This window comes from Lathamus discolor, chromosome Z (assembly GCF_037157495.1).
Source record: "Lathamus discolor isolate bLatDis1 chromosome Z, bLatDis1.hap1, whole genome shotgun sequence".
NCBI classification, from domain to species: Eukaryota; Metazoa; Chordata; class Aves; order Psittaciformes; family Psittacidae; genus Lathamus; species Lathamus discolor.
This window is the reverse complement of record NC_088909.1, coordinates 60,492,154-60,564,242: the sequence shown is the minus strand read 5'-3', so window position 1 is coordinate 60,564,242 and position 72,089 is coordinate 60,492,154. Positions and strand designations below refer to the sequence as shown.

Sequence of the window (72,089 nt, the reverse complement as noted above, 5' to 3'; positions counted from 1 at the left end):
ACAGCTTATGCTGTCTTGGAGAAAGCTTATTCTGGTTTGGGACAGCCAAAGGCAGTGAGAAGTCTTGTAAATGCAGTATGTCCCAGGAGGAATTCAAGCTCAGCAGGGCTTAATAGAGGATCCAACATTCATCACAATACAGAGTATGAAAGGAACCAAAGATTGTGCTTGGAAATAACCTGAGAAAATTCAAGCAAGTTGGTGAGGCAACATGGGCCATTACATGAGAGAATGAAATATAAATTAGGATCCCTTGTGTCTTGTCCTGTGTCTTGCCCTGTGTCTTGCCTGGCATGGGTCTGCTATCTCAGTAGAGCAGGCAGCTTACTCCAAAAAGCAGGATGCTATGCTTTTTAAAGTGTTGTTGCTGTGACTTTGGAAACACAAATGATGCCTCCTCCAAGGGACTGACAGTGGGCTCATTCGGATTTTGACGCAAGGATAATGGCTGGAGTCTTTTCTGAAGCTCAGGCATTCAAGTAATTTGCTTGTGCCAACAGTTCTCTACACCTCAGGTTCAATAAGCCTAGTGAGATTCCTGGGCTTTGCACTGGCTCCATTATAATTGCAAACCCAACAGCTTTTATCAATAAATCAACCTAACAAGTAACATGTCTAGGACATCCCATCAAGGGTGCTTCTGATGATGCAGCAACTTGTTTCCTTCACTGCACAGTTATTGAATGTACAACATAATTCTACTGTTACATCACATTAGCTGTGTCCAAGTCTTTAGGACACTGGAATATGCAGAACAATTCACAAGTGCTACAGCGAATCACAAGAGGTAAATTATTTCTCTTTATACTGTCCACAAGGTTATATCACACTAGCAGCCTGTAACATCTTTGTGAGGAAAAAGTTAGCCATGTAATTCTTACTCTTTACACAGGCTAACAGCTGGTGAAATGGTGACATAGCTCTCTCAATCCCCAAATCAGAATTAAGATTAATTCAGAAAAGCCTTTTGCAAGACAACCCACAAAGAAAAAACTTCAACAAGTAAACATCAACCAGTATTATCAAGGGAACAAAAAACCACTAGCCTGTATCACTACTGTGCAGTGTGTCTGTTTTATGCTTCAGTCATGCAACTTAGCATACAGATTTCGTAATACTAAAATAACCACATATTTTACTGTTGTGTTACTTGTGCAATATTCAGCTAATTTTTTTATGTCGTATTTGTCTGATGTTGATTCACAGAGTCAAACTCGGAAAGAAAAAAAAGTGACTAATATACAAAAGTAAACATTAACTTTCTTGGACTGTAAGTGGAGGGCATACTGTTGGAGTGATTTTCAGGAATTCTGTCCATCAGTAGCTATCCACCAAAGCCCACTTAGTCTCCTGATGGCTTAGATATTACTCTTTTGGAGAGCTATTTTTTAGTCCAAACCAGACTGAAAGTACAACCATAACACATAGTCACTGTAACCTTCTCACCATTTTATTCCTTTTAAAGTTTGGAAAGCCCTAAACCACTTTATGGTTTAGGTGTCTTAATACAAGATGTTGGGGGAAGTCCTTCCGTTCCTGTGGAAAAAAAATAACTATTCCATCCTTTCACCTGTAATGTCTTTGCTGAAGGAAGCTCACTTTAACCACCATACCTGACCTTTCCAGTCCTGGAACCTCTGGTTCACTGGAACACTTATCCTCAGGGCAGGAAGATTAAGTTGGAGAATATTTAAACAGGTGGAGTGTGTGTAAGTCCATATGACCTGATGGGATGTACCCACAAGTGCTGAAGGAATAGACCAGTGTCATTGTGAGGCCACCCATGATTATCTGAAAGGTCAAGGAGACAGAAGAAAATTCTCAAGGACTGGAAGAAAGCAAATGTCACTCCTGTCTTCAAGAAAGGCAAGAAGGAGGATCTGTGGAATGGCAGGACAATCGGCCTTGGCTGTAACCCTGGAAAGGCAATGGAGCAAATCCTCCGAGAAACTGTTTCCCAACACATTAATGACAAGTAGATTATGAGTAGGTAGCAAAGATTCGTAAAGGAGAAATCATGCCTGACCAACATGAGCTGAAATGACTGGCTCAATGGACGGAGATCAGCGGACGTTGTTTAACTTGACTTCTACTAGGCCTCCAGCACTGCCTCCCATAATAACTTCATGTGCAAACTCATGAAGTACAAATTAGAAAAGTGGCCAGTGAGATGGATTTAATGCTGGCTGAGCTGCTGGGCTGAGAGGGCTGTGATCAGCAGCACACAATCCATCTGGAGACCAGCCACCACTAGTCTAGCCCATGGGTTTATGCTGCAGCCAGTACTGTATAACCTCTTGATTAATAACCTGGATGATGGGGCAGAGTGCACTCTCAGCATGTTTACAAATTATTCTAAACTGGGATGGGAGAATGACACATGAGATGGGTGTGTTGCCATTCTGAGGAACCTTAACAAGCTGGAGAAATGGGCTGATGGGTACGTTGTTCAACAAAGGGAAGAGACAAGTCCTCCACCTGGGCAGGAATAACTTCCCTTTATGCTACCAGCCAGTTGGCTGAAAAGTAGCTTTTCAGTGAAGGACCTGAAGAATCTGGTAGATGCCAAGCTGACCATGGGCCAGAATATGGTTTTGTGGTAAAGAATGTCAGTGGGATCCCGAGCTGCTTTAGAAGAAGCATTGCCAGAAGGTCGAGGGAGGTGGTCTTTCTGCTCTACTGAACCCTGAGAAGAAACATATGGCGCTCTGGGCTCCTCAGTACAAGAAAGATGTGGAGTGAGTGAACCAAGTCTAGTGATGGGCTCCACACAACAGGAAATACAAGCACTTACTGAAGAGAGTCCAGCAAAGGGTCATGAAGATTATTGCAAGATTGGAGCATCTGTCATATGGAAAGAGGCTGAGAGAGCTGGGACTGTTCTACCTGAAGAAGAGAAGGTTCAGTGGGGATCTTATCAATACACATAAATAAATGACCAGAAGCTGTAAAGAAGACAGAACCACCTATTCTCCTGTTCACCTATTCTATGCCCCCTTATGAAAGGGCAAGAGGCACTGGACACAAATTAAAGCACAGGAAATTCCATTTAAACATCATAAAAAACTTCCTTACTGGAAGAGTGGTGAAACACTGGAGCAGGTTGCCTGTGGAGGTTATAGTCTTCTCCCCTGAAGACATTCAAAACTGGCCTGCAGATGTTGTGAGAAATCTGCTCTAACTGACCCTGCTTTGAGGAAGGGGTTTTGTGAGACAATGTCCAAAGATGCCTTCAAATTCAACCATGCTATGACTCTGTGATTCTGACTGTTAGCTAGACTATACTTCTTACCTAGTTTTTTAGTTGGGTAGATGCCAGCATGAAGGGTTTCACTGTGACTGCCAAAGATTGATTTCAATATTTCCGGGCTTGATTATCTAACAAAAGGAAATTAGACATATTATAAACTGGCAAAGGCCTCAAAGACTCAGCGTTAAAGTGGAGAACATGAGAAGAAAAGGAGAAGCACACGTTCAGGGTATATAATTTCATGCATCTTACCACATGATTAAGTGTTACTATAAATTTGGTGAATGCTGAATACAAGCAGTTGTTCCACTGTGTAAAATACAGACTACTCTGAATTCATCCCAGTTGATGAATCGTTTGAGATTGTCCTTATGGCAGATCATCAAGGTTTCTGAAGCATGCCAACTTCAAATCTTCATCTCCAGCCATCACAACAGGTTCAAAAGCTATTCCAGCTTGCATCATAGCCATCACCCCCTTTTTGAGGTGTCTTCAGGAGAGCCTATTTTGCATCTAGTTTACCAGAAATGGATATTTGTGCATTTGGGTCTTCTTGGAGCTAGGTTCTGTCACAGCTGTAAGGAGATTTCTAACAGAAAACACTACACTCCTACACCCTGGCTCACCTGAGAAGAAAAAATGGAACCTCTCATGACCCATGAGTCAAACAAGTTCAGATAAACATGGCTATTGACTGCATTCACATCTGTCAGTAAAATTATTACAGTGCTAGCAACACTAGTAACATTCAAACAATCTGGGGCTGTCTTTTTGACATTAGAATGCTTAATCCATGGCTGTTTTGTGGCTGACAAATTGATCCATCTGCAAGTATGCATGTTCACGTGGCCCTTGTTAACCTCAGCAGTACCTTGAGGGTGTTCAGGGTGGTGGATGTACATCTTTACAGGTGAAATAAAATGTAAGATTGGCCATGCAACAGATGTTCAGGGGACTTCACATTGTGATGTCTGCTACTGCTCCTTTTTCAATTGTTTTTATTTCATTTACATGTTTATTTTGCCTTCATGTAAGGCTATTCACACTGCTGAAGATTTATTGAGCTCATCTACCATTATTCTTTCAGTCGAAGCACATTTATTTTGCAGTACTTCTGAAGTTGCCTTACATATATTGATTAGCTACAAGGCAATGTAGCACATGCAGATACAGAAAAAGCCCGCTTGTCTTTAGGCAGCTCTTGTTCTCTTCTGGATTTAGAGACAATCAGAGAAGTCAGAGCCTAAAAATAATTACTTGCAATTTATCTAGTTACCCTCCCTGAACTGTTCCCTGCAATTATAATAGTGATGTGCCCAGATTCACTTCCCTTTGAACAACTATAACTGCAGCTGACTTGGCATGACTTTTGGACATGTTATGATCATGTTGAGGTCATAGTGTTTTTCAAAAGAAAGCAGTCACCTTGCGCTATCTATAGTCTATTTTCGGAAGTATTAGTGGCACAGTGCATAAGTGCCTGCTTGCCTTGAATAGCTTCAAAGCACTGAATATTAAGCATATTTTACACAAAAATGGAGCATTCATACCACCTTTTACAAATGTGGAAACAAAATAGATTATTCTTTGTTGGATTTGTTGCTACAGTTGCAATCTTGAGATTCAGGAATCAATGTTTTTCTTCAGAAGCTCAGCACTCTATTGCCTTGTGCTTTTGAAGGTTACTCTGGAAACAGGCTGGATGGTAAATAGGCTGCACCACCTATACATATACATACATATATTTGCTTATTTTGGGTTGGAACCATCAAATCAGCAAGGGTAACATCACAGATTGGCAGAAAGTCTAATATGGGAATATGTTCATGGAAGCTTCACGTGTCAAACCAACAGGCATATGGGAAGATGCAAGAGTTAACTCTTTTTGCTCCAGGAGTTGCCCAGCTGTAGTTACACAGTCTGTGCACGGCCTGCGGGGGGCAAAGCACTGTGGCAGTAGCAGTCCCCAGGTGGCTGGAAGCTAGATGCTCTCTCATCCCAGCATATGGGAGCTCTGGCAGTGGAGGGATGTTCATGGAGCTTGTGCATCAAGGTGATGGCCACCCTTGGGACAGCCAGGGAGGGATTCTTTCTGGCAGGGAAGTTTCTTTTTGGTCAAAGTGATACCTAAAAAATAGGGGGCAATTTCAGCTCTGCAATTTTAAAGCAGTAACAACTCTACTACAGCATCTGAGGCAGATGCTCAGCTCATGGGTTGTCTCATCATAGTATACGACTAAATGACTCTGGATATTTTTATAGTGAAACTTGATGCCTTTTGAGCAGAGCTGTGCATATGAACTGATAGTGCTATGTTTCGGACAAAAAAATAGCTCTAACTACAATGTTTCTGAGGTCAGTGAGGAAAAAAATGCTGGAAACTTCTCCATGAATACAGGCATTCAAGTTGGTGACAGAGACCTATTGGATCTCCACAAGTATTTGATGAGTCAAGCTTTGTCACCACTTCCTTCAAATCTCCCTGATATCTTCTTTGCTTCTTTCCTTTTATTTATGCATTCTCTTCCCACCTGCGCATAGTGCTCCAGTTTTACTCATCAGGCTCCTCCTAATGCTGTGCAAAGACCTATTTAATAACACAGGAAGAGCAGACTGGACAGGCTTGCTCTTCCAGACAACGGGATCTGTTCTTTTCAGCTGCACATTTATCCAAGCTGATTTCCTCTACAGGCCATTCACTGCCTTCTGAGACTCTGCTGTGGGTGCACAGAAGGTAAGTGGTATTTTTTACAGGTATTTTCTCCTATCAGTTGGCACTATTTTCACACGTGGCTTTTTTTGCTTCTTTCCATTTCTGGACCAACTTAAGGATCTGTCATAAGATCAGATAAAACAGCCAATTGTAAAAACATTAGTTGTATTTAAGGTTCTGAGCAATAAGAAAGCGTTACTTGACTTAGGGTTCAAGGTGCCCTATACTGCCAAATATCCAATTAATTTAAATTGCATAAAAAATGTCTAGCAACAAAACCCATGAGGACAGAGGTGAAGTGTGCTTTTCAGTCAAGCCATTAACTCCACCTAATTTCCTTTCTTGTAAAAATAAAACTTCTAGATGTATTTGCAATCTGCAAAGAGAAAGTCTCTGTGTTGTTTCTCCAGCTGCCGCATTTTCAGTGGCATGTTGTTGCATTGCATGTCTTTTATCAGACTCCTTTGGGATGTGTAATGCACATCCCAATAGGAAGCTGAGGATGATACAAATAATTATAACGTGTGATGCGAACCCACTGTTATAAAGTCAATCTCTCAGCAAATTCATCAACTCGACACATGATGTACAGTACCAATTTTATGTAAATGACTCGTCTAATCCTGCTGGGCAAAATTACTCCCTGATGTAAACTCTGTTATATTTGGTGGAGTTACACCAGGAATTCATTGTTTTGCTCATAAGATCTGAAACCACACTTCGTATGTCTCATTCATCTGGAAACCATGGTAATAAGAAAGAGTGTAATCACTTCATTCTGACTATCAGAGGTATTATGTTCTCTTTTGTTTAAAACAAAAGGCTACCTTAAACATTACACATCAGTCTATTATTGTTTTAAAAACATAAAATATTCACTTAGAAAATAATATTGATTTATGAAACTCTAAAAGAATAAAAAAGCTCCATAAAGACAATGGACTGGTTTTTACTGACTCTTGCAAACTTTGGATAAATAATTAAAAATGTTTAATAATTTGAACATAAAATTCATTAACGGTGTAAATTGTTGCAAAAGAGACAACCAAACGAGACTGAAGGCACTGAGTAGATTTTCTTAGGGATATTTTTTAAGAAGATGTTAAATTAAACCCCAACACACTCCCCCCTACCCCCCAAAAAAAAAAAAAAAAAAAAAAAAAGTCCTGAATAGTTCAAACCCCATAAGTAACAATTGGATTACTCTAAGGTAATAAAACCGTGTCAGTTACACTAAGTTTGAAAATGTATGTTAATGATGCCACCCAGATTTTGTTTGTACAAATTACTTGTTTTTAATGAACTACAGTGCTACTGTACATGGAGTCTAAATTAAAATCAGATAAAAATATTGTTTGAGAAGTTTCTAGATACAACAAAACTTTGCAGTACAGCCTCAGCCAGGATGTCAAATTCAAATGTCCCAGGCTTTGGAGGTGGCAAAGCTTTATGACACAACACCTTGGACTGTTAAAAGCGATGAATCCTACAAATTCTAGGTTTGGGTTAGGGGTTTTGTTGTCAAATCAAAGCCTGTCACCATCAGTTCTCCTTTTACATTAGATACCAAACTGAGAGGACTTTTTACTTCACTTCAGAGATGTTAGAGAGAGAGTGTATTCTATGTCCCACCTCAGTGTTAGATTTCTGCCTAGAGGAGGGAAAAAAAACAGAAAAACCAAAACAAAACCCCCACCTTCTATAATTTTGAGCATCTAGATTAACATTTTCTGATATATCACCCAAGAACCATTCAAAATTGCAAACTTCTTCTCAGAGAACATTTGTTCTCATTGCTTTGGTTTGGTTCAGCTCACAGAGCTAAGTGGGATGACCAGAATATTTTCAACAACTTTCTCAATCCACTTCACTATGCAAAGTTAAATATGCATGGCGGGAGATGTTTCAGAAAGTCTCTTCAGCATGGCTACTACTTGCTCAACTAGTGCTTTATATACAACTGCTAGTTTTCTGCACCCTTCTATTACATTCAGTCCACTGCTGATGGTAATGGAACAAACATAAAGCAATAAACCCTAATGTAATCTTTGCATTTTTCAGTATGGTTATTGGACACATTTCATCCAATCATGTTATGAGGTAGACCACTGATAAACAAAAGCAGAATTGGGTCCAGTAATATATGTGTAATTGCTTCTTTCATTTTAGGTAGTGTCATTGAAAGGTACTTGAATGAAAGAAAACAAAAAAGGCAGCCATGAGATGCCTCGGTTTGCTTGAAAAAGTAATCGAAATGCTTTGTATAGTGGAAATGTACCTTCATTTTTTTGTTGTTTTATATCTTTTGCCCTCCAGATGGTCTACTGTGATGACATACACCTGTTCAGCGTCAGCTATTACCCATAGCGACATATGGCAGCTCACATATTGCCTAGGCTGAGGGGATCTGGGATTCAGGTCACCTGGGGTCTGTTTTCAAGTGGTGCGATGGCAGCTGTGGGAAACTTGATGACTGACAGAAAATTGCTGTTCCTCTCACCAACAGAAAAATTTAGATGTCTTTAAAAACCCAGCAGCTGTATCCTAACTTCACCACGTAGGTGCAGACAATACAGCAAATGGCTCCTTCAGCAAGCACAGCACAATAGAGGTGCAATACTATCATTTTACATGTTTTCAGTGGTAGGAATTGTTCAACATGGACAACATTGGCTGTTACAGTAACAAGTCATGAAGTGTGCTGGCTAGGGAGGACTGAATTGGCTCACATCGTGATGAATATGTGGACCTCTGCCCACTTCTAGAACGATGTCTAAAATTAAGTATCTGTAGGTACTGAAATGTGAAAGTGATTTCTTTGTTCCCCTGCTACATCTAATTTGTGTGGGCTGCTACAATACTATAGCAATAGGATACAACAGAAGGTAGCTTAAGACAGAAAGTATTTTGGGCTCTCTAGAAGCTGGCTGATAGGAGAAAAGAAAAATGGAAGATAAAGGAAGCAAATATCTGGAGTTTTCATCATTGCTGTTGAAATCATTTGTGTAGCTTTGGAAAAGAGACCTTTTTCATGATCTTTAAAGCGGAAACAAAGGAGGAAGCTCATGGGTGACATGGTACTTTCAAGATGTTCTGTTAAATGTGGTTAACATTTTAGGTGGGTTTCTGGTGAGTAGCTGAATTTCTTGGAGCTTCTCCAAATCAAACAGAAAATAGCAACTTTTTAGAGACCCAGCATACCTCCCACATTTCTAAAAGTTAAGAGACATGTCTTTTTCTTCCCTGCTGGTGTTTTATTCTGCATCTGCAGCTGAGGAGGGCAACTGCATCACAGGTGAAGACAAATCTGAAACAGAACAACATGACTTTCATAAAACATTATTTTGAACATCTATAGTTCTGAATCCAGCCAGTCATTACAGTTAATGAACTGTGTAGGAAATGCCTTGAAGTTTAAGTAGAGAAGGACCAATTCTTTTCTTTATCTTCTAATTTTCAGTGTCTCTTCAGTGATCCAGAGGAGTTTAGCCCTCATGTAATAGGGCTAGCGTGGCTGTAGAACACACTATTGTTTTGGTGGTCAGTATCTTTCTCTTACAGCTGCAAACTTTTAAAAATTCTGAAGATGTTCCCCATGCCTCTGATTTAATAACCTATTTCTGCATCTACCATGCCTAAACTTAAAGGTTAATATAAAGAAAGAAATACTGTTATTCAAACAAAAATAGGATTTTGCAACAGGACACTCTCCTTTTTTTGGAGTTCCTGGTGTCACACGTTGTAAGTCTTTTGTCTTTCTCCTTCTGCTTCTTACCTAAGGAAAATAATTCAACAGCCAGCATAGCTGGCAATTTTTGTAGGCCTTATTCAAGTGATAACTCAACTGGGTGAGGACTGAGAACAGTAAGACAGAACTAATCAAAGTTTTCAATCAAAAATTCTAAATGGCAAAAGATTTGTCCTTTTCAGTGTTCATTTTCATATTTTGCATCTTTCCCTAAAAAATATCACCTTGCTCCCAATAATACAAAGGTTTCACCAAGCTCCCATATGGTCTCCTCATTTCCATTGTTTTTATTTGTACAAGTTAATGGTACTGAAGGAAGAAAAACAATGAGGAAGGCAGAGGAACAAAAAGAAGCTGTGAAAAATTATTCTGAAATATGTCATTTACATACCTTAGAAAGCATGAAAAGCATCTGCTTAAACAATGCTCCTACAACATCATAGACAACATCCTCTTCCCATCAGTTGCATACAAGATTGTGTTCCTGGCTATATCAAAACTAAACCCACTTAAATTTGTAGAGTTACTAGCGTTCACCTGCAGTACAAATAGTAAAATATAGGCCTAAAGATGAAAAAAAAAAAATAAGGTAATTTTCTATTATAAAATGAATGGATGTTCATTTTAATCCACTATTTTCTAACAAACCATGTATTTCACCTTTTAATGCTGCTGACTTAATAAAATCAAAATAAGAGAAGAAAAACAATGGAACACCTTCTTTGTTTCAGGCAACTGAGTAATTTCAATTTTGGGTCATTCATTCAGGACTTCTAGGAGTACAGATGTTTTATTTTCCAGTGCTGGACAATAACCATGTGGTGAGAGTCAATCGCTCCATGTTTATAAAATGGTATCTGGGTTTAATTTCTGCTGTCTGTCAATTGTAGCCTTTGATCTTGGCCTGGAATTATTTTTTCCACTTCACTCTAAGTGACTAGAGGCTACTGCTGTCACTGACTCTTCAATTTCTGATTTCACTTTGCCAAGATGTAAAAGATTTATTTACAAGAATTCTCCCAAATATGATCCTTAACTGCATTTTTTTTTTCCTTCTACCCTCAAGGTATTTTGTAGTGAGTTGTTGCAGGATTAACCTGAAGTAAAATACCCAGCACACAGCAGAATGGAACAGAGTCTATGTGAACAAACAGATGTATTTAAGCAAAGAAGTTCAGTTTTAATAACTAATTGCAGCTGGGACTTTGATATACTCTTCTTTTTTGAATCCAACTGAAATTCTTGGTAATATGTGTTAAAAGTTGTGGTTTAAATTTCTGACTATCAAGTTACATTGATTAAAGTAATGGATACCAGACTCTGCATCAATGCAGTTATAAATATGGATGAAATGAATGTACATTACACACTGTTATAAATCTATGTGTTCAAGGAAAAGCATAAATCTCCATCACCTTTTCCTCCTTGGGATATGAATGGTATGGCTGTTTTTACAGTGTTTTCGATGAAATTATGAGTTGGAGTAATTTGCTTGTTCTAAAGGACTTCTGGGTTTTTACAAGCACTTGAGTAACATTTTTTTCACAATGGTATATCATTAAAACATACAAAGTAACGTGCACTGGAAAGGGTATGTGACTTTCCAGACATGAACACAAACAGGATCATGGTGCATTCAGAGACACTCATAAGTATGTACAGCATCTGAAGAGGTTTCTGCCCCTGCAGACGTTTGCCAAGTGTGGCATAACCATGTCTCTTTTCACTGTTTCCTTTCAGCGGCCATCAGTGTGCCGCTAAACAGTGGCAAATAAGAGGATGTGGTGAAACCTTATGGTTAGAGGGAGAGGTCTGATTTTAATCTGTGATAAACCACTCAGTTGCTGTGTGCTACCGGAGTAAGTCCCAGAGCTTTTTCTGGGTTTGATGCAGGCACAGGGACTTCAATGAATGTTAGGTTGCAAGTCTTTATCTTTGAACTTCAGCTGGTTTCTGATGTATTAGGAGATAGATGAGCTCTTCATACAAGTCACAGATCTCATCCCTCATCCAGAAGGAATATACCAAGCTTCCTGCTGGCTTTGAAGTGGGACCTGTGCTCTCCTGTGAAGCACACATGGAGAATCGCTAACCTACCTCCTCTTTTTGGGAACGGCATTCCTCATTCTCCTGCTGGGATTTTGCCAGTTTCCTGCTGACAGGGAAGATGGCCTCAGGAGTGGCAGGAATAGCATTTCCCTGTTACGTGTACAGGAAGCCCATGGTATGATCTACTTTTTAGTCCTCATGTGTGGAGTCTAAGATCTTTGAGACACTCTAGGGAAGAGGCTAACATGTTATTTCCATAATATGTCCTAGCTTCTGTATGACGTATTAGTCAATGAGAGAGGCATCAATCTAGGGTAATTGGAAACATCATGGAGGTAAGGGGAGATGAGATGGCTGTGTTTTCTTTGTGAGTGATTTTGATCCTTCAACACAAACAGGACTGCTTCAAGATAACAGGAGCTCTCTCTAATCTGCTCTCTTGGCAGATTCTGTGGAGACCAATTAAAGAATTTTTCTGGTTCCTGGCATTTATCCTGGCAGATTCTCCTGGAAGGCATGCTAAGGCACACGAAAAACAGCGAGGTGCTTGGTGACAGCCAGCATGGGCTCTCTAAGGGGAAATCCTGCCTGACCAAATTGGTGGCCTTCTATGATGGGGCTATGGAACTGGTGGACAGGGGAAGAGCAGCTGATGTCATCTACCTGGACTTGTGCAAAGCGTTTGACACTGTCCTGCATGACATCCTTGTCTCTAAATTGGAGAGACATCAATTTGATATATGGACCACTCGATGGATAAAGAACTGGCTGTCTGGCCGCACACAAAGAGTTGTGGTCAATGACTCAATGTCCGGCTGGAGACCAGTAACAAGTGGTGTCCCTCAGGGATCAGTGTTGGGACCGGTCTTGTTCAACATCTTTGTCAGTGACATGGACAGTGGGATTGAGTGCGCCCTCACCAAGTTTGCCGATGACACCAACCTGTGTAGTTCGGTTGATACGCTGGAGGGAAGGGATGCCATCCAGAGGGACCTTGACACGCTTGTGAGGTGGGCTGATGCCAACCTTATGAAGTTCAACCATGACAAGTGCAAGGTCCTACACCTGGGTTGGAGCAATCCCAGGCACAGCTACAGGCTGGGCAAAGAAGAGATTCAGAGTGGCCCTGCGGAGAAGGACTTGGGGGTGCTGGTCAATGAGATAATAAACATGAGTCAGCTTCAGTGTGCACTCACAGCCCAGAAAGCCAACCGTATCCTGGGCTGCATCAAAAGGAGTGTGACCAGCAGGTCGAAGGAGGTGATCCTGCCTGAGGATTGGCGGATGGCAAAGGTCACACCAATCTATAAGAAGGGCAAGAAGGAGGACCCGGGTAATTATAGACCGGTCAGCCTTACCTCCATCCCTGGAAAGATGATGGAACAACTTATTCTTGACTCCATCACTAGGCATATCAAGGATGAGGGGGTCATTAAGAACAGCCAACATGGTTTTATGAGGGGGAAGTCATGTATGACCAACCTTATAGCCTTCTATGAGGAAGTGACTAGGTGGAGGGATGATGGTAGAGCGGTAGATGTAGTTTTTCTTGATTTCAGTAAGGCATTTGATACTGTCTCCCACAGCATCCTCATAGATAAGCTGAGGAAGTGTGGGCTTGACGATCAAGTAGTGAGGTGGATCGAGAACTGGTTGAAAGGAAGAAGGCAGAGAGTTGTGGTCAATGGCGCAGAATCTAGCTGGAGGTCTGTGACTAGTGGAGTTCCTCAGGGGTCGGTGCTGGGACCGGTGCTGTTTAATATTTTCATCAATGACCTGGATGAGGGAACTGAGTGCACCCTCAGCAAGTTTGCTGATGACACAAAACTGGGAGGAGTGGCTGACACACCAGAGGACTGTGCTGCCATTCAGCGAGACCTGGACAGGCTGGAGAGTTGGGCGGGGAGAAACTGGATGAAATTTAACAAGGGCAAGTGTAGAGTCTTGCATCTGGGGAAGAACAACCCCATGTACCAGTACAGGTTGGGGGGTGACCTGCTGGAAAGTAGTGAAGGGGAAAGGGACCTGGGGGTCCTGGTGGATAGGAGGATGACCATGAGCCAGCAATGTGCTCTTGTGGCCAAGAAGGCAAATGGCATCTTAGGGTGCATTAGAAAGGGAGTGGTTAGTAGGTCAAGAGAGGTTCTCCTCCCCCTCTACTCAGCCTTGGTGAGGCCGCATCTGGAATATTGCGTCCAGTTCTGGGCCCCTCTGTTCAAGAAGGACAGGGAATTGCTTGAAGGAGTCCAGCGCAGAGCCACAAAGATGATTAAGGGAGTGGAACATCTCCCTTATGAGGAGAGGCTGAGGGAGCTGGGTCTCTTTAGCTTGCAAAAGAGGAGACTGAGGGGTGACCTCATCAATGTTTACAAATATGTGAAGGGTAGGTGTCAGGATGATGGAGCTAGGCTTTTTTCAGTGATATCCAGTGATAGGACAAGGGGCAATGGGTGTAAACTGGAGCATAGGAAGTTCCACGTTAACATCAGGAAGAACTTCTTTACTGTAAGAGTGACAGAGCACTGGAACAGGCTGCCCAGGGGGGTTGTGGAGTCTCCTACACTGGAGATATTCAAGGCCCGCCTGGACAAGTTCCTGTGTGATGTACTGTAGGTTACCCTGCTCTTGCAGGGGGGTTGGACTAGATGATCTTTTTAGGTCCCTTCCAACCCTTGGGATTCTGTGATTCTGTGATTCTACTCTGCTCTCATGAGACCTCACCTGGAGTATTGTGTGCAGTTCTGGTGTCCTCAACATAAAAAGGACATGGAACTGCTGGAACAAGTCCAGAGGAGGGCCACGAGGATGATCAGGGGCCTGGAGCACCTCCTGTATGAAGACAGGCTGAGAAAGTTGGGGCTGTTCAGCCTGGAGAAGAGAAGGCTGCGTGGAGACCTCATAGCAGCCTTCCAGTATCTGAAGGGGGTTTATAAGGATGCTGGGGAGGGACTCTTCATCAGGGACTGTAGTGACAGGACAAGGGGTAACGGGTTAAAACTTAAACAGGGGAAGTTTAGATTGGATATAAGGAGGAGGTTCTTTACTGTGAGTGTGGTGAGGCACTGGAATGGGCTGCCCAAGGAAGCTGTGAATGCTCCATCCTTGGTGGTGTTCAAGGCCAGGTTGGACAGAGCCTTGTGTGACATGGTTTATAGTGAGGTGTCCCTGCCCATGGCAGGGGGGTTGGGTGATCTTGAGGTCCTTTCCAACCCTAACTATTCTATGATTCTATGATTCTATGATTCTATGATTCAGCATGAAGCTCTCTTCCTCAACAAAGACCTGTAGAATTGTGCTCCAGCCATGAAAATAAAAACTGGCTGGAAACTGATCGTTTGAGGCAAACTCTCTAACATCCTATGACACAGTGAGGTCCATGTGGCAGGAAAAATTAGATCTGTTGCCAGGATAATACCTGTAGATATACCTGTAGATTTCATTGTCTATGGCATTAATCTTAATGGTGAACCTAGTACAAAGCTTTATTGCAAAGTTCATTTGCTTTATATGTTCAGGGGTTTGTGGTTTGGTTTTTTGTGCGTTTTTTGGTTTTTGTTTTTTTTAATATAAGTTCCGTTTCACTTCAGGAAGTTTTCCTCACTGAGACTGATGCTAATTAAATGCAATTTTCCCTAAACTTCTATTTTTTTCTCATAAACTTTCCTTTGCTATTTGGTATTTCAGAAAAGTGAGGCTGCTTTTTCTGCCAAACACTCCATTTTCAAATATACGACCATGTAATTTTCAGAGCTCAATTCAGACTGCACTGAGTACAGCTCTTATAGGTATACTCCAGCCTCCTTGGTGTAGCAGAGGTCTGAGCTATACATAGAACTATTGGAAATTAGCAACACACATGGAACATGGAAGTCAATGGACAGGTTTAATCAACTAAGTAACTAACCTTTAAACATCTTCCTGTAGCTGCAGAAATTAATGTAACACCATGAACTCAGTAGGTTCATTGCAAAAGACATAAATAAAAACCAAGAGTTTGACAGAATGTCAGGAAGTAGTTTTTACATTGAAAAACCTCTGACTTGCTTCATCTCCTGTGCCCTGTCTACTTGCTAGGCTCAAGGATTGCACACAATCAGATGTCAGGCCTTGTCTCTGAATAAGGAAAGTCAATCAAGATGAAAGCCATGCCCAAAGTCTTATCCCAACACCCTGCCCCAGTGACTTGTCCTAGCACTAGGACGACAGAAAGCTGCATGTTCCTGAGAGCTGGTGTACATAGGGCTGCCATACACCAGAAGAACTGCCCATGTGCTAGGACCTGAGTGTGTCCTGCTGAGGATAGATGTTGCACGGAGACACACAGCAGTAGATCACTGTACCCCACCTCTGCCAGCGGCCTCTGACTGCTGACCACGACTGTGTTGGTCATGCACATTCTTCCTCACAGAGACCTGCAATTCCCCACATCTCCAGTGGGCATATAGGATGGGTTGTGGAGCTGCATGGGCTTGGAGGCCAAGGTTAGGCCCATCTGCTGTTCCCCATGTTTAGTTGTCAAGTGCTTTGTAGAAAACGTCATCCTTTCTCATTCACTCTGAAGTCTGCAGCCTCTCTCACATATCCCTGTCCTAATTAATGCTTCTTTTGTCTCAGACTCTTCCTCAGCTCAGCCCTCACTGAATCAATGGGCAACCTTGCATTCATCCCAGCAGGATTGGGTCAACCCTAAGGCAGTTGGCAGAACCTCCTGCTGCAATGAACAGCTACCTGGCAACCTTCCTTGGTCTCTAGTCATCACAGGCTTGCCTCTGTGGTTTGCATTGCTTTTGGAGGCTGCCAACCTTCAGTGCCCAGCCAAAGCAGCAGCTACTTTCTCTGAGAACTAGAGACTTATGCTTCAAGTTCAACTCACAGGTTCAGCCTCAGGTATTAAAGTATAGGTAAGTGCTTTTCAGGCCCAACTTTTACACTGCAGTGGCATTCTTCCTGCTTTACTTCAGAACAGGAGCACAGCTTTGCCATGTCTCCCCAAAAATTTACCAAATCATGTCCCTTGTAGCATAAGTTGAGTAGCCCTGTGCTGAAAGTAAGGGAACCCAGTCTTTCACTGAATCTTTTCATCCCAGGTAGAGCAGCTAGAGAAAACAAGAGCAATACTCATGGCTGAAGGCCATCATCCCCCTGACGACCCAAACTATGCATTAAGACAGAGCTGGGATCTTTCTGTTCTCCAGGTTCGCATCCTGCCCAAGGTGTTTTCAGGGAGCCATGGGCCGAGCCACAGTTGGAGCTTGGAAGCTGCTGGAGAAGAAAGCAGTGGCTGACTTGCTATACAAACACAACCTCAAGGACGTCATCCTGTGAATTGAAGGGGCCAGGCCTGGGGAAGGGGCTGACTACACCACATCCAAGTCCCACCCTACATGCAGCTCCTTCTGAGCGTGGTGGAGGTGCTTCAGACTACAGACCATCTGACAACAGCAGTGCTCCCAAAAGGAGGGAGAGCTGGCCCCCATGACCCAGCTTTTCAGTCTGCAATTCACAATATAGTCACAGCCACACAAGGATGTGGATGCAGGTCTTAAACAAGATCAGCTTCCATGGAGCAGCTGGGTTTTCAGGTGTCTTCAGTGCTCACTCTGAGAGGCAAAGCACTCAAAATGTTAACTTCTGGTAAGAGATGTCAGGTTTGGTTGTCAACAGAAAGGGTTATTTGCCACATTACTCCAATCCGGGTGAGGTGACCTTATAAACTGAGACTACAGAAAGATGAAACCTCAAAGCATGTGTCTTTATCAGGTACCAGCAGCACCCGCAACATCTGTGCCACTTCTCCATGGGATGACTTCAGCACAGCTGAAACACCAAGCAGCAGCTGTCCTTGACATGGATGTCAGAGTCTGCATTGGGTATCTGGCCAATCTTTGGACATGCTAAATATTTTTAAAATGAGTACAGAGTCAACCACCAGCCATAAAGATAAATTTCATTCTTTTCATCATTTATTGCTTTTCTGACTGGCTCCTTATTGCAAGCAATTTGCTTTCCATTCCCTGAAAATTATTATCAAATACTATGGCTACACTGAAAATAACTGTACAAACATAAAAAGGAAATTGTATCTTTTGAATCTGCAGAAGATGACAATTTTTTTTTCAATGGAAGGCCTGTGGTCAGCCCTCCATGTTATTGAAAAGTTCTGCTGGGTCCCAGGCAAATAAAGAACTGCAGGGTACGCATGACTTTTAACATCCATGCACATCGTGTACGCAGCAGGAAGAGAAGTGGCCTAATACATGGTAATGCTCTTTGTGGCCACCTTGCCAGTGCTGTGAGATCAAGTTTTCAACGCCTTAGTACTTCCTATTGCAACTCAAGTCTGTTTCCTCAGCACAAGATGTATTCAAATGACAGCCACCAGATTGTATGATGTGTCAGCAGGGCAGTTTACTTCTTTCATCTCTTTCAAGTGCTTTCATCAGACCAACACAATTTTTACCAGACACTAAGATGTCCTGTTCTTTGCAGAGACTGCCTCAGCTGTGACAGTCTTCTCTCAGACTTTTGCCACACATCTGCAAGGCAGGTGTGACAGAAACATTGCTGCCCTCTAAGCAGAGATACTAGCCAGTACTACCATCTCTAAACCTGAAGATGAAATGGTCTCTAGCACTGACTGTCCCTAGCCACCCTGTTCTTCCCAATAATGGAGAATAGGTCCCTTCAAGCAACAACTCTCTTTGGCAGACAGCACATGCAGCAATGAAATTTCTGTTGCCTATTTCTCTCCTGTTTCAATAGACTGTAATGAGCAACGATGTCTCTCTTTCTTCATGCCCTTTCTGACATAAATGCACCTCTCTAACGTGTAGTTTTACTTCAAATCCCTGAGCAGCTTAATGCCACAAAACAGGACATGTCTACAAGCTAGCAAATTCTGAGTAATAACTACTTCACCAGGAGCTCAGGAGATGGCATGTTATCCATCCCAACTATTTGCTTGGAGGAATTCAGCTCCATGGAGTCACAATCTAGTTCATTGTCTGCTGCTAGAGCAAGGAGGAATTCTGGCAAACCACCATGGAGACAGAAGGTTTTAACATCCAATGGCCCAGAAAAAGTTCAATCCTCTCTTATTCTGCACATATTATGATTTTCTTTTCTTGTTTTCTTATGAAATATAAACCATGATATGTGATTGCTTATGTATTAATGCACACTATAAAATATGCCTGAGTTAAGGGCTATGGGAGAAATCTTGTAGCAACATTGCACAAGTGATAATTTTTTTCTTCAGTGTTTAAAAATAGTGAATCTAAATTCTTTATGTCAAAGGATATTTAAGTTGGCACCCTGGAAGGATTTATTTATTTTTATTAGTATTCCAGAACATTCTGCACTGGAGGGACCCTTGTAGTCAACATTCTAGTGTTGCCCAACAATATTTTTGTTTCTCTTCTATCTGCTTTCAGCGTGCTCTGCATTCAGTATGCAGGATAAGTTCTGTCAGTTGCTATAATAGATGATTACTAATTGGAGTTCATTTTAAAAATCACTGGTAATTCTGTCACTTCACTTTCTTACCTGTGAAGTCAGACTATCACCCAGCAGCCATCAAGTCACTCCTGAGAAAGTTTGACTCATACTGCCCCACACCACGTTATCAGGTAAAAAGCACAGCTGGAGCATAGCTACTTGGGAGTGACTTTTCATCCTTTTCTGGGTTTGTGTTGTCTGGTCATGCTTCCATGAATACAGATTAGATTTTTGGATGAAAAGATGGGAAGCGGTGGCATACAAGTCCTCTCTCTGTACTCCGCACATGTACGCATTACAAGTTTAAGAGTGATCCAATTATCAAACACAAATCAAAGAGCCAAATACCCTGGACCAGCAACACTTTCAATCTCCATGTCTGACAAATAGTCATCACCCAATCTCAGCTTGCAAGCTGGGTAGCATATTGATATCCAACCCTGCTCATGAGGACGTCAAGAGTGATACTTCAATGCTCAGATAGACAACAATAAGCAGCTAACTTAGAAGTCTGGATATTTTGAGTCTCTGAAGGTTAAGGAGAGTTTTCAGGATGTCAGAAGAAAATGGTGGGACAGAAACTGCAGACAAACCTTTTCAGGCAGAATCCCCAGTTAGAATTAGCCCTGCTCAGTCTTGCAGCCTGGCACTTGCAAATATACAAATGCACATCACAAATGTCACAGCAACAGGGTACTACAAAACAGAACAGCTTGATTCAACTCTATTCCTTTTACCATTTGCTATGCCAGGTTCGAGATACCCTATAAAAAGTGCTATGCAGTAGCCCTCCAAGTATCAGTTCCTCATTCAGAATTTATGTCTCGAAATGGAGAAAATCTGATTTTGAATCTTTCTATGCTTCAGTTTCTCACCTGTAACTGCAAATCTCTGTGGTGACCTGTTTTCCATTGAAGTTTTATACATCAAAAGCTGTGTAAAATTCCTAGGTAGCTGATGTGGGTGTTAGATGCACATATAGACAAATGTACAAATGCACACACACACACACACACATGCAGAAAGGGAGAGCTGCTGATGGGAAAAAGGGGGAAAAAAATCACTTCACCTTTTTGTTTCAACTAGAGATAACTTGAGTGTACTCTTTTCCATTGCAATAATGAAACACCTTTTCAGCATGCCTAACAAGGCATACATCTTCGACATGAAGTCACAATGTGCCAGCAGCAACACTGAGGCTATGAAAATATAAAAGCTTTGGTGGTGATCCCAGAAAGAAGAGCACTTACCATTGTAAGCAAACCAACAAAAATATTTTGCCACATAATGTATGTAAGTAAAACTGTACCAAGCAAAATGGGTGTACAGACTACTCAGGGTTGCATTCTATAGACTAACAATAAGGCATTAATCAAAGCATACTGGCATAAACGTGAACTCAGCTTGAAGATCAGAAGGAATACCAGGGTACCATGCACATACAAAGAAAGGAAAGTTTATCATAAACACAACAGATAGGGTTATCAGGTAGAACATTATTGTTTATGTGGGCTTTTTATTGCATCTCTTGAAGTCCTTTACACGAAACTCTTTCTACAAAGAATACATAGTTCTTATGTGTCTGAAAATATTGGCAGGTCTGAGAGTCTGGAGCTGGATCCTGAAAAGCAGTCAAAACTTCCTGCTTTTTAAAAGTGAAGTCTGCAGCCCGACATTCAACACTTATTCATAAGTAGTGGTGGGAGCTAGGTGAGAAACTATGGGGTCCTCTGCCTAGTTAGTCATCTGAGTCCTTCCTAAAGAAAGAGCTATCAGCTGCTTCAAAAGTTGCAAGAGAACAAACATCAATTAAAAGGCATTTCCATAACCCGATCTCCTGTTGTTTTGCTACCCATGTCATAAACCCAAGTTCATTTCCTCTCCTGTATGCCAGACACTCAGAACAAGATGTTTTTCATCTTCTATACAAGGACTTTCAGGTGACTTCCAAAAGGCCAGCCCCACCATTCCTACTTGATAACTGGAAGGTTACAGGCTGCTGGTGTAGGCTTTGCTGCCACTCAGAGGCAGCCACTTCATCTCCCTAAATGACCTGTTGACTTCATTTGGTGACCACACATGAGCGAAGCTTATGTTGCATCACCTGGTTGCCAGCAAGAGAGAGTGAGGCAGGCAGGAAAGAGGAAAATGTGCTTTAAAGCCTGGATGCAACCAAGCAGCAAGCTCAGCATTTCTGTGGTGGGAGTGTATTTAGAGCTGTCATTTTCAGAGGGCTGACAGAGGTCACGACTGAGCTGTGACTTGGGCAAGAGCACAGAGAAGGGTCTGGCAGGACATACTTTGTAAGTGTTTCCTCTCTTTGCTCCGCCAGTTACTGCCAAAGTCATCAACTTTTAAGAACAGCAGTCGGCCTCTTCTAAGGATCCAGAACCTGCAATCTCCTAAATGCAAGCTGTGTCCACAGCACCAGCGCTTGATACCAACTGATATTTTGTGTGTGAAGCTTTCTTATGTGTTCAGATACAACTTTCATTGCCCACAACTAATGCATTGCTTTAAAGTTAAACCACTTTCTAAGTTCCCTGCTGTTAATTAAAATTCTACTAATAAGGACAGAAATAGCTCAAGAGTAGTTTGGGAGTTAGGAAGTGCACACTTTTTTGAACCACAAAAGTGGAGGAATCTTCTCCATTCTTGTTTGGGCCAGAAAAGTCTTTTCAAAGACCATACAAGGCATTTTAGTGGCTTCTAGTAAGTGCTGACTTTGAAGTCCAGCATCAATAACAGGAAATAGCAGGAAACAGAAGCACCACATCAGCAGTATCAGCTAACCACATTTTGATAGCACATGCAGGAATAAATTTCTCATCCTTAATTAGATCACAGAGAACTAAATCTTTACTTTCACCTGATTTTGTGTGTGTGTGCGTGTGTGTGTATGTTTAACATCATGAGTATCACACTTGGATTCATTTAGGCACACTGATTCATTAGGCGGCCCATGACCTTAATAAATTTAGATTACCAGGAAGGGGTAGTTTATACCAGCCTCTTAGTCATAGAAATGACTCATGATATCCACCCACACTAACCTTTGTTTGGTCTCTCCAAGTATGCCAGGGCTTGTCAGCCTTTCACAAACGGAGTTCTTTGATTCCCTCAATGAGAGAAGGACATCAAGGAAGTCTGGTTGCAAGAACAAGCTGCCTGTGCAAGAGACAGAACAATACCGTTGACCTTGAGGAGCTGAGGACTTGTTTTCTCCAAGGACATGATGTACTGCTGGAGGGAAGTGTCTCACATGACCTGAAGTGAGGTAAGAGTGCAGAGGGGGGAGCAGGGCTTGTTCTCGTCTCACAGGCTGCCAGACTGCTTCTTTGGGAAAATACTCTTAAAGGAGTTTCCACACGCAGCAGGGAGCAGAGAGAATATGGGGATTTTGTTCTAGTTCTGACCATTTGGCCACATTCAAAAGGGAATAAAAGTACTGAAACAAACATAAAAAGAACAAGATGAATCCCAAATACAACCCCCTGCATGCTCTCCTGCCTAACCTAGGAACTCCTACCACAGTTCTGGAGCCATGGTGAGAGATATTTCAGACTTCCTTGGTAGCTATTTCTGGAGACAAATACTTAAGAGAGACATGAAAAGCTATTTTAGTAGTGCATTGCTTTGGGCAAAAGAACAAAACCACTCAGACCATCTATAAGCTGATGCTGACAAAAGCCTTGGAAACTGCAGCTTGGCAATCTTTCTAGACAACCAGGAAAGTCCTTGAAGGGCTTCCCAAATTTGGACATAGACCACCCAACACAGTGGAATCCTGAGATATTATTGCTCTGGAGAACGAGATCATCACAAGTGAAAAAATATGATCACAAGATAGGTAGTTTGATAAAGAACCTCTTTTCCTCTGCTTCTCTTTTTATGTGCATATATACTGCTTCAGATGATTTGCTAAAGCCACCATCAGCATCCCCAAATGCAGCGTTGGCAGAGTTTGCCTAGGTAGAGTTTGCCTTGGCAGAGTTTGGTAGAGAACTCTATCTCAGCATGTTATTCATTGTTGTGCTTCACATATATCCCAACCCACCAAGCAGCCAAACCATCATCATGAGTTCAATTTTCAGGTAGATCACAAGAGATTACAGGATCGGCCAACCTTAGAACTTGGCAAAATGGCATAAGTGCAGCATAAAAATGAGGGTTGGTAGAGTCTGCTTTTTCTCTAGCGCAAGCTGCTCCTCTGCCTCAGGAATTCAATGATTTGCAATGATTTGAGCAACTGCTTTATCCCCTGGCAGTTAAAGAGCCTTTCCAAATCCATATTTGGGAAACTTACTTCATTTAAATTTGAGTGTGAAAGACCTCAATCTCAACTTCAGAACATTTGACTATGGAGTTGGTCAGTGTGAGCATCAGTACCCCCAAGTCTTCCCAAAATGCTGAAGGCACTAGAAAAGTTATGTTGAGAGATATTCACTGGGAGAAAATCTGCATATGAAAATATGCAAATATATTAATATTTTAATGTACTGTTTTTTCAATTAAATGATTCATGCTAAAAAGTATTTCTCATCAATTGGAAACAATATTAACTTCCTTCCAAATCAGAAGAAATTAAAATAAATATAATTTGGTTTTTCCTGTTTATCTCCTCAGTCAAGTAGGTGGAAGAGGGAGTGGAAGAAAGAAGGAAAAATTTTCACAAAAATTAACCATTTTATTTGCAGATCTATTTTGTTTTGAATCAAAAGGTATTTTTTAATTCAAATCATTTAATTAAATGTATCAGAAAATTACACTAGCTATTTTCAGCAAAATGAAAGGCTGTCAGTTTGATAAAAATTTTGACAGGCAAGGTTTTCTATGTGTGTTCTTCTAATTTTGAATTTGGAGATTTAACCTATCTCAAATTCAGATCTTTGTTAGAAGATGGTCCAGTTATTCACTTACACCTGAATCATCATATCACAAATTTCATAGTCTCTCATAGTCTCTGGATGAAAAGTTTTCTCGTTTCCAAAATAAGGTCCTTTTGTCCTAGTTGTCATGTAGTTCGTGCTACACTTGTACATTTTAAAGATCACTTTGCTCAAGACAAAATTACATGCTCAGGACTGCAACATTCATTTTGCAACTGCAAACATTTCGTCTCTTAGAAATGATAGTCTCCTTCACTTGCCTGAATATCACACACCTTGGCACACAAAGCAGAATAACCCAGAATCCAGAGAAGCATCTCCTCAGAGGTGGAGCAGGAATCAGGAATATTTCATGATCTCTGCAACCTTGGCTAGCTCAGGCTTTGTCAAGTTGCAAAATTTGATCTGTCTTGCTACCAATACACTGCTGTCAAGTCAACAAATTTATTGTTTTCTTGGCCATGTATAGAAAGCTTTGGCTTGTGACATAACATGAGGACTTGCAAGTCTCAGGTTTCATCTGAAAGCGAAGAGGGGGGAGAAAGAGAGTGGAGAGAGGGGAAGGGGGAAAGGGGAGAAGGGGAGAAAGGGGGAAGGGGTGAAGGGAGGAAGGGAGGGAGCATGGGAGGAAGGAAGGGTGGGAGGGCGGAAGGAAGGAAGGGAGGAAGGAAGGGAGGAAGGAAGGAAGGGAAGAAGGAAGGAAGGAAGGAAGGAAGGAAGGAAGGAAGGAAGGAAGGAAGGAAGGAAGGAAGGAAGGAAGGAAGGAAGGAAGGAAGGAAGGAAGGAAGGAAGGAAGGGAGGAAGGAAGGAAGGAAGGAAGGGAGGGAGGGAGGGAGGAAGGGAGGAAGGAAGGGAGGAAGGAAGGAAGGGAGAAAGGAAGGGAGGAAGGAAGGAAGGGAGAAAGGAAGGGTGGGAGGAAGGGAGGGAGTAAGGAAGGGTGGGAGGAAGGAAGGGTGGGAGGGAGGGAGGGAGGGAGGGAGGGAGGGAGGGAGGGAGGGAGGAAGGGTGGAAGGAAGGAAGGAAGGGAGAGAGGGAGGGAGGGAAAGAAGGGGGAGGGAGGAAGGGAAGGCAGAGAGGGTGAGGGAGGGAGAGAGGGAGACATGGAGGAGGGGGAAGGGGGAGAGGGAGGGAGAGGGGGAGTGAGGGCAGAAAGGAGGGAAGGAGAAAAGAAAGGGAGGGAGAAAAGGGAAGGAGGAACGGAGAAAATAAAGGTGAATGAGCCGTTTGCAGCAGGCTACAATTCCAGCCACGTGCATATCCCAAGGCAGCCTCTGGCTGTACTTCCTGAATCACTTTTCAGAAGTGTTTAGCATTTTCTGTTGCCAGGGGCTGGGACACAGAAGGAAATTCAAGACATTTGGAGATGGCCTGTGTTTCAGGCCTGTAGGCTTGCTAAATGCCTGTAGAGGGAACGTCCTAACATTTCTGCACATACACACGCACACATGCATGCACTTGCAAAACCAGGACAATTATTTTGAAGGCAACTGCAAGGCAGTGGAAAGGATTTTGTTTGTTTGTTTGTAGAGGAGAGAGAGCTCGAAGAGAGGATTTGTGAAGAATTGGAGTCAGTAAAGTTCATGCTTTCTCATAAGTTTGTCTAGCACCTACCTGGTTGTTGCCTTGACATTTGACTTACAAAATCACCAAGCTACTGGATCCTAAAGGTAGTCTTAGAAGAGCAAGGGCATGGTGTGTGAAAGGGTATAAGTAATGTGTTGGATGTCATCTTAAGGATCAAAACTGACAAACTAAATTTGGGGTTAGCATTTATAAAAAATATTTAAAGCATTACTACTTCAACAGAATTCAAACTTCTGGTTTAAAAGAGAGCAGTAAATAATAGTATGGACTGGAGATGAGAGATAAGATACCTCAAGATCTCATGAAATAATTAAGTAACGTGTGAAAAAAAAAAGAAACAAAAACAAACTAATCAAAGACAGTCCCGTAGTAATCACCAAATCAAGCATGTGCCCTTTAGAATGAGTGGGATCATTCATGTGTTACACAAGATTAAATTAATCTAAGAGTGCTATAAACCCTTGCACTGAGGGAAAGAATTCACAAAACTGAGCTTGGTTCTAGAGCTAGACAGTTACCGGTTTGAATCTGCCCAAAGTCCCTAGGTGTTTGCATGTATTCACAGAATAATAGGAAAGGCAACTAACAAAGAGCAAGAGTAAGAGGAGGAAGTAACACTGAGCTTTAAAGAGAGGAAAGAAGCAGGAAGAAGAAAGAAGTATCAGAAGAAGGCAAAGAAAGAGAGCGGTATTTGGAGGAAACAGACAACCATTACTATGATAAGCAAGACTGACAGCTGTTCCTGTTGGCATATTGCATCCCCCAATCCATTTATACTCCCTGCAGACTTTTGTCTTCACCAAGACAAGTGACTACTGTGACCAATAATGTATCACTTCTGGCCCCGGTTTCCCCAAACCAACCTTCTCATTGAACTCTTTGACTTGTAGGTTAAAAAGCGTCTCAAATTATTTGCATATGTGTGTGGTGTCAGAAGGGCTGTTTTGATCCGATGTTAGTGTATGGAGGAAAGCGCGCAGCAGGCTGTCACACTGCAATTTGCCATCTCCTATGGTCTGCTGATTCCCTGCAAGATATGCCAGCCTCCTGGGGCTCTGCACACCTTTAGTTGCTCTTCATCAGTTTAAGTTTCCAAAGAGAGGTATACTTCACCAGGGAGAACAGAGCTAACAGAAGTATGCTTCACAGCACAGGCCTGTGCATAAATTGGGTGCATCCAACTCTTCTCAATAAAATGAAAGTGCTTCAGGTTCTGATGATTGAGGAGTTATAAAATGTCAGTGAGATGTTGTAGTTCTTCTGCCACTGTCTAAACAGGGTCATGACGACAACTCCTTTACACTATTAATGATCTTTCAAGAGTACCACATAAGCTCTAACCAGTGATTCCAGGGTAAAGTAATGCAGTACGCAGGACTCTTCTGTGCCTTGTGTATTAAAGTAGTAACATGTAGTGCATGGCTGGTACAGCTGCAGAAACAAAGCTGATCTAAATCTCTTGTGTTCACCCCAAGTTTACTTTATTCCACGTACTCTAAATAGTTTGCTCTTGCCAATGGTCGATGAGAATGGAAGAATGCAAACATGGCTGTTTTAAAAATCTTGATTTTGCGTTCATCAGTATTTGCACAAAACATGGATCTATGGGGTGATGAATAAAAAAAATACTCCCTGCACAACTCATTGAAGAGTTGAAGTTAATAGGACAGAATGAGACCTGAGATTAATTCTTTTTAACATGTGAAATTCTATGACTCTTCACATCTGCTTGTTGATGCTTATCTACTTTCCCTGCTGACGTATAAAGGAATTGCATTGTGCCCACTCACACAAAACAAATTGCTGAAAGGTTACCTGTCTTGCAAAGTTAATTATAAAATATCTGTGAGATTACACACTTTGATTTATCTAAAAATCCTGTGAAAATATTTTACTCTATCTACACATGTCACCTTCACACTACGTATATCAAAAAGTTCTATTATGATTAAAATGTTTGGGGTTTAGGTCTATTATTTTATATGTGCTTATTAACTAAGCACACATATCTTGTTGAAGTAATTCAAGACATTCCCTGCAAACTTCTAATTTTAAACTTGATTCATTCTACAAGATGAATAACTAGTTAAACCATTAACTTTCTATACAAATACCCCATGGCTTAAACTCATATTCCTACAAAGGGAAGGTAGAGATGTTCTTAGTGTCAATAGGCCATGACTTCCACAAAGCCGGTGCACAGTAGCTGAGAGTGACCACCCACAGTGACATATTTTTACACTGAAGATGCAAGGAGGCCTACACCAGTGACCTTTCCTGAAGACCAGAAGAATAAGGCTCAGTAATTCAGGATTTAGCCATTCAGAGAAGTTTTTTTTGGTCCCTGTTAATAAAGGGCCTCGTTAATCCAAAAGCTACAAACCTAACAAGATTCCTGATCCATCAGCCATTATGGTTCAGGGTGGAGTTGGGATTTTGCTTCATTTGATGAGGAATTTATGCTGCTTTGAGCACTGTTTGCTAAAGCCCTTGGATACCGAGGCTGTATTCCTTCAGCACTGCACAGCCTGCAGACACAGTGTGCTCCAGGAGTGCACAGAAGCCGTGCAGTCCTCTAGCAGTTCACCCACATTAAGAATAACTGCCAGGAGAGAGCAATGATGTAAAAATTTTCACCTGGCCAGCATATTTGTTCTCCTTCTGCAATTGAAAAGTACCTACTGGCATCTGCAAGCATGCTATCATACACATTCCTCCTGCAGCAAGAATTATTGCCAAAAATATAACACGTTATGCAAACTACTTAGTCACCCAAAGACTTTTATAAATGCATAATAGGAAGATAACACAGCAATAAAATATACTTTACTGAAGTAACAGGGAAACGTATGGCCTTTCTATCCTGCCTTCAGTGCAGGAACAGAACAAGCCTAGTGAACCAGGTCAGCCAGCCCTACACATTTTTGCATAAGAATTTCACACAAGTATACTATCTAAACCATTTCCTAAGGTGATCTGTCATTACTGAAATCACCCAGCCAGAAAGCACAATAATGCACAGTTTCTTTTGGAAGAGGGGCCATGGGGGGGGGGGGGGGGGGGGGGGAGGGGGGGGGAGGAGGCGGGGGGAACAGTTTGAAGCAGAGAAGGCTTTTAATCATTTGTGGAAACAGGAGAACACTCAGTGACTGTGTAGCTTGGAGAAATGATAGCACTGCAATTCAGGCTTTTGGGCAGCCTTCAAGCCAAGCTCTCTGTAAGCTGCTGAGGAACTGAACCGGTTGCCAAAAGATTCAGCAGATGTATATAATCATAGAATGGTTTGGGTTGGAAGAGACCTTAAAATTATCTAGTTACAGCCCTGCTGCCATGGGCAGGGACACCTTCCACTAGACCGGGTTGCTCAAAGCCCCATCTGACCTTGCCTTAAACAGTGCCAGGGATGGGGCAGCCACAACTTCTCTGGGCAGCCCTTTGCAATGTTTCACCACTCTGTGTGTGTGTATATATATGTACATGTACTCTTTCTATGAAAGCGTTAGCCCGTGTAGACTGTGAAGCACTCTTATATTCCTTCAAGGCTTAATTCAAGATAGTGCCCACAGTTACAAAGCAATGGGGAAACGCAAGTGCCAGGATTATTTGAGCAATCAGGTATGGCACAGTCGTGGTTATTTATAAGTAATCACACTTCTAGCAATTTACAGATATTACCCCCTTCTTTTTCCAGTGGCACAGAGATAATAGCAAGCTATATATTCTGAGAGAAAGAGTATGAATGAGCAGGCACATGACTCTGCATCTCTTGCCTGCTCACCCTCAATCAAAAAGAGAATGAGAGAGTAGGTGCTGACCTGCAATTTCAGAGCAACAATGTTCCTTTACACCTTTACACCATCTACATTCTTTAATGGCCTATCAAAATGTCTCTCATTTTAAGCAATTTAATGAAATAACAAATAGAAAACCAGAGAGAAAAATGAGGGGAAAATCAGCTTTGGCTGAAGAAAACAAGAAAAGAACCAAAGTCCCTCCAAGGCCACAATTACAGTTAAATAAGACAAGATGAAGAACAGTGATGTCAAATAAAGCTCCCAGACTTTGTGTTAATCACTTGTGTAATCAGGGAGGAACCAAGAGGAACTGGTGACCTCCTACTCTCACTGCTACCAGTGAGAGTGGGAGCAAGTGACTGTGTAAATCCATGTGTGTGCGTGTGTGTCTGTGCACAGGCACCTGTGCTTGCGTGCTTGATCACACAAATGACAAGCTAGAGTGACAGCAAAAAATGCCAAAGGCAATCCAAGGAGACAAAAAGTGAACAGAAAAGAAGCAATAGAAAACTCAATCAGTGTTGATATGGAGAGAAATGGAAAAAACTGGAGACTTTTTCAACTGGCTGAAACAATAAAGGTAGTAGAGAATGGAAGAGGGGAAACAGAAAGTAGATATTATTCCAAAGAACATTACCAGCCGTCTTCATTTTACATTCTTTGAATGGCTACCACCCTTTCAGAGATAAGCTCAGTTTTAATGACTCCTGCTTGTAAAATACTTTTCTTCTTCCTGATACCCAAGATTGTTTTCATTCTATCTCTCAAATGAACATGGAAAGGAAGCTTCCAGGAATCATTTTCCTGATTCAAGTGAACACCTTATAACCAGAAACAGGCTGAAAACAGGCAAAAGCCTAACTTGGGAGGAGAAATTCATCTTAAATAACCATAATGTCAGTACCTCTAAATTCAAATTTTGTGTGACCTCAATCACAACTATAAGCTGCAAAGACTGTCATCTTTATCACTCAGGAGGCAATGATTAAGTCCAGACTGACTTTCTTTAGTCCATCCTTAGAAAGCACTCTATAATCTTTCTCTTTTTAAGCCATGACTAGGTATTTTGTTTCCAATCAGAACAAGAACCCACCAGCTGAAAACAAATAAACTAAAATGGTGAAAGTTATAACAGTAAGGAAATACAAAACAAACCCATGCTTTGAGCAGAGGAGCCACTTGGAAGAAAAGGAAAAAAAACATCTATTCTAGTTAAATCTTCTCGGCTAGGAGAGACAATTATTCAGTCTCCTGAATTCAAACAGAGCGTTTAAGTGTGCTTTCCCTCCAAGTGTCTTTAGACAGTGATTACTTTTTCTATATTTTAACCCCAAAATTGGAAAAACCACCCAAAATGAAAAACATTTGCCCTCAGCCTGCAACCAAATCCTTCACCCTTAACTAAATCTTGCATATGAAATCCAGTCATAGGCAGCAAGATGGCTGATGTTCAAAACAGCGTCAATTACTTCACACCTCACCAAGGTAAAAATTATAATGAATTGTCTCCTAAGCTTTTTTAAAAGCTTCCAAAGTCAGTGAATGCTTTGTACGCCTCAGCCCAGCTGTACTAACTTGGTGCCACTGATGCAGACTAGCTTTTGGATATGCAGGGGCACTAACATGAGTATTAGACTTGCTGGAGTCTGACTTTTAATCACTGTTTGACATCAAAGCATAGATTTTGTTAGCTTGGTTTGCCATCTCTTTATTCCAAGTGAAAGAGGCACTTCTATCTCACTAATTTGCCCCCTGTTCATAGGTGGGCAGAAATGTGTTCTAGTAAAATTAGTTACTGGTTTGGACTCAGAGAAGCATAACAAAGCAGAAATATCTCTGATTTATATCACACTGTATGCCAATGGTATCACAAATAAATGTTATTGCTGTATCTTTTTGTCAGATCTCGAAATACTGTGTTGACCTGGCAGAACATGGTATCCTATTTTGCTATAGTGGCGTTTAGCCTATAATTTCAGCAAAGGTGATAGCTAAATCAGAAGCAGATGAATATAAAGATGATTCTTAGATGCATATCTTCACTTAAACGCTACCCAGTAACACTAACATTTAACTGTTTTTTTTTGCATAATGTCCCTCCTAGTAAAAACTTTTTGCAAATAGATTATAATAAGAGAAATATAAACACAAAATAACATATTTTTAATTTATTTTTTGCTTCCCTGATAGTTCACTTTCTCAAAATGAGGCCTCATACACAGCTCGGTATTCTTAGCTATCCAGTGACCACAATTTTCATTTACCAGTGGTATGAAAAATCATACACCCTAATGAAATTAAAAAATAATGCAGGTGACTTTTACCAGCTTCTGATTTCAAAACCATTAAATTCTGATGCTTATATCATCCTAAATGAATAATGATATTGAAGATTTCAGCCTAGTGCAAATGTAGGAGTTAGCTGGGATAATCTCTTGGACCCATGTGGTAGATATTCTACAGCAAACTTCCTGAATATCTGATACTTTCAGGAAAGGCTGCTTCTTTTCGGAACATGATCAGAGATAATGAACAGTGTGATGGCTGCTTTTCCAGTTTCTCTGAAGAAGAACTGGTTAATGTTGAAATGCTAATTACTTTAGATTGACATCAATACGGAACGAAGTTATACTGGCCAGTAAGCTGGTGTTCAACCATGCGTAATTATTTCTTTGGGTTTTTTTGTTTGTTTGTTTGTTTGTTTTGGGGTTTTGTTGTTTGGTGGGTTTTTTTGGTTTTTTTCTTTTTCTTCATGATTCTTGTCCCAGTCATTCAAAGATGTATGATCAGATTTGGGAATCTTGACTATGTAAAATGCTTAAAAGGGCAAAAGGGCTGTTTGGAACCAGCAGAGTGATGTATAACCACATCTGCTGAAAGCAGATGAATCCCATTACCACCCATCAGTGCAAATTCCTGCTTCTGTTCTGTGGGTGAAAGTACTCTAGTAGATGAAAATTTAGAAGGGTGTGAGGAGGAGGATGTAAGTAGCCAGCATGAGTGCTCTACCTGATACAAGCAGTTAGGAGGAGGAATGATAGTGAAAGGAAGTAATATATGCGTTTTCCACAGCACTCCGTCACTTGTTATAGAAACCTTGTTAGCAGATGAAAGTGACAGGTGAGGTTCGGCACTGTAAAAAAACAGCACATACGTGGCGTGATGACTGCCAAAGCAGGGGAGCAGAGCAATCAGCGAACAGGCTTGGAATCCACACATTAAACAGGTACTGTTTTGTTCCTAAAATCCAAAGACAAGCAGAAACTGCTAGACCAGGAGGAAGGAAGAAGGAGAAAGAAAAACATATATGCTTTAAGCCCATGGCATGTAACATCAGTGGGTATGCAAAATAAAAAAAAAAGAGAAAAAGAGAAAGGAAAGAAAACAAAAAAAGCAGCATAACATGTCACCACCCACTGTTTACATAACTTACATTCATAGTAAAAGAAATTTTCCACAAGTGGAAAGCCTCTGAGACTGCCCAAGACTAATTTCTAATGTTGTGATTTTAGCCTTAGCAGTATAGGGAAAATGGTCACAGCAGACACCACTTCCAAGATATTGAGTGAGGAAGTAGAAATATCATTGCTTCACCACTGTGACACTCTCATTTGTAAACCAGATGCTAACTATCTCAGTTACCAAAGTAATTTAGGGAAGTCCCAGCAATCCATGGTGTGAAGGAGTAGTTCCAGAAAAAGAACTAGTATAAGCTGTGTGAGTTTCTGCTGTTACTGTTCTACGTAAGACCTGGATTCTTCTAAAAAGATCCCTTACAGAGGCATAATCCTCACGAACCAGTGTCACCTGTTTGAGACAGAGAAGAAAGTGTAGTATAGTGTGCAAGACCAGGATTTAGTCCTTTACTTTTACTCCTCTTCATTCCTAATCCATTTTCAGACTTGAAAATTAATTTGCATAATTTTCTGCTCCAGTGACTTTCAAGGCTTAATTGTACTTCTGAAAGAGACAGGAGCAGTTTCGTCATAAATGGGATGAAGGAAGACAGTGGGAGAGCCTGCACATTTCTGATCTCCTCCTATGACATAAGAACATAAGCAGTAGCCAGTGTGATACACTGGGTATCACACTGTGGATGCGACAAAATTATTTCATCTCCTGTCGCCCTGACCCTCACTCACTGTATGTCTTTACATTAGAGGTCATTCATGTGCAGTTTTGCATTTTTTGCGCCTTGGGTCCATTAGGAAGCTCTTACTTCCAGTCTGAAGGGAAACAATATTTTCAGACACTTGATTTTTCTTGCATTACCCTCAACAAGTGCCAGTGAAAGATCACCATTAATCTGTATATAGAGAAGTAACAGATTATTTAAGATGCAAGGTCCTCCACCTGGGTCAGAGCAATCTCGGGCACGGCTACAGGTTGGGCAGAGAAGAGATTCAGAGCAGCCCTGCGAAGAAGGACTTGGGGGTGTTGGTCGATGAGAAAATGAACATGAGCCAGCTTCAGTGTGCGCTTGCAGCCCAGAAAGCCAACCGTATCCAGGGCTGCATCAAAAGGAGCATGACCAGCAGGTCGAAGGAGGTGATCCTGCCCCTCTACTCTGCTCTCGTGAGACCTCACCTGGAGTATTGTGTACAGTTCTGGTGTCCTCAACATAAAAAGGACATGGAACTGCTGGAACAAGTCCAGAGGAGGGCCACGAGGATGATCAGGGGACTGGAGCACCTCCTGTATGAAGACACGCTGAGAGAGTTGGGGCTGATCAGCCTGGAGAAGAGAAGGCTGCGTGGAGACCTCATAGCAGCCTTCCAGTATCTGAAGGGGGTTTATAAGGATGCTGGGGAGGGACTCTTCATCAGGGACTGTAGTGACAGGACAAGGGGTAATGGGTTAAAACTTAAACAGGGGAAGTTTAGATTGGATATAAGGAGGAAGTTATTTACTGTGAGGGTGGTGAGGTGCTGGAATGGGCTGCGCAGGGAAGTTGTGAATGCTCCATCCCTGGCAGTGTTCAAGGCCAGGCTGGACAGAGCCTTGGGTGACATGGTTTATAGTGAGGTGTCCCTGCCCATGGCAGGGGGGTTGGATGATCTTAAGGTCCTTTCCAACCCTAACTATTCTATGATTGTATGGTTCTATGTTTCTTACTGACCTACTTAGGAAATACAGGTTTACTCATGGTGGTCTCTCCTGGCAATATTCTTCCTTAGAGTTACTTGGTACCACCTTCCAGCAGCAAAAGGAGACATGGGTGCACAGAGGTGTTCAACCCTCTCTTAATGCTAAACTCACATACTTTTCACCTCTCAGAATCCATCAAACATGCATAATAGGGAAATCCACACCTCCTGCAGTCTCACACAATCTATCTGTTCATCAGGCTTTTCACAAATCACTTGAACTGTCCTTCTCTGCTCTTCTTGACATCACAATTCTTTTTGTGTTTTCAGGAAGAAGTAGGAAAAAACACATGCTACCCAGCTATGATTTGGCAGTTGCACTAAGTTAGGTGAACCACTGTTGACATCTGTCAGCTGAGGACCTGGACTCCTATTCAAGGTAGAGGTATCTCATCTGAAACCTTCTAAGTAGGCAGCAAGAGACAGTGTTACAATGTCCATATCTGGTGCCAGAATGACCTGTTAATCAGTAGAATGAAAATAACATGAATTTTCAATGATTACATGAGATACAGATAATTATGATCCAATCTGCATTGCTTCTCATGGTAATTATGGGGATTAACATAGTATTATGATTACACTGTAACAGTGTGGACGTAGTATTACCAATATTATGGGTTTCTACTGAGAAGAAAGCTGAAATGGATGACCTCTAATCAACATGGAATCCAACCAGTCTTACTGTGCCATAGGGAAAAAAGAAAAAAAAAAAAATCAGTTGAATTATTTCAAATCTGGGTTTCCCTTCAAATTCTGTAGAATAAAGTAACAGGGATTTTTCATTTCCTCTCCTCCTCTCCCCTCCTCTCCCCTTCCTTTCCTTCTACAATACCTTTCCCTTCCCTCCCTTCTACTCTTCCCTCTCCTTTTCCTTCCTCTTCCTTTCCTTCTCCTCTCCTCCCCTTTCTATGTCTCTCTTCATCCCAACCCCTATGAAAGAAAAATTATCTCCGTTGTTATTTCTTCCCATACAAGTGCAAAATGTGTCACTAAAGACACATACTTTGCCTAAAAATGCTGGTATGCCCTCAAGTTACCAACCTTCAGCAGGAGATTGCTCATCTGCTGAGCTATGGTAAGTCTTTAAACTTGCATTTAGTCCACACTAGAGAAAAAACAGTACAGTCCACAGTGAGAAAAAATACCTTAGCTGCAACAAATCCTGCCAAAGTAATACCCATCCTGATGGAGAAAACCTTGTTTTATCATTTGTGACTAGTCTCTGCTCGCCTAACTGGTCGCCAAACTGAGTACTATGAAAACTGGCAAGTAATCAGCCTGAAACTTAGTTGAGCTATGCTTACTCAGTGGGGAACAAGAAAACTGAAATATGTAATCATCATCTTTGAGGTACCCAAAATTCATGAGTAAGCTCACATAAAGACCTGGGTAATTTTAAGCACATTTTTTTTCATCTTTAATTTGATTTCTGTTCTGAAGGTCTGAAAAGGACAAGTTTTCAAGTTATTTACAACCATTAGAACTGGAAATAGACTTTATATTTTTCTTTCTATTGCAGGCAGAAGCAGTCATGTCTCTGACAGCAAAATCTTTGAATTTACAATAGTGTCTCTTGTTTCACTCTCTGTAGGATAACCAGCCTCTGAAATCACTGAGAAACCTCCTTTTTAGTAGGCTTTCCAGAAGAAAAGAGAGCTTCCTCTCTTTTCTAAGAAACTCTAATGGTACAAAGAAACACATTCTGCCTTCATGCCAAAGCAGTACACACCACTGTTGTAGGAGAACCCTCATGGTTGGGTTAAATTTCATTTTTGTCCAACTAAATATATATATAGGCTCTTGAAGAATGTTATCCTGTCATAAGATGATCATTTGGCATAAGCATTGATTTGTTTTTACTGGAAGACCATGCAACTAGTGTATCCTTTATATGCTGCATACTTAGTCAACCTCCACGTCCATGTGAGGAAGGATGCCTGTGATCACTGTAGGTCATGAGGTGTTACAAAGAGGAAGGATCTGCTTTGGTTAACAGTAGCAAACAGGAAATCTGTGGGTTTGAAGATGGCAACCTGATATTTTCCAGGTGGGCTGTTCTGAGAGGAGGACTGGAGTGTTCACCAGAATTTATCAGTTGCCAGTTTCAGAAGTTAATTTTGTTCAGAGAGACAAGAGAGAGAAGTGCCAAGGGGAACATATGGCACAATAAACTCCTAGTGGGTGAAATGCATTTTTGGACTGAATGCCAGAAAAAGCCATGAGCTGCCTGAGGGCTTGCAAAGCATTTTGGTAGGACCTGCTCTTTGTATTGGTCTTTTCATTTCTCCAGGCTACAGCTCTAATGTTTTCCATCTGAACACATCACCATTTTTCTTAGAAAAATCTTGTTTTGTTCCACTCAAAAGACAAGATTTTTAAACCACTTTTAAAGGTTTTCTGGCAGTCTAAGAACAGCTGTACTAGATTAGACTGCAAATTCCCCTACTTAAGTAGTGTGTCCATGAAAGGAACAAGTAGCAGTTGCCTAATGCAGGATGTAAGAGCAAGGAAAGCATATATTGATACTTCTCATACTATACCTTTCTAGGCCCAACACAAAGCTGCTTCTTTGGGCTTCAGTAGCATTGCACAGTTGGATTTCCCTGCATGCAAAATGGACACCCACAGAGGAGAACGGACAGCTCATGAACCAAAGCAACCAGCCTACCTGTTTATGCCTAATGTATGTTTCACCTGAACAGCAGTTCAAATTTTGATCCAGGGCAGGGCAGAGGAAAATACAGGAGCTTCAGATATGTCCTCAGGCAGATAACTCTGATGAAAATTCTAGATGTTTCATAACAAAGAAAGTCTATTCATATGGGAGGAATGGATTTGCATCTCAACATCTACTACTCCCAAGCAGCATGTTCACCTTGGACAACACTGAAAGTCCACACATTTAGCAAAATCCAGTGACCTGGATGAAAACCCTAGCTAGTTAACCATCATCTGTAAACAGAAGCTTGCCTAATATGCCTTCAGCAGCCAAAGGGACAAATTCTCAATTAGTAACAGTTGGTCTACATAAAACCTTGACATTTTTTGAATTTTATTGAACTGTTTGGTTTAATTTGGTCTTTCAGCATGGTCTTCCCTCAATAATTTAACTTCACAGAATCACAGAATGGTTTGGATTGGAAAGGACCTTAAGATCATCTAGTTCCAGCCCTCTGCCATGAACAAGGATGCCTCACCTTATCATCCTTATGACCCTCCTATGGACTTGCTCCAACAGCTCCAAGTTCCTCTTCTGTTGAGGACTTGTCCCACCCCTGTGGGCTGTCATTAACTCTGACAACACTGAAAGTATATCGTTCCCCCAAACATGACACAGATGACAGTTCTCTGAGGAGAACTAGAGAAAATAGAGTTGTTTAGAAACTTTGATACTGGTAAGCAGCATGCTTGTTTTTATTATTGATTTAATTTCTGTTGCTTGCTGCAGAGCACTATAGACTACAGAGCTTCTTAGGCACTAGGCTCTACAGTGTAAGTAGTAAGACTTTTACACAGCGCTTAACCCATGGCCAGTTTTATTTAGGGTGAGTGGTTCCTTTCTGTTGTGTAATCACACTGAGATCAGGGAAGACAGAAACAAGTCTCTAGGGCCCTCCTGTACCCTCACAATTTGTCTCTGTCAGAATTCAATTGAACAAAACCCCAGTGTCGGACTCTTCTTTTAGTTTGTGATCCTGAGAGGGGTGGTGTGAGGGACTTACCTGAAACCAGACTCCACTGTCCATTGTCTTAAAGATTAGTATGAGAAACTGAGATGGGATTCCACCTGTCTTTTTTCCTCAGCGATGGGTGGGAGGAGTTAAGACTCTTCCACTGTCCCTTGCCTGAGATAAGACCTCCAGGATTGGTGTGAAGAGTTGCTGCAGACCCCTGCAGTTGAAGAGCTGGCAGCAAGATCGGGGAAACTGGTCTACCAGGAATGTGTAATACATGACATGAAGAACAGAGGTACTCCCCACAGCTCATTATAAAAAGGGGAAAAGGTAATCACCAAGAGACATCGCCATGATGATGACTGCAGAAGAAAACCCCAGAGTAGGACCCTGTTTCAGTTCATGATCCCAAGATCCTGGAGGTCTTACCTCAACTCTTTCCCACTCATCCCTCAAGCAATGGACAGTGGAAGAGTCTTATCTGACCTCCTCCCACCCATCTCCGAGATCATTCTCCCGCAGTCTCCTACTTAGCTCTTTGCACTTCCACCTTTAATACATACAGGGAATTCGAGGTAGGAGCACTCGAGAAGCACTAGTGTGCAGCACTTGGACCCAGTGGCTGAACAGTACAATTAGGTTATTGTCTGCCATCAAAATGTGCTCAAGATGTATTTTGCAATGTCACCCAGTGCCATTCTTTTGTAAACTGCTTATAGTTGTTACCTTAATGTATTTGATCAGCTTTCTCTGCTCTGTACACTGCCCACTGTCTGAGCAAGGCGAGTTCATGGGAAATGGAGATAGCAGTAAGAGGGCACACAATCTGCTGGTTCTGGTCCTACAGCTGAGACCAAACCCGGTAGAACCAGGTCCTCAGCAGGTATAAACCCATTGCAAGTAACAGTGAGATGGGAGTTTCCACTTCTATTAGAACAGACTGCAGAATAGAAAGGGAAAATAATTTTTAGCTTACTCTGGAATCTTCTATTCTTAGTTCATTTGGAAACAAGGCAGCCTTAGTAACATTGAAAAAAAAAAAAAAAGAGTTTAACCTACTGGCTTGAAACCAGTGAAATCTGCATAAACATTATGGGGTCAAAGTGGATTACTTGTACCTAGTTTCAGCTGAACACTGAATATATATACCAATATATACCCTTCGCTGACACGGAAAAGAAAGCGTAAACATTGGTTTACACAATGATCTACCAGATGTAACCATTGCAAATGCGTGACAGTGTCTCTGGTCCTAGGAGCAGTGATAATCATCTAAAGGAACATCTGCTATTTCATCTTTGGGAAAAAAATGCATCACTATGCCCAGGCACTGCACTAAAATGTACATATTTGTTTCAAAAACCTGATTTACTGACTGGGACAAATCTTCAGATGGTGTACACTGGCAGACTTCTGCCAAAGTCAACAGAGTTGCACTGATTTATACTCACAAAGCGCATAATCTGCTGTAGAGAAATACGACTGAAGTCTCCTTTCCCAATATCCCCTACACACTGTGGTGTTTATTGTTTGACAGACCATTTGGGGACATTCAGGCTACTAGAATGCCATTTCAGCTGATGCATGCCAAGATCTCCAGGCTGGCAAAGCCTTGCTGACAACCTACAACACACTTTAAATGATAGGTCTGTGCAGCACAGCTGCAGTCCCAGAAACATATTCTCTTAAACCAGACCGAATCAAGACCTGAGCTCATGAATGCTCTCAGTATAGCACTCCAGCAACCACAGGCATTTTGAGGCATTTCTGCAGGGCAACCGCAATCCCATGAATATCTCAAGGCAAAGCAGACACAGGTGAGTTGCTGAATCTTCTGAAGCTGAGAAAATGCCTTCTTCACACATACACAAAAAAAAACCACCAACCAGCTCTAAATCTGGCTTTGAATAAATTGCAGAATGTCTTCTTATTATAATTACCAGGATCCCAGAGGGTACATATAATTGAATTAAGGGGTGTCTCTACTTGCATACTTAGTGGCTGTAGAGCTGTCTTCAGCTTCAGTCTGTGGTCCCGTAATCAGTGTCCAGAACATGCACAAGACGCCCTTTAATTCAGTTATAAGTAGCCCTTGGGGAACCATAGAATTAAACAGTATCATAAGGTTCTAAACACGGTCTGTACAAGGGCTAATTCCATGCTCCCGCTCAATAGAGGATTTCTCAGCCTCATCAAAGTTTTATGCAAAAATTTTGGCTAATATTTTGAAAGCATGTTACTTCATTTGACCTAAATGACTTTTGCACATGTTCATTTCCATTTTACTCTATCAGCCTGTTTAACATAATAGCATATTAACAGTACATTTGAAAGAAGAGTCAGTGGTTTGGAGTCAGCCCAAAGTAGTCACAGGAGCAGGAGAGAGCAATAAGAGTTTTGAAGAAGGAAAATCAAACTTGAATCCCCACTACTGCTTTGCAAAATGCAAATATCTTTGCGCACAGGGGATCTTTTGGCATAAGAACATAATGTTGTTTGTACCAGATTACCAGATTATTTCCATAAAGATGGTCCCTAAGAACACTAAACTACTAAAAATGGCTCCTTACAACTGGAAAGTGCTGATGAAGCAAATACTTCAAATTATTATGTCTTTTAACATGTGTGTAAATAGTATATTTTTGTATAATATTTTATATACCATTCCATATATCCATTCGGCAGTGTGTGTGTGGACAGGCAATAGACATGATTAGTAGAACCCTATACGATTAAACTTGTGTTATTAAATCTTGTTGTTTATAACTTTGCCAGACCAAAACCACTTTTTCCATAATTTTCTCTGATGATTATCTGCCTTAACTTATTTGACTTTTATTCTTTACTGAATGCAAAATGGCTCAGTCATTTCCAAAAGTGAAACCCCGGGAAACACACTTCTTCATTGTCAACTTCAAATAAAATTCTTGTTATCTTTTAATCTCTATGCTATGATTAGATTGAGAGTGTTGATACTAACCAAAAAGTAGAATATGTGATGTGGGCTTATGACAAAAAAAAAAAAAAACAACCAAAAACCAAAGAATGCTTCACCATTATGGTAGGCATTTAAAACAGAGCATGCATTTACTTATCAGGGAGTAGCTGTTTATAAACTTAAAATGACAGCATTTTTTTTTTACTACATGTCAGAATCCAAGCCACAGAACAATTGAAATTCATTTGGTGCATCTGTATATATTTGAGTCTTGTAGACGTTGAGTAGCATTGGGTCATAAAACAAAATCAGAAAAAGGGTGAGTGCACCTGGGTGGATCCTGCCAACAATAGCTGTGACTGGAAAGCCTTGTTTCCAACAAAAGCCAAGCTGAGAAAAAGTTTTCTCCAAAGACCCTCTTCACACACAGCTAGGAAGTAACACTGCTGACTAGGAATCTAACATTTTTAGCTGGGTCTACAACAGGTTACTTTCTGACCTCAGTGACTCCTGTAAATCCCAAATAACACCATGAAATTGTAATTCAACCAAGCTGCATACTTCTGCTGAAGGATCTTACACGTAGGTCTTGTCTGAACTGTGGGTAACTCAAGAGCAGCTGCGCAGTGCAACATAATGAGCAAATGACACCAGCAGGCCACTGAACCCAGAAAGAAATGTACGTGTGTATCCAAGGGCACCACTGGGCTCTAATTTTTCTTTGGAACCAGCAGAGTATGAAATTGGCAAGGCACCACGAAGCTCACAGAGTCCAGCCCAAGGGTCACTGTTTAATCAGAAGCTCTACAAGAAAGCAGCTCCAGGATGCTCTAGGAATCACAGAACAAACCATGGCAGCCAAAATACCCAAACATCCAGAACCTACAGATTGACACAGGGAAAGACAAAGGCAGAAAAGGAACATTGCCACTATCTTATATATATGTACACATGAGGAATTTGTCAAGGAAGAGCCTCTATGTGGTCATAGGAAGCAGTCCAGACTGTACAGTATGGAGGAAGGAAAATCTTTTTCTGCCAAGGCCATCATAAAGAGCGAGAGATAATTAGCATGTGCAAATATAAATGAATAAGACAGCAAGATATACATCAAAACTATAAAGACAGAGGCAGAACTTTGATTTGTTTTTGTGCTACTTGCAAGAACATCAGCATGGTCATATCAGAAAAATGCCATAGGGAAGTGCTCTGCAAGTAGAAAATAGCTGTGCTGTAATTATCACACAACTATGCAGTTATATACCACACGAACAGAACAAAGGCAAATTGCTGTTCTTAGCCTTAGTTTAGGTCTTAGCTCAGGCTTGTTAGGTAACACCTATGTGAATGAGAACCAGCGTCTGTATCATGTCCTTAGAGCTGCTTAAAAACCCTATGAGCAAGGGCTTGTTACTGTGGAATGGCATCAGGACTACTTCTGTTAATGTTCTGTACAGCACCATGTATCAGGCTTTCTAACCCATTTTTTTGTGCAGGAATCAGAACGGTTCACAGGAGCATTACAGATGGTCTCTCCTAAGGGAACATAGTAATTGCAAAGGAGGAATTATTTTGCAGTCAGGTTTATGACTTAAAATAATACGGGTAAACACACCAACCATCTTCCTTTGGCTCCTAAGAGATCTTAAATCCAAGAGAGTGAAATGGCATAACGAGGAGCATAGCTCTGTGGTATGTCACAAGAGGTGCTACATGCACTCATGTTATACCAACTAAGTATCAGAGGTGGTCGAATGTTTTGTTTTGACACATTTTTTCCTCAGGAAATTCTAAATCATTTACATGGGATCTGCCCAGAGGTTATGCTGTCATCAGCACAAAATATTCCAGAAATGGTGCTGCTTGCAACTTCTGAACAAACCTTTGTGAAGCCAACTCACAGCTCCATGCATTCTCTGTCTCCCTCTTTCCCCTACAGCAGCTATGTTAATAAGCCAACCACACAGTGTGGGCTTATTTAAAATGCCTTGTCCCAGTCACTAAAAGCCAAGCCTTTAGATGCTATTTCTCTGTGTGTGTTACTCTGCCCAGTCCAACTCTCAACATTAAAAGATAAACAGGAGCTGAATGTCCATCTTCCAATCAAAAGGAAAGTTTTCCCTTGTTTCTGTCCCATGCTGTATTAAATTGCATATGCAAGTGCAGTGTCTTTGCTCACCTCCACATAAGCTGATTTCCCATAAGCAGTCAAAGCAAGGAGGAACCAGAGCCAAAATACGAAGGCTGGCTGCTACCTCAAGGCCATCATCTGCTTTCCTCTATCTCTCCTCTCCTAGGCATGAGCAAGTTTCCACCTGGTTAGGGCAGCAGGAAATGTGGCAAGCAGATCACCAGACATGTGAAGGGAGTGACAAAGTCAAATGCAACAGTATGTGATAGTTGCAATTGTTTGTGACTTGAAGATAGTCTACAGCAGCCACCAGCAGTCAGGAAGTGCAAAGGTCACAGAGAGGACAGACTGCCAGTTTATGGCATTAAATTTCAAGGCCTGAAGAGCAGGAGTAAAAAGTAAGGAGCATTTGGACCTAATTAAGCTATAAAGGAAGCAGAGATTGGGAAAATAAGAGGATACATCTCTAAAATAAAGAACATCTCCCTGTAAATTTACCTTCTTCACTTGAATGCCATCACCTTCACAGATCTTTGACCCAACTGAACACTGACTTCAAAACAGCCATGCCTAGTATCTATTCCTGCTGCTGTACCTGTCTGCATCGAGTCCTACGTGTCCCAAACTACTATGGGTTAAATAGAGATGTGGGAGAAGTGGGCAGCTGTTCCCATTCTCCTGGCTCAGGATATTTTTTCTAAGGCACTGTTGGAAATGGGGAATAACAGATCCAGAGAAAATGTGTCACAAAAGTCTGTGTCACCATCGAAAGCTTCCAAAGCTGTATTATTTCTGAAAGCATAATCTCCTTGAAAAACATACATTTAATTGCACTTAAGCTATTAAAAATTAGGAAAAAAATAAGATCTGTAGAAGTGACTGCTACAAGCAAGTAAGCACAAAAGAATTGTGCTGACCTTCAGCATAGGATGTAGGGGCTATCTGTGAAGTTCAACATGAACTGGAGGTCTGCAGATGCACCTCTTCCTGGCAGAACCAGAAATGCCGAACCATGTTTTCTAGATGTAGAAGATACCTATGATACAAAGGCCACCACTAAAAGCTATCTGAGCACGAGCATGTGAAGGCAATGTTTACTCTTACTGTCACATTTAAAGCTGCCATAATCAATGATCTCTAGCAACATATATCAGTATAGCACATAACAACGTGGAGAAAATGAGAAGCACCTTCCGGGCCACATCCTCTAAAGTATCCTTTTACATAATACAGATACTTCATTTCTATGAAGTACAGCAGAAAAATTTAGGGTTTGCTTCGTTATTAATTAAGGTAAAAAAAATCAAAGAGCACAGAAGAGGCATCCTGCATGGTGGAAATGTTCCTACCTTCATTTCTTACTCTTCTATCAGGAAGCCTAATAAAGTAAAATCGTCAGTTTATAAATTCATTAGTATTTCTTTTGTGAAACAGTAGCTCCAACTTTTCCTAGGTTTTCAATGCAATTGTTGTTTAAACTGCAACACACAAAAAAATAAATCCTCTACTCCCTTATATCTGTTCAGCAGCATTAAGGACACAGGTTGCAGACATGGAATTGAGACCAGAATTTGGCCAGCAGACTGGCGAATAACCTGCTTGATTGCTTCATATTGTACAATTACCAAAATATTCTCAAACAGGCATGCATTAGGGCTCTGGCCGGGGAATATGTGAGGCACAGTTTGGCTTGCACGTATTTCTAAGTGTTGAAGGTTGGTTGCCTTAAGCACACCTGAATCCTAAAAGAACGATCACACAGCTCTTGACTTTCCAGCCTAGTCTCGTGCAACCTTGCCTGGTTTGAATGGCTTCATGAGTCTACTGTCATGGATTAATATAAAACTATGGTTTGGATCCTCCACTAAAGCTGCTGTTATATTTGCCACTGTTTCTCTATATTGCAACAAAGCTTTTGTGGGGCCTGGAATGCCTTCCATGTGTGCACCATATGAAAACCACAGTGAAGTCAGTTTCCTAACTCAGAAGAAACTGAGATGACAGCTGAGAAGAAGTGCCCAGTGTTCTCACTGAAAGCTTTTGCAATCATCATTAGGGATCTCCCCCAGATTTTTCCAATGAAAGGATTTTTTAATGCACTGACTCCAGGTTGCATTTCACATCTAACTCTAAGATGTGCAAATAACTGCTCTAACAGAGAATGGTGCTGTACAATCTACTTTAATATCCTTCTAAAAAATGCAATCAGCTGGTGACATTTCAGCAGACAGATGTTGACCATTATACAGGGAGCAGAATGGGAGTGTGCACACATGTTCACTTGCATATTTCCTACACATGCAGAAAGACCCTGTCCTCATAGCCACACAATCACAGAAACCGCAGTCCTCATTCTTACCATATGCCACAGGATTATAAATGATCATTCCTTGAGGAATACCCTGAAAGACTATAGTAGGTGAAATTCTCATGTGATACTCATGACTCTTTAATTTGTTCTGTCAGTGGTATTCTTCTTCTCGGCAATTGCAGCTTCAGTCATTGAACCTCATTACTCTGAATTTCTGTTTTTTTAAAAAAAACAAATTACTAAATTTCTGTCCTCTACCATTCATTAGTGGAGCTTAGGCTTAGGAGAAATATATTAAACAAAGCATCTGAAATTTCATATATAATTCAATCTTCTTTACCAAAGAATCTTAGTGAGAACTGAGTAATCCCGATCACACTGGGTAGCACTGACCATAAGATAAGGAAGAGAGACCTCCAACCGCATTTTTAACATCAAGGAAGGAAAGCTTTTCAAGTCACAAAATGTTCTTACATATCTTTGATTTTCACTTGAATTGCAATCCAGGAATTAAAAGAGGTTTTTGAAAAATGCCCTTGATCTTAACCCTCGGCAGATATATAAATAGACTGACATGGACAGTAGCAGTATAACCAAAAGATTACATTGTTTCATGGAGCTGCTAAGCCCTTCACATGTCAAAAACTTTCAAAGTTTAAATGAACACCTTGAAAAATTAATTTCTTCACTGTTCCTTATGAAATTATATTTTTTTCTTTAATAGAGCATTTTTTTTCTCCCAAAGAACATTTGTCACATATATTATCACCTACCAAGCTCTCTTCATCCTTCTTTTGGTTCTTGACAGATATATAGGGTCTATATCGGGTTTTGTAGCTCAGTAAGTACTACTATGACTTAAGAATTCAGCAATTCCTTCCACCACGGCAGCTCCACACTTACCTGTTTGCCAATGGTAAAGGCAAAATCCTGGCTCTGCTGAGGCAATATTTAAAAAAACCCAATCAAACAAACAAACAAAAAAAAAAAAAAAAAAGCCTTTCAGACTTAGAATAATCTGAATTTCATGCTGTGGGAGCATCCTGTGCATGTATGCCGACAGACTGAATCACACTCTGCTTGCTCAGTCCTGTGCTGCTCCACTGATGTCAAGGTCATCATTCCTGACTCAAACCAGTGAAAAAAAAATTAGGATCAAATACACTCTTTTGATTCCTGACTTCTTTAAATTTAAAGCCTATATAGTTTCCTTAGCATACTTATGGTGTCCCAGCCCTAAGACTCTATTACTGTATTATTATACATTTGGTTTTGCATGAAATCAGGAGTAAAATGTAGTAGGGGGATCTGTCTGTTTAGTTTGATCTGCAGACACTTGGTCATGCATAAAAAAGCATCAAAGAAGGAACTGGCAGAGTATCATGAGATCATCTAACCAACCAAACCCAGCTTGAAATTATTATTAATACCATGCTTAAAATTAACTTACAAAGAAAGCCCAGGGCAAAATCGTGTCACTTCTTGATTTCTTACACAAATGCCCAAAATCTGATTGTAGGAAGTGAATGGGAACATTCCATGAACATCACTGAGTTAAAACTGTCTTTTGAATTTCAATTAATACTCACAGACCTTTTCCTCCGTTTGCTCTGGTATGCACATACCACTCATTCTTGGCTCAAAACTGTAGAGCTGAACACATTCGACATGGTGACTATTAATCATGGTTGGTCTTTGAAACTTTTTAAATTATAGCCCAGGCCATGAAAATAACCAAAAATTATTATTATTTCAGAAATGTTGAGCTGTACCTCTTTAAGTGTTTGTACCTTCCAAAACATTTGCTGAGAAATAGCCCATCATGCACATACAAGAATGAACTGCCTACCTTAGATTTTTACTTAAGTAAATTTTTAAAAAAATAAGCTGACTCATTCCCAATTTAAAATACCTTTTCAGTGGTTTCTAGTCTACCTAGTAGTTTCTGAACTAGTTAAAAAAACAGTCCTACAAAGTTTTAAGGTCAGAATGATCTGCTTGATGTTTAGTTGAAAGCTGTATATAGAAGGTGATGACACTTCACCAAGAAACCCTGGTATAATACTTAATGCTATTTATCCCAAAATGTTTCATTCTGCAGGGGACATGGCTACCCAACAAGATGCATTTCTGAAGTAACATCACTCTGTCGTATATATGCACATCTGGACTTCTCAAGCCTTCCTCTTGTAAGCAGACTTTATAATAATTTTCTTCTTCTCCCAATAGCCAATGAAGTAATATGTGTTTAATGATTAATTTCTTTTCTTTGGGATTGTAAATGAGTTGCCACACTGAGTTTGAGCATTGGTAGAAATTAGTAGAAATTGAGAGATTTTTGCATATATACTTCAATTATGCTGTGCAGGACTCTGGTTTTGTAGTAAACATTTAATAATGAAAATAAAAAAAAACAAAGGAACTGCTCAACATATCAACAACAGACAATCACAAAAATCCAAAAATCTGTTTTTGAAAGGCTTAAAGGACTCAGTAGGGTTGATTGATTCTAACAAACATCAAGTTTCAGTGTGTTATGGGAAATTGCACCAAGTACTTCCATCTCAATATTTAAATTCAGAAAAAGCAGCTTGTTAGCTGGAGAACACAGTGTAATCTGTCTTTAACTAAGGTTGTATTGTAATGAATTTAGAATCATAGAATCATAGAATAGTTAGGATTGGAAAGGACTTCAAGATCATCTAGTTCCAACCCCCTTGCCATGGGCAGGGACACCTCACACTAAACCATCTCACCCAAGGCTCTGTCCAACCTCGCCTTGAACACCGCCAGGGATGGAGCATTCACATCCTCCCTGGGCAGCCTATTCCAGTGCCTCACCACCCTCACAGTAAAGAACTTCCTCCTTATATCCAATCTAAACTTCCCCTGTTTTAGCTTAAACCCATTGCCCCTTGTCCTGTCACTACAGTCCCTAATGAAGTGTCCCTCCCCAGCATCTTTATAGGCCCCCTTCAGATACTGGAAGGCTGCTATGAGGTCTCCATGCAGCCTTCTCTTCTCCAGGCTGAACAGCCCCAACTTTCTCAGCCTGTCTTCATACAGGAGGTGCTCCAGGCCCCTGATCATCCTCGTGGCCCTCCTCTGGACTTGTTCCAACAGTTCCATGTCCTTTTTATGTTGAGGACACCAGAACTGCACACATACTCCAAGTGGGGAGTCTGGATCATCCTTCAGCCTGCTGGTGACACTCTTTTTGATGCAGCCCAGGATACGGTTGGCTTTCTGGGCTGCGAGCACACACTGAAGCCGGCTCATGTTCATTTTCCCATCGACCAGCACCCCCAAGTTCTTTGCAGGGCTGCTCTGAATCTCTTCTCTGCCCAAGCTGTAGCTGTGCCTGGGATTGCTCCAACCCAGGTGTAGGACCTTGCACTTGTCATGGTTAAGCTTCATAAGGTTGGCATCAGCCCACCTCACAAGCGTGTCGAGGTCCCTCTGGATGGCATCCCTTCCCTCCAGTGTATCAACCAAACCACACAGCTTGGTGTCATCGGCAAACTTGCTGAGGGCGCACTCAATCCCACTGTCCATGTCACTGACAAAGATGTTGAACAAGACCGGTCCCAACACTGATCCCTGAGGGACACCACTCGTTACTGGTCTCCAGCTGGACATTGAGTCATTGACCACAACTCTTTGCATGCGGCCATCCAGCCAGTTCTTTATCCACCGAGTGGTCCACCTATCAAATTGATGTCTCTCCAATTTAGAGACAAGGATGTCATGCAGGACAGTGTCAAACGCTTTGCACAAGTCCAGGTAGATGACATCAGCTGCTCTTCCCCTGTCCACCAGCTCCATAGCCCCATCATAGAAGGCCACCAATTTGGTCAGTCAGGATTTCCCCTTAGTGAGCCCATGCTGGCTGTCACCAACCACCCTGTTGTTTTTCATGTGCCTTAGCATGCCTTCCGAGAGAATATGCTCCAAGATTTTGCCAGGCACAGAGGTGAGACTGACTGGTCTGTAATTCCCTGGGTCATCCATTTTCCCCTTCTTGAAAATGGGGCTTATATTTCCCTTTTTGCAGTCGTTGGGAACTTCACTTGACTGCCATGATTTTTAACATGTTATGGACATTGGCTTAGCAACTTCACTCGCCAGCTCCTTCAGGAGTACCAGTTCTCCTGACAGCTTCTGGAGACGGCCCACGTTGTCCCTAGTCTTGTCTTTTATTTGCTACGTACCTATAGAATCCCTTCCTGTTATCCTTTAACATCTCTAGCCAAGTTTAATTCTAACTAGGCCTTAGCTTTCCTAACCTGGTCCCTAGCTTCCCGGACAACATCCCTGTATTCTTCCCAGGCCGCCTGTCCTTGCTTCCACGTTTTATAAGCCTTTTTTTTCCTTTGAATTTTCCTCAGCAGCTCCTTATCCATCCAAGGAGGTCTCCTGGCCCTTCTGCCGCACTTCATTCTAGTTGGGATGCAGCACTCCTGAGCTCGTAGCAGGTGATCCTTGAATATCAACCAACAGTCTTGGGCCCCCCTGCCCTCCAGGGCTATATCCCATGGAACCTTACTAAGCAGGCTCCTGAAGAGGCCAAAGTCTGCTCCCTTGAAGTCCAGGGCAGTGAGCTTGCTGCACACTCTTCTCACTGTCCTGGGGATCTCAAATTCGACCATCTCGTGATTGCTGCATCCAAGGCTGCCCTGGAGTACCACATTCTCAACAAGCCCTTCCCTGTTGGTGAGCATGAGGTCAAGCACGGCACCTCTCCTTGTCGGCTCCTCTATTACTTGCAGAGGGAAGTTGTCTTCCACACAATTGAGGAACCTCCTGGACTGCTTGTGCTGGGCTGTACCATCCCTCCAACAGATATCAGGGTGGTTGAAGTCCCCCATGAGGACAAGGGCCTGCAAGCGTGAGGCTGTTCCTATCTGTCTATAGAGCACTTCATCCACAGAGTCCTTCTGATTGGGCTTTCTGTTACAGATCCTCACAATAATGTCTCCCATCGCTGTTCTCCCTTTAACCCTAACCACAAACTCTGTTAAATGATAACCTGTCCCCAGACAGAGTTCCATACTCTCCAGCCTCTCCCTAACATAAAGGGCAACTCCCCCTCCCCGCCTGCAGGGCCTGTCTTTTCTAAAGAGCCTGTAGCCTTCCATTCAAACACTCTAGTCATAGGACACATCCCACCATGTATCTGTGATGCCTATTATATCATACCCCCATAGACGTGCACACATCTTTAATTCCTCTTGTTTATTCACCATACTATGGGCGTTTGTGTAGAGGCATCTCAGCTTAGTTCCAAATGAAGCTGACTCATTGGCTGGAGCGGCTGGAATATCTCTACTTTGCTCCGAGCATTTACTATAGGTGCTGGCACTTGACTGGGTGTGTTGGGATGGAATGATGCCCTCCTCCCCCAGTACATCTAGCTTGACGCTTTCCTGACCAGTCTGGCAAGCCTCTGAACTTTGGGGCATAATTTCAAGACTACACGAAAGTAGTGATTATTTTCCAATGAGAATATTTTCTGGAGTCCCTGCCCATGGGAGGTGGGTTGGAACTAGATGATCTTGAGGTCCTTTCCAACCCTAACTATTCTATGATTCTATGATTTTTCTTAACCACTTCTCAGTAATACCCAAAAAGTCCAACATTACAATCATTTTGTCTCTTCAGTAAATTGCTGTACATTTGAAATACAGAATAAACCTGCCCTGGGTATACACAAGAGTATTAGAAAGAAAACAGGAGACAAAACAAGTTTCTGCTGCCTCACTATATGAACAAACCCTTCTGTTAGTCAGGTATGTCCCCAAAAGAGCAGAGCTTCTGCCCATAGACATGAAAACAGCAAAGCTCTTATTCAGATGTCATTCGGTTCCATTTTTCTGTCAGGAAATTTATGCACACTGAGGGCATGAAGCTTTGCAAAGAGGACAAAGAGAAGCAAGGCAGTATCACCTCATGCATTGCAGCTCTATCAGTGAAGAAGACAAAAGATGTCGTCAGCTCGTTCAGGACTAGTCTGCTAACCTGTTTCTGTATTAAGCTGTTGCACCTTGACTTCGTATCTTTTCTTTGTTCAGAATACCTTCATCTTGCAGAGAAACCTTTATACTGCCAGGTAATCCAGGAAGCAACAACTTCTTCAAAGTAACCAGCTGGGATACTGATAACTGTACATATCATAGCAGCTCCAGGGTCAGAATGGGTTAGCTTTCTAAGTGCTTAACCAGAATGTTGTGTCTGTTTTGCAATCTCCTCTGAGCTTCAGGAGTTTTGTAGCTCCTTAATTATTGGAGCCTACTGACTTTTACAAATGATCAGTAAGACCATCCTTTTTGAAAACAGAGCTGTCATGGATACTAAGTCATTATCTATCCTACCCCACTACCCTAAAACTGGGTCAGGAAAACCAAAACTGTTCCTGTCAGAGGTTCATTAAATCCTTTTTATAAGGCCTTCTAGTGATGAAGACTCCCCAAGAGTTATAATCTATACCTAACAGTATTCAGGAACAGTAAGAGGATGTTTTGTAAAACTCAGCAGGCATTCAAGTAAAATACTAAAAAAAATAAAATTAGTCTGTCAGAGTTGCAACCACACAAAGTGAGTTTAGCTCACTCTGGTTTCATAACTTACATATCAGCATATGCTTTTCTGTGCATTTATGTACACTGGGGCTGGTTGAAGATGGAAAGTATTTTCTACAAAAGGGTTTAAAGCTGGTTTCACATCAAAAAGCTTTAGAATGAAGGTTTTAAAACAAACAAGTAAATATTCTTCTCTCTCTTTACCTGTTGTCATTGAAAACCACTGGAAAACATCAAAATAGATTTTCAAAACTTCAGTATAATCCTGGGGTTTTGGTAGACTGAAATTGTGAGTAATTTTTTGTTGTTGTTAAAAGCAGAAAATTGAGAGATGAAAACTTTTTTAATAAACAAAAGTTGATATTTTCCCCCAAGTCATCAAAACCACATTTACTAGCAAAAAAGGGTGCAACAATAGCCCTTTTCATTAAGAACAGCCACCATCTGTTTTGAGTATTGAGAGGGGATGACTCTAATGAAGAACCAACTGGTCACAGCAACAGTTACACAGGTTTTATGCAAAAATGAAAAATATGTATGCAGGATCAAAAAGTATTGAGGAAGAAACAGACCTCATTTATACATGTGTAAGATGCATTTTTGCTAGTAATGCTTCGCATGTCAGTGTCTTACTGTGAAAATTTGTTATGGGTATGTTTTCCTCTGTATTTTTATGGCCTCTTAGGAGAGAAAAGTATGGTGCACATTATCTACAGGACTTGCCAAGAAGATGCTTGAAATGCTCCATTCTTTTTTTGCTCCAGTGTGAAAAGCAGTGACAGATTTTGCCGAAAAATCTCTGGTGTAAATTCATTTTTACCTTTCTTCTTTTTATTTTAAATGCTTTCATCTACATCTTTGTGTAGTTGTTTGCATCCAGTGTCTCTAGCTAATCTTGACAAGTAGGCATGAACACAACAAGCCAAGAGCACTACCCTGCCCAGGCCTCCTGCTCTGAGGGAAATCCATCAAGAGTTTTCTTCTCCAAGCTGCTGCATTCATAAACATATTATGCTTCAGATAAACTTCTTCTGTTTTCTCCTTGAGGACATCACTCACCTGAATTCATTAGTAAGTTACCACTTTTTCCAGCAGCAAAGCTGGCTGATCGGCTTTTGTGTTCCACGCTGTTGGTACTCATGTTTCCATCTACTTCCTGATCAGCTACTACAATGACAGAAAAATGCAGGGGATAGCTGAGCTTGTTCACCTACCCAGGCTCAAGACTTGTGTTTTTCTCCATAACGAGGAAAGGAGGTGACTGTGCTCTCACAACTTTCTAGTCTCATCTGCATTGATAGGTGTTGACCCAGACCACACAGGTCTCATAGGCTTCTGCAAAGGGAGGACATTATCTTTTTGCTATGTGTCTTGATCCGCAACATAACATGACCAGAATACAGGCCTCCAGTCATATGAAAAGTATATATCAAATGAAAGGATGAGCACAGAGAAAGATTGCACGTCTTGTAACTGAACACTGTACGTAAACAGCAATCATCACTACCATCTGGAAGCCCCTTAACCAGGTGATGGACAAGCATAAATAGGACAACCAGTCACACAGGGGGAAGCACATTCATCATATGGGAGGATTTCAGTGACCTTCAGAGTAAGGCAGTAACAAATCCACTAAAATTGGCTCAAATAGAAAGGAAAACACTGGTAAAAGAAGTTTTATGAAACAATTAAACAAGAAAAAGAAAAAAAGGTCATGGGGTTTAATCCAGTGTCTTCTGCTCCTTTTCAACAGTAAAATAATATGAATTTTATTTTTTCCCTCTTCATCTGAAAATGAATTTGTGCACAAGTTTTGGTCTTGTTCAGAGACAGAATTGATTTTGGTTTTAATTACCTTATGTGGGACCATATCATGCAGTCCTCATGTTCAAGCAGAGCTGAGGATGACCTGCAGATTAGACTCCATATAACTAAGATTATATCAAGAGATTATTGGGAGTCTGTTAATTTTTTTGTGAGGTCACCAGTTTGCTGACTTGTCTTAGGAACTGTCAGGTTAAACTGATTAATCACCTCCTTATGGCTGCAAGAAGCATTATAGGCCACTGTTGAGAAAAGAACAGAGCTCACAGGAGAGAAGAATAGCTTCAGAAAACCTAAGGAGTTGTCTCAATGGAAAAATTGATAGAACGTTTGAAAGATAAATTATATGCTGAATTATATGCTGTATACAATTCCTCTGAAAGCATTTTTTCAACTACACCACTAAGAATGTTGCCTGTCTTCCAGAGGCAAGAGGTTTATAGATGATGTTTCACTCTAGTTCACCATCACTGGAAGTAGCATACGGAATGGAAATAAAAGAAACAAGGTTGCTGTACTTCTGTGGTCTTCTGTTATCTACTGTGACCATGGGATAGGGTTCATCATTTGCACGATTTATGGCTGAAATGATACTTTGAAATATGTCTGCATGATTCTCATTGATTTCCACAGAATGGCTGAAGTTTTAGAGTATTTGTGGCTTAGGAACAAATTGCACTTTTAAAGAGATGCAGGCAATACAGTTCCTGATACTGTAGTTTGATAGGTTCAATAGCACAATTCAAAGTTCTTTTGTTCATATTACCAAACCTTCATTGATTCATTGTAAAGTAGGGTCAGTTTCTCTTTGAAAAAGCACAATAAAAATTGAAGTCATTCACACAAGGAAGAACATTCTGTACTTCCCAACAGTTTTGTTTTCTCCTCTACTATTTATTTCACAGGGAAAGCCTGAATTCCCTCCTTGGGCAAATCCGAATCCAGTGGCGGCAGGGGGACTCCTGGGCAAAGAGCAGCAGCCACATGGAACCCAGCTCATGTGCAAAACAAGCTGCCCTGCATTTGACTGCTAGAACAAAGCACACTTCAAAGCCTGAAAGGTTCAAGACTGCCCTTAGCTAGGTCAGTGAAAACGTTTCCATGGGTCTGAATTGCCAAGGTAAAGCCACAGTTCCGAAAACCCCAACTGGCTTGCTGCTCTTCATGTAGGCAGCCAAGGCCTGATGAATAATGAAGTGAAAATCTAACCAGCTAATGATTTCAAGAAAGGAGAAACATTTAAATAAGGAGAACAGACTCATTTCCTCTTTCTACAGTTTTGTCTTGCCAGCCAAGAGCAAATATTTCTTCTACAACAGAGAGACACTTTCAGAGTGCTCAATTAAAGGCAAGATTGTCTGATTGATATAAGTCTGTGCAACCATACCATTTACATCAGTAGGACATGTGGCCCATTACAGGTAAAGTTTCAGGGACTTGGTCCAATTTTTTATCAGAGGGCTGAAGGAGGAAGAATATTGCACCAGCACTGTATTTTAAGGCCCATTTACATTGTCAAAGCAGTATGACTGAGCCATATAGTATGTGAGAACTAGAGATCATGTGACAAATACTAGGTATTACTGTGCCATTATTATCAAAACTGGTTCTTAGGAACAAGTATGTAAAATACCATAAGGGCAGCTAACAAAATATCACTGATTCAGATACAGTAAGCTATGCCAAAAACAAGTGAACAAATTCAGTTCTTGAAGCAATACTGTAAAGTAGCTGTTTTCCTGAAGTATCTGTTGCTTCTTTTCACACTTTCTTAGCACACTTCATATTCCAGGTTAGCAGTTTTGGTGTGCCTTTGATCTCTGTAGCAACAGGGGAATTGCCAGTTAAATTGTCACTTTCTCAAACTCCCTGTCAAAGACACATCTCTCACACTCAAAATTAGCAGCGCTTAGTCAGATTAAGTGTAGGATTAGTAAAAGGATATGGATGTTTGTATTAATTTGTTTTCTTTTTTTCTTATTAAAAAAAGTATTTCTAAAACAGTGATGATTAGAATTAAGCATGTCTTCATCCCATGAGAGAGCAACCTAAATTCCTGGGGAGACCTTACTGTGTGTGTCCACATTTTTACAAGTATTTGAGGTCTGCTTTTCCTAATGCTAAAAAAAGACTAAAAAATAGAATGTGTTCTTTAAAAATGGACTGGTGGAGGAAGTGATGTTCAATTCCTTTTTGACTGTCCATAACAACTAATCTTTAAGAGTTTATAAAGCATGGATCACATTCCAGTCTCACATGCACATCCTCTGATGTTGCTTTCACATGATATCATGGAAAAGGAAGAGTACTGGTACAAAAGACATTTGGAATGTGATTTGAGAACTACAAAAGACTCTGTTTCTGTTCTTGGGGTTGAATTGTCTGGCCAGAGCTCTGTTACAAGTTACTCTTTGCAATCATGAATGCAATGATTTTGTTGAGCAATTTGTTTCCTCATCCCTATGCTGGCAAGGGCCTGTATGTGAGAATGGATGCTTACGAGGCAAAAAAGCAGACACTGCCATGCTGTGTAGATCCTTGTTGTGACAGAAACCTTACTGAAATCAAATGCATTATATTCAGTATAAGCTACAGTTCAATTTTGTGCTACCAGGTATCAAGCCTCTACTTTGTTTAGATGGTAGCCACAAGCAACAACATCAGGGGTCTGGAGCACTTCTCTTATGAAGAGAAATTGCAAGGGCTGGACTTGTTTAGTCTAGAGAAGATAAGATTGAGAGAGGATCTCATTACTGCATATAAACATCTCAAAGGCAGGTGTCAGGAGGATGATGCCAGACTCTTTCCAGCCGTGCCCAGTGACAGGATGAGGAACAATGGACATAAACTAAAGCTCAAGAAGTTTCACCTCAGCCTGAGGAAGAACTTCCTTATGTTGAGGGTGGATACATTCAAAACCTGTCTGGACACTTTCTTGTGTAACCTGCTTTTGGTGACCCAGCCTTGGCAGGGGGTTGGACCCAATGATCTCCAGACGTCCCTTCCAACCCTAAGGATTCTGTGATTTTGTGAGTCTCCATGACTACCACACTCTACAGAGCTCTATCCACTGAATGCCTGATGAACATAAAGACCTAAAAAGAGGAGCAAGCTAACATTTCTAAAAAGATTCTGCATCTTCAAGGAACTGTACAATGAAGCAAAAAATATGATCTCTAGCAGAAACCTTATGTTACAGGATCGCTTTCAGTAACAGTTCCAATGGAAAGCAAAGATGTCACTGAAGGAAAAAAATAAGGTCCTGGTGAGGACTGAAGAAAAATGCAGAGTAAAGGAGTAGTGTATTCCTGACCTGGAATGTGATGCCTATAGCCAAGAAATAGCTGTGTAGTACAGTACATGTTATCACATTTCCTTATCTATCACCATCCCATTCACTAAAGTGGAGAATCCTTTACTCTGATCTCAGTTTATATCCAGGCTAAATGTGCCAGAGCTGAGGAATGGTTTTCAATTCCCCATTACTGTAAATCTACCATACAAACATCTGTGCAAAGTGGAGAGGTAAACATTAAGCTAACAGGCCAACACTGTTTCATATTGCAATGATCTAGCTCTAAACAAATTGGTCTTTATGATCCACAAAAGAAATTAAGTCTTGAAACTGGAGTACAATCTTCACCACTTTTAAGAAGAAAATTTTCTTTAAGAAGAAAAATAGAAAATTTGTTATCTAGTAGAAAGAAAGAACTACTTCCATCTAACTGTCCGAAACAGTGGAAAATTAAACCAGGTGTAATCAACATGACACATGTAGCAAGAAGGATTTTTGAACAGATTTATTTGAAATACTCACTTAGGTACAGAAAACAAGTAAACATTAAACTAGTCTCCCTAAAGAAGACAAATTTTTACTCCCACAGGATTTTAGAGGCCCCAGATAAACACGCTCAAATATTGTATCTTAAAGGAGTGATGGACACTGAATGTTAACATGGGGCTGGATTATGGCTTTGTTTTAAGTAGAAGTTCCAAACTGCAACCAACAGATTTATGTCTACTGACTCTTACTTTCCCCCTCTCACCATATTTCTAAATCTGCTGTAATATTACTAAGGGTGGAAAACACAGCAGACTTACTTCACACTGCTAGAGTGCTGCACTTGTTTTCTCACCAAACTGGAGATGAAAGTGTTGAGTATTGCATCTACTTGCAAAGACACACAGACACCTGAGGGATCACTCAATGTGGCACACCTGGAGAATGACAGTTTGGAGTGAAGGTACAATAACAGTGCGAAACCTCGGGAGAGAGGAGGAAATAGCAACATTTTTCATGATGGTCTCCAGAATGATGGAGAAAAGAGCAGCAGTCTGTCTCCCACCCCATTAAAAGCTCACCCACTGGTACTTTGCTTTCTTCCTTGCTTCATGTATCTCTGAAGCAGCTAAAAGCAGATTTAGTAGCACGCTGTCATACCATTCAGCACTGGCAAGAGCAAATGCACTTCTTTCAGCTTGACAAAGGAGACCCATGAATTCTCTCTAAGAGATTCAAAGACTTTTCCAGGTAGTTACCTGTTCAAAGCCTGTGGGGAGATAGCAGGGGAGGAGCATTGCCTTTCCCCATTATCTCAACTCAGACAGTGAACAAGGGAACAATGAAGCCTTCTCCTCCCTAATCCAGCCTTGGGAAGAGAATCAATTGAAAACTACAGCCCTATAGACAGTACACACAACCTAAGAGACCTCCTGGTACCCAGCAGTTACCACCAGGGGTAAACAGGAAACCCCAGTTTCTGAATATGGGAGACACTGCCTGATGCTGATACCATGGTACATCAACTTTTAAAAGTGCTGGCTGGTTTTAGTGGCAACACTTCCTCAGTCCCAGCAGGAGTTTGCATATATTTCTAATGTTCAGTGACTATCTTGTGAATCATCTGATTCTAGTGAGTCCAGAGAGTTTTATTTCCCATCCACTTCCAACAACAGGAAACAACTTTACAAGCCAGACAGGATTTGGAAACTGTGTCTAAACTCAGCTATATGCCAGATAATTGAAACTAGAGAATGAACATGAGCTTGCTTTCTGGGGATGATGAGCTGGGTGAACTGCAAGGGCTGCAGTCTCCACAGTGGGCAACATAAATGTACTTGAGCAGATTAGGTTCTTTCTGTGCAGCTATGTCTGTCCCCCAAAACTGACAAGGACAGGTTAGAATACAAGCTCCATATCTTAAAACCAGTGACAGAGCAGCCAAATATGCAGACTGGAATCTGACTGCCAGGTCTAAGACCATCCTTACCAAAGCATGGAGGTGTTCAGGCTCAGCACCTAGGCCCAGGCTGTTAATCACAGCTGTCGAATGACTTCTGCTCTGAATAGTGACAAAGGGTGAAATCACATTTCAGTAACCAACCACACGACATCTTACCTGGTCTTCTCCTAGAGATGTATTCACAGAGAGAGCTTTCCATTCACAGGGAATGGCTGGATCAGGCAGTAATCACTGTTGAAATGCCTCCATCACACATTCTATACATACAGCTTCTGATAGTCTTGTCCATGTCTGTCAGCAACTCATTTCACAGGTGGTTTCACCAAGTTCAGTCTAGACATAAATGGAGTATTCACCAAAGTTAGTCAAGCTATTGGTGGAATATGCATATCTGCATATCTGCTTATGCATAACACAGACATGCCTACATCAATACGCTATTTATCAGATGCTAGATTCCTGGAGAAAGACACCCAAGAAGAATGGGAAACAACGTACAAATCTTGTAACACCTTATTGGATATGTCTTGATCAATATCTTGTTGCAGTACTCCTAAGTACAATTCCACACTTCTAGACATATGAGATGCTTGTGACTGATTCGGAGAAAACTCCAGGAACAAACTCGCCAACAAAGTTTTCAAGCTGACAAGCAAGTATTCTTTATTGTGGCGCCGGGAGACATGGAGGATAGCTCCTCCTAACGTGTGTCCCCGTATTGCTGTACAGGGCCATCCTTATATATAAGGTTTTTCTATTCTGCTTTTCATACACTTTTTTTTCATACACTTTTTGTACTAATGTCCTAAGGACCTGAAACTATGTCAACTACCTTCAAGCACCGCAGTTATTTTCCATTACAAAGCCATCAAACTTAACCTTACTTAGAACTGACTACATTGTGCTTTTGTGCCTCCTTGTCTCATGACTATGTCCATTCAAACTGAAATGAGTTTTTCAGATGTTGTACCACTGCTTTATTTTATTTATTTCATCATCCAAAAACAAGTCTATGTGAGGTGATACAGGTAAAAAGCAAGCAGACAGATACAGCTTAAAAGATTTAAACAAGTAATCAGTTACTGTCTTTTTAGTGCTTCTTGAATATTACCTAAAACAATCTGAAGTTTAAAAAGTCTGACTGAAACAGTAACTTAAGACAGAGGTTCTTTAAAAGCATGTATTAACAATGCTTGCTGAAGTCGCTTAAAGAGTCTTTCAGTTAATGAGTGGAGTATATTTTTGTATTTTTGTTCATGCAAGAGAAAGATTTCTCAGAACAGACAAAGATTTTGGTTCCTAAACCTCCTTGTTTGAGGCATCCATATTTTTAAAAATTGGCCAAACATGTGTGACATTTTGTTCTGTTAAGATATGTTATGAAATTATGAGCAAAATGGCAAGCTTATTAGTGTCTATTTCGGGTTCAGAAAAAATAATAAATTGTTGTTAAAACCAAACTACTGCTATCATCTTAAATTACTATGGCCATTATGAAGACTATAACGTATTTAATTAGAATTCCTACCCAGTAGGAGAGATACAGATTTTACCAGCTTTTAATAAGATGTAGATTATCTGATGATCAATGAATTTAATACAGCTGTACTGTGTGTATGTCATATGCAGGGTTTTTTCTGTCTCTGAAGAGTTAAAGAACTTAATTCCTAAATCTGTATTATCCTGTGTTATTAAAGGATTTACATTTCAGTATATCTTGTTGCTCAATATCACAATTTCTTCTCCAAAACTTACAGAAGAAAGATGTCAAATATCACCATATGTTAAATGTTTACTTTTTTCTTAACAGCAATCACTCTGTTAATGATCTTGAAGTAATGCTTGTTTGGTCATGATACAGTCTTGTACATTCTAGTGTGTAAGTACATCCATTTTTTCCTGCAATTGTTTTAATCTGTCATGACTACTGTAATCCAATATTTCTAGTAAGATTCATTTGTATCTTGCATAAACAGAACTGGAGTAAACTGGACTTCACAAAGAAGAGGATGAGCTTTGTTAAGGCAAGATTTATTTTTAATAAAATAAGCCTGGACAACCACACTTTGAGAAAGTAATAATAGGTAAGAATTTTGGATCTTGGATTTAATATTCAACACTTTGTTCTTAGAGAAGGTCATCTTGCTCAGGAACAGTTTGCTGTAGTAAACAGCAGCACACACTTGTCCAGCTAACAGTTAAGATGTTAGGCAGAGACAACATAATGAAGTCCCTGGCTTGGAAACTACCAGCTGCCTGATTGCTTCCTGCTCTCTTGACTGCAGAATGCTATGTAAACTGAGATAAGCCACTTTCTCCTCCCATTGTCTCAGTTCCTTACCTGTAAATTGTAGTTGACAATATTCTCTTATATGACCTGCAACACATTTGGACCTCAGACAGTTCCGTAATAGAAGCAACAGCAATGCCAGGATGGACCTGAAAAGCAGTGCAAGCAGAATGATCGTGTCATTCATGTAGGAACTGTCTGATACAAAGGGCAGAAAACAAGCTAAAATCTCTTACACCCTGTGCCCTCTCCCTGTAAGAGTTACAGGCAAATTAACAGATTCAGAATTTCAAAAGAACAAGTGAGGAAACCAAAGTACTCATTGGTGTCAATCAAACATTTTCAGTCTCATAAATCTGCTCTTAACTGGTTTTTCTTTCCAACTATGTTCTGACTATGACTTGGTACAGTTTAGCTTTTGAAAAGCTGGTGAGAAATAGATGGGCAAAATAGATTTATTTAAATATATTTATATTTATATTACATATATATGTGCTTTTCTGTCATGCTGATGAAGTTATATGGGCCTAGGAAATACTGCAGTCTTCCTTTTAGTGTAGCTAGCCTACAAGTTTATAGAAGCTCAACAGAGCCAACACCAAACTGAATTTTTCTGCAAGTTGCATATGCTGATTTCTGTGACCATTTCAAGAGCTGGGTTGATAGAAGTGCTTAAGATTGCAAGACCCACAAGAGTTAAGACAACTTAAAAACAGCTCTTACAAAAAACAGCTTAGTAGCTGTTGAGCACCCATTGTGATTAACAATCAAATTTAAGCTTAACAATCAAACCCTATTTTCTTCTACAAGTCCCATCTTTCTGCATCTTGACCAGGGAGCCAACAGCATTTCTTCCTGTAAAGCTGGCTCAGTTAAGGGCAACTTTCTGTTTTATCTAGTTTGTTGGGGTTTTAATTGGTTGGTTAGGTTTTTTCCATTTCAGTTTCAGAGGCTTATGGTAGTGATCACCAAAGCACAGCAATGTTGACTGGACCTTGCCTCTCCTTGACAATAGTTTGCACACACCCTCATTAATGGGCAACCGTCTCCCAGTGCAGCCAAAATCTCACAGAAGGTTGATCCTAAGTCAAGAGTTTCTGTTGAGCACCTAGAAACTGAAAAGCCTGGACTTTGGAGGAAGTCTTCATATGGGTAGCAACAGGGAAGCAATTCTGGCAAATGAGAAGGACCTCTCCAAAACAATGAGGCATACCATGAAAGCAATTATAAAACATTTATTATGGATGTATTCCTTCTGCTAACATTCCCAGAAACCCTTGCAAACTTCTTAAAAATAGTTTAAATGAAAAAAAAAAACCAAACCCAAAAGCTTCATTTGAAATAAAAACATGAAGAAAATATATGAAGCATTGAAAATTTCAAGCCAAACAAGTGATGCTTGGAAAGGGTTGCTTAAAAGCAACTGACAGGGAAGTCCTAGGAAAGAAGAATGTTAGACAATTTTAACCAGACATTGCTACCTGAACAACCTCTAATTTAAAGCAAGGTTCTGATAAACACCTACCCTGCTGCACAAAAGTGAGTTTTACATGTCTTGCAAATAGCACTAGAAGACTTGCAGAACTTCTTCACTTTCACATTTCATTTTCACTTTGGATAAAAAGATGTCACTTGGTGATGTGACAACAGTGGTGCGTATTATGTCTGAAGCATCTCTGGCTTTGTCAAATCAACATGGATAATTCAAGGCTACTGCCTTTGCCTTTTAAAATACACTATGCCTGTGTTTAATTTTATTTCTTGTTTGGCAAAATAATTCCTGTGGGAAAAGGAATATTAGAGCCATTGCACATCTCAGATTTCAGGAGGCCTTGGAAGAAATATTCATCCACAAAGCAAGAAAAATGTCTGTAGCTCAACTTTAATTTTTTGATTGCAAAGGAAATATTGCTGAGACACTGGAAAGACATTTTTTACTATGATCACCATGCTACACAGACATTAACTGTCATAGATACTGTTACCTGTAACAAGTTTGTTTTCTCCACTGCATATCCAGATAATCAAGAATTTTCCTTACATTTTTTATCTAAATCCTGTTACAGCCTTAGTTCAATAATTTACAACTTCAAAACATAACTAAATATTAGAGAATGTTTATCAGTCTTGACGGGAGTGTTGAAAAACAGTGAGATTAAGTGACTCTCTAATGGCCATACAAGAGGGCTGTGGCATCTGAAACTGAGTACGGACCCTTCGAGTTCCTGTTCAAAGTCTTTATGACAGTATTATCTTTTCTAATTGCAAGACCCAAAAGTTACATATGGTCTCTAAATGCATATTCTTTATTTGTATTCCAGTAGCTCAGATGAGTTTTCAGAGTCCAGACTAAAAATTCACTGTGGTAAATTCTGTCCAAACTCAGGATAAAAATATATGAAAGCTTTAGAAAGCAAAGAGATTAAGACAACCACAATGGAGAAGGACAAAGACAGGATAGAAAGCTTTGATGGGGGAGAAGGAATCAGCAGAGCTGTCATTTGCTACTGTGAGGGGAAGCTATCTGCACATACCAACAACTCTGCCCTCATAGCAGGGACCATAAATACTGTGATAAAGGGGTTTGAGAAAGGATTTGTGGTGGAGATGAGGCTGATGCTAATGGAGACCTCATTTCAAGTTTATGCAGCAGCACTTGGAAAACATAAATGTTCCCTTTTGGAGATTTACACAAAAGGTGGAAGCTGGCAGATAGCGCTAATCAGCCGTGGGAGATGTTATCTTAATGAAGCATCTTCCTGTGAACGAGAGGTGATACATGCAACAGGTGTGAATGGTCTTGTAAATGAAGGTAAGTGGGTTATATCCCAAATACTGAAGGAGGAAAAATAAGTGGAGACATAATAATTGAAGGAAATTGCATTCAAAATGACAAGTTGGAAATATTTATAAGACTGAGACAAGGTGACTGTAGTCTCTGCCAAAGACCAGAATGTTTGTGTTACAGCAGAAAGTGTGAGAGCCTGACCAGCTGTAGATGATGTAGGTGAAGATACAATCATGCAATATGTGATGTGACAAGAATAAGCAAGATTAAGTCATAACCTGGATATAAGTTTATGAAAAAAGCTGAAGACTTTGTATGCCCACTTTGTGCCCAGTGTGACAGGTGACAGGCCATTGTGACCAACTAAAGAGGTCATTGCAAAAGCACAGTGGATGCACATTTAAGAACTGCATTCTACATATGCCGACCTTGGTCTAAGAACTAGATACTTGGGATCTAGGACTCTTGGTCCAAGGACTTGATACAGGGATTTCAGAAAGAGTGTTAGTTTCTAGATCAGAGGGAAGAAGCCAGGTCTGGGTAGCAATATTTATCTCTTTGTCATCAGCATAACAGAGGTAGCAACCAAGCTCAGTCTGCACAAAAGAGCTAGCCAACAAGGAAAATGAAAGCACCAGTTCCTCATTCCACATGTATGTGTGTATATGTGCCTATCTAAGAATATCAGCCATATGAGGCAAACCATCAATATCCTGCTTCTGACAATGGCCAAAAACATATGTAATTGGACATAAATTAGGTTCCCAGTCTACAGTTAAAAAGAGCATTGAATTACAAGTCTAAAAGAAAGAACTTCCAAGGTACTTTATGTTGATTAAATTCTACACAGTGAACCTTTTGCTGATTTCATCAAATACAGTTATGGCAGATTCTAAATTTTCAGAATCTTGCCCAATGTGAATGAGGATTGTGGGGAGGAAAAGTGGTAACAAGACATATCAGTATCTTGTTCTTCTTAGTGTCATTGATCTAAATCAGGAACATGAGCAAGGCCAACATAATAAGTGAGTAGTAAGATAAGAATGCATTACAGAAGTATTAAATCCATACCCTCCACAGTGGAACCTGCTTACCTCCCTCTGAAAATTTACAGAAAGTTTTTTGGGAGTCACACTTAAAAACCCCTTTTCCACATGGATTTCTGTTACTTCTCTGAGTATGGTAGTATTTTATTGAAGAAAATTGGATGAAATTTTTCATGATCCCCAAACTCCCTTACAGCACCCTTGACTTCCCTTTCCCACACAATAAACACTCTGAGACCCCATTAAAGAATACCCAGAAGTTGTCTGGACATTTTGATTTAAAGCATGTCAGAGCTCTCTGTATATTGCACATACCAGACTTTGTGGGGAGGGGGAAAAGGTGCGGAAGAGAGACTGCATTAAACAACAAAGGGGTGTGGGTGCCCCTGACAAGAGACTGCTTGTTTCCAGCCTGGTAAGTCGAACACTGAAGAGACAGCTGGTGGCCAGAGTCACAAAGGTCCACAGTCCTGTGTCCTCTTGGATGCTCAAATTGCTATTGCTTTCTAGGCCTCTGGCTGTATATTTTTATCATGGGCAATAACATCATCCCTTAATGCCTGGCTATGCAGTAGGAGCATATAAGGAGGAAGGTGCCAGTTATATCCAAAAATCTGTCCAGTATATTTTGCCAGTCTTCACTGAGGTTTATACACCCTGCCAGATCTCCCATATGGAATAGTACCTTACTCTGATGGAAGTTGCATGGAAACCATGAGAACATGTGAGGAATCAGGTGTTACTCACCAAGGCTAAGGGCTTGAGGAGCTGGCTCACTGAAAGTAACTTTCATATGCTGTCTCATAATGATGAGGCAGTCTTCTATGAAAGTCAATAATTTCCACAAGGTGTGATGAAAGCAGGCTGGGGTTGCTAAACAACTGGACTGTGTTAGCTGAGAGTGTTCATAAGCTCTCTAGTTAATTAAAGATCATATTATTGGCTGTTTATTGCAGATAAAACTTAAATCTAACATAAGCACTGAGGAGCTTCCAGGACTCACTAAATCAACATAAGAAAGAGCATTTATGATTGTTGTCACACAAACACACACAAAAAGAAAGTAAAAGAAGCTCAGCCTGACTAACATTTAGAGATATAAAGCTTTTATATCTCTCAGTCTTCTTTCCTTTGTGATTTCCATAGGATTTTCATTTCCAGAGATGTTATGCACTTGCTTTCAAAGGAATTCAATATTTTCATTCAAGAAAGTAATTTCACAGCAAAGTAACGGAGAACAACGTCCTGGGTATTCATTTTCTGAGCCAATCTTTCAAAGTCAGTTTGTGTTGCAAGAAACAGACATATAGGGGTATAAATCCTCTATACTTGGTTTTCACAACCCTCCTTCTCTGCTCTTCTCCAAGCACAGGCTGCAATGGTGCCTGTGCAGAGAGCACATGAAAAGAAGTACATGATGTCAGAAGAGCTCTGAACTCCTGCTCGAGGCAGCTGAATGCAATCTACCTCACTGAGCCTGAGCCCAGCACCGACTGATGGCTTCATCTTTCTTGCCTTGCAGTGAATCTGATATCACCATACCCATCACAATAATTCAGACTATTTTCTCTTCACTGTTCTAAGAACTAGAGGAGAAAGCTAGGAGTCTAAGGTGAAAGGAGATGAGATGACTTACTTCCTTGGATACTTCTGTGCAGATAAAAAGCTAATCCTGATAAAACCAACTCTGAAATCCTTCCAACCCACACAAACTCAAGGTCACACATTATTAGACCAGCAAGGTTAAAGCCACAAAATTTTCTGAACCAAAAAAAGATGGCTGGGGGAAGGAGGGGGGAGGGTGAGGTTATAGGAAGCAGGGGAAGCATCTCCCTGCTCTACTCACAGCCTTTGATGTGTTTCAGGAAAAGAAAAAATTAGAAACCTTCCTGGTTGTTCACAAGAGGTCCAGGGTGCAGTGAGAAGTGAGAACAAGGTGGACAAACAAGGCCCTGCCTACCCCTTTGTTCTGCAGAGCAGACATGCTCCACAACCTTGAGGATGACAACGACATTTGTTCCTCACACAAAGACAAAGCTGGCCAGTGACTGTGCTTCCCCCTCCCCTCGCCCTACCACAAGCAGAACAGGCAGGATGTCGAACAAAGAAGCAGCAGAAACAGCAAGGAGCATTACGTTCAGCTTAGAGGACATTCAGGGTCTGTAAAAGTTCCATTAGAATAAGCACAGACCCACTTTCAATGAGGAAAGGGCCTTTTCTCTCTCCTCCATTGGTTTATATTGTTAATCTTTCTTCCTGGATGACTCCTCACAAATGCTTTTTGTTTTCTTCTGTGGTTTTACGTGCCAGGACTATAAGGAGGAAAGGACTGAGGCTCTTTCTTGGCAAGCTTTCAAATCACTTCCATAGGAGACATACACCCTGTTGCCATCTCTCTTAAGGGTATAAATTAGAGTGGTGATGAGCAGTTCAGAGCAATTCAAATGCCGATAAAGCTTAGGTCCTTCTCCAGTCCCTCATTACAGTGAACACTCTGGCATCTGCTGCACAGGCTCAGCTGGAGAAATAAAGCTACAAATGGGAAGAAGTGGATAAGCAGAAAGCCTGCGTTTACATTGCATCATCCCATGATGAAATGGGGATTGCTAATTATAATACAGAGTGTAAAGGGAGAATAAATTGCTGACAATTCCCATAGCAGAAATCTACCTTTGATATATATAAGTGCATATACATACATATATTGGACAAACTTTATGTAAAGCTACCATTTCAGACAGGCAGATATTTTACGTTGTTTGCAAACCTTTTGCCAGAGTGAATATTACTGTGATGGCATTTTTCTTTCAATTTATCTGTCTTCCTCTCTTATACATATTTAGCAAATAAAAATGATTCTTTACAGATGTAGCCCACATGACAGCTTTGCATTTTCTGCAGGTAACCTATTTTCATTCAGCTTAAAGTGTGTCCTATAATTTTTATTCAGGACTTCAGCCATTTATACCAAGTGAAATAGTTTTCAAGGTACCTTATTAGATGTCTTTCCTTAGCATCTATATGGAAGGTCCCAAACACTATCTTAGGAAAACACAACCAAACCACAATAGAGATCATATTTCTATAGCTCTTTCACCTCCTTTCTTCTCTTTTTCTTCATAGATTATACAACTGGCATATGTCTTGCAACTAGATAGCTCCTAATAACATAAAGTTGAGCTTCTCATTCAGACTTGGATTGAATTTGTATTGGATGAGATTTGGATTCACAAATCTAGATGAGAACATCTTTGCTCCAGATGGATGCACAGGAAGTATCTGCGACTTGAGTGTCAGATTGTGTCCAAGCCTGCACCACTCTGTGGAATGGAATAAAGATGAAGAATATTTTCTTCTCCCCAGAGGTCTAAGCCACACTAACAGTCAACCTGCTAACTTTCATGAGTTCTGCATGAAGCCTTTGATGGTGACAATGCTTTGCACTACAGCCAACGAGAATGAGGTTCTACTGATAACTCTTCTCATGTTTTGCTGTGGCTACTCTCTTACTCATCTTTTTACTGAGGCCAAGAACAGTTTCAAACCCTGCTTACTCTAGATAGAAGACAAATAGGGGTTTTAACAGTTACCTAAATTGTTTTTTACAGTTACCTTGATTAAAGCAAATAGTTTGTCAGGTTTTGTCTCCAAATTAATCTCTCCACATAGTGTGTCTATCACAGTGCAACTATATTCATGTTTATAACTGGAGAATTAATTGGAAAATTCTTTTTTCAATAAAATAAAATAGATTGTCCTGGAACAAGGAAACCAGTTTATCAAGATGAACACAGAAGTTCCAGGTATACTTTTCATTCTTTGTAGCAACTGTATCCACACAAACACCTGCATGATGAAGAGAGAACTGAATAAACGGTAAAGAGCTTCAGAAATCCATAGTGGTTTGGGGTAGCTAAATCAAAATACAGACAAGTAGCCCTCCTTTTCTGAAAGGCAGTGGAAAAGAAACCTGAATGCTTTCTGAAAATCTGACTCCTAAAACAACTCTCAAACTGACCACCAAAAAATTGAGGACTCATTAAAACAAAGGGGCTTTCTTGCTTTTCTTTACTTTAATCTTAAATGCAGAATTTCAGCTGTCATTAGGGTACTCTCAAAACCAGATGTTAGATTCTTATCATCGTCATCATCAAAATCCACTTCCACATACTTACATGCTACACCTATGCTTCCTCAGAAATTCTGACCTTGTGTTCCTGAACCATTCCCTTCCCATCATTTTTATTTCTAGGTGGTTGTTGTTTATCAGAGCTTTGTATGTGTTACAAAGCAGAAGCAATTACATGAGGGAGGCCAGGAGCATGTTAACTACAAAAAACAGTTGTCATAAACATTCTGCATCTTAATGCACAGCTTCAGTCTTTACGTTAAGATTAATTAAAGAGCAGATGTTCTGTCATACTTTGCATTAGGTATGGTTATCTTTGAGATTCTAGCTCTTCCATTTTCTGTGTTTTAATTTGCATTATTATGCATTTTGAGCCTGAGGCATGAGTAGTCAAGTGGTAAACATTGGATATACAGAACTATATTTCCAAAATTCACCTCCACTATTAGGCTGGCTAATATAATTCTATTCTATTTTAAGCCAGATCCACTCCCCCTCCCTTTTTCATTTCCTTTTGACATGTTACATGGCAAGAAGAAAGACCAATGGGAAAAGACAGACAGACAGATATATCCTCTGTGTGCGCATGCATTCTTACACATGAGCAACAGTAACACGAGAGGCTTTGTGTAAAGCGAGCTGTATGTAGAACATTAATTGTATGTAACAGCCAGTGTCGCTGAAATTCTTTATCTTACATATGGAAGAAGCTTCTACTGAATTCCCTGCATTTTTCTAGAGGTTTGCATGCCAGCTACATAAACGCACTTCTGCTTTTGTTGTTTTAAATCTGAGGCTCCAAACTGAATTCTCATTTTTTAAATGCAATTGCTGGAAATTGATGTCTGAAAACTTTTCAAGCAGTGATCAAAGTCTGATGTGAATTAATTTGTCATCATAACAGAGCACTGCTTACAAGTCATTTCAGGCTGGATTTCAGCAAAGGCAATAGATATCTAGGTTGACAATTTCATTTAAAAGGATAGAAAGCCTTATACTTTTCTTTCATTGGTATCTTGATTTAATGAACATACAAACACATCATCACCATATGTTCTAAATATCAGCTTCAGTGCTTGTTCTTAAGAAACATCTTGGAAAAATGCCAATGAGAGAAGCTTGGAAGAAGCTTGAAAAGCTTTTGAGACATATTGCTGCAACTTGGGAAAGCAAATCCACTGGTGACTAATTACTCAAGAATTTAATTTGAATAGCAATGTCAATAAATTGCCAATACATACTTAACAGATATATAATGACAGAATTCATATTAAGGATAACAAAGCCAGTTGTGTTAGTGACTGGATTTCCAAAAGCGTATGGGAAGTTCTCTACAGTAGGTCATAAATATGTGTGGAAAATGTCACACACTTCCCCATTATGAAACCCCTAGATAAGGTCTTATCAGAAGCAAGGCTGCAAGCCACAGAATATTTGGGTACCTGTTCTTACCCCCAGAACAGTGTGCTCCAATGAATCATCCCCCTTTCCAAATTCTACCTGTTTTATGATCATATACATATGTACGCAAACACTAAAACATGAGCATACACATGCACACAGCCCTCCCCATTTTCCTCACCCTTAGCATCCCCATAGCTTTCATTTTGTTTTTTCCTGCCTGTGAATGCCCCTTATAGTATTTCTCATTGATTAGTGTGGCACTTGTTTGTGTGAGATGACTCATCAACCAAGGCCTCCACTGCTGGCTTTTGCTAACAGAGTGCTTTTAAGCTCTAGCAGTTTTCTTTTTTTAGCCGGTTTTTCTTCCACAGCAGGAAACTCAGTGAGCCTGAAATAAGAAAAGTGCTGACAGTGATGTCAGAACTTCAACCAAGGCCCCTAGGATAAGGTAGTCAAATAGTCAAGTGAGATGTGGTTTCATTTCCAAAGTACTGTTCCTGTTCTTCAGCTGAGACAATAATTATTGAACAGCCCTTCAGGTTCACCCACATTCTCTGCTCTCATGTTTCTTATTTGTTTTTCTCTCAATTTGATGAGAGCCTGACTTTTCAGCTAATGATGTGATGGAGGTGGTGGTAGAGGATTAGCAATGGATTTCAGTGAAGTGCTTTGTTCTGAACACTAAAATATATTTAGGTGTGCTCAGCAGCCCAAGGGATTGACAGCGTGATACAAAGCCTTATACCTCTATGTGGTCAATTCACAGCCATTCCAGGTTAATAAGTAATGAAAGCCACTACTCCTGCATGGCTGCTTGTCAGATGATATGAAATGGCTTGGGGTTTTTACACATTAGCCTCTTGTGGATGGGTTTAGAAAAACAAATCAAGATAGCTGATGTAATCACTGACTGCAGTACCAGGGCAACCCATGTGTAAACTGCCAAGGCATCTCCAGATGTTCTTGTCCATGGATACTGGTTCTCAATGTAATTTTGGGAACATAATTACAAGCCTTGGGCAAGAAAGGGGAAAGGTCATTCCAATTTCCAGCACTAAT

General features: G+C 40.8%; 1 long non-coding RNA gene across 1 annotated transcript; it reads left to right on the top strand.

Annotated features, from left to right (window-relative positions):
* Window positions 1-22,372: 22,372 nt before the first annotated feature.
* LOC136005555 (uncharacterized) lies at window positions 22,373-53,105 on the top strand. Its single transcript, XR_010608800.1, has 4 exons — window positions 22,373-22,534; window positions 34,942-35,050; window positions 47,830-47,917; window positions 52,992-53,105. It is a non-coding gene; the product is annotated as an uncharacterized LOC136005555 (long non-coding RNA).
* The last annotated feature ends 18,984 nt before the right edge of the window (window positions 53,106-72,089 follow it).